This window comes from Miscanthus floridulus, chromosome 18 (genome assembly GCF_019320115.1).
Source record: "Miscanthus floridulus cultivar M001 chromosome 18, ASM1932011v1, whole genome shotgun sequence".
Lineage (NCBI taxonomy): Eukaryota > Viridiplantae > Streptophyta > Magnoliopsida > Poales > Poaceae > Miscanthus > Miscanthus floridulus.
Window position 1 is genome coordinate 49,481,615 of NC_089597.1, and position 72,089 is coordinate 49,553,703.

The window sequence follows — 72,089 nt, forward strand, 5'->3', positions numbered from 1 at the left end:
CCTTGGTGACATCCAGATTAGGTCTGCGGGTAGTACGCCTTCTGATCCGTATACCAGGAAGAAAGGCGAGTATCCGGTGGCTCTGCTTATTTGAGTCCGTAGCCCCCATACAACTTTGGGTAATTCTTCGATCCATTTTGCCCCATAGTCTACTAGTTCTTCATATAACCTTGGTTTTAGTCCGGCTAGTATGAGTCCATTAGCCCTTTCTACCTGTCCGTTGGCTTCTGGATGTGTGACTGATGCGTAATCTATACTGAAACCACAATCCTGTGCCCAACTTTTGAATTATGTAGCTGTGAAGGGAGAACCCAAATCTGTGATGATTTGATTGGGCATGCCGAAACGGTGCATAATATCTTGGATGAACTCGACCGCTTTGGCTGCACTGTATTTTGCGAGTGGTTTGTATTCGATCCACTTGGTGAACTTGTCGATTGCTACAAAGATGTACTCGAAACCACCTTTTGCTTTCTTGAGAGGTCCCACTTGATCCAGGCCCTAGCAGGAGAAAGGCCAAGCGGGTGGAATGCAGATGAGGTTGTGGGCTGGCACATGATCTTGTCTTGCGAACATCTGACAACTTCTGCATCTTCTGACGAGTTCTTCTACGTCTTTCAAAGCGGTTGGCCAGTAGAAACTAGTGCAGAATGCTTTGCCGACTAGTGTTCTTGAAGCGACGTGATTTCCACAGCAGCCTGAGTGTATTTCGTCTAGGATTTGTTTGCCTTCTTCAAATGAGACGCATTTTAGGAGTACTCCTGATGATGCGGCTCTTCTGTATAGCTTGTCTCCTACTATGACGTAATTCTTGCTTCTGCGGACGACTTGCGTGGCTTGCTGTTTTTCCGCTGGCAACTTATTTTCTTTGATGTAATCAATAAAAACCTGTGTCCATGATGTGTTGATCACCAGAATCTGGTTGCCTTTGGCTGTGAGTTCTGTGGTTGTCTCACCGGGTTGTTTGATAGAAGGAACTGATAACTTCTCTATGAATACGCCGGGTGGGACCTCTGCCCTGTCGGATCCAAGCTTGGCAAGAACATCTGCTGCAATGTTGGAATCCTGCAAGACATGTAGAATTTCTAGTCCTTGGAAGTGTTTTTTGAGTTTTCGGATTTCAGCACAGTAAGCACCCATGTTTTCTTTGGTGCAATCCCAATCTTTGTTGACTTGGTTGATGACTACTGCCGAATCGCCGTATACGAGTAGTCGCTTGATTCCGAGTGTAATAGCCACTCTTAGCCCGTGTATGAGAGCTTCATATTCTGCTTCGTTGTTGGTGGCTTGCCATAATATCTGAAGGACATACTTTAGTTGTCTTCCATCTGGTGAAATTAGGAGGACGCCTGCACCCGCTCCGTCTAGCTTAAGTGATCCATCAAAGTACATCTTCCAATGATCAAGGATGGCGCTTGATACGGGTTGTTGAATTTCTGTCCATTCGGCAACAAAATCAGCAAGGGCTTGAGATTTAATTGCTTTTCGCGGGGTGAAATCGATGTTGAGAGCACCGAGTTCAACCGCCCACTTGGATATGCGTCCTGTTGCGTCTTTGTTGCGTAAGATGTCTCCTAGTGGGAAATCTGTCACCACAGTAATCTTGTGGCTCTCAAAATAGTGATGAAGCTTGCGTGAAGTGATCAGTAGGGCGTAGAGTAGTTTTTGCACATGCTGATACCGGATTTTTGATTCTGATAGCACTTCGCTGATATAGTATACTGGGTATTGTACTTTATATACGCGCCCTTCTTCTTCTCTTTCCACTACTATTGCTGTGCTGACTACAGTAGTAGTGGCTGCAATGTATAGCATCATGTCTTCGTCTTTCTTTGGAGGTGTGAGGACTGGTGAGGAGGTGAGGTATGCCTTAAGTTTCTTGAAAGCTTCATTGGCTTCTTCTGTCCACTCGAACTTGTCTGTCTTCTTTAGTAGTTTAAAGAAAGGCAACCCTTTTTCGCTGAGTCTTGATATGAAACGGTTGAGTGCCACCATGCAGCCTGTTAGTTTTTGTACTTCTTTGATGTTTCGAGGAGGGCCCATCTCTGTTATTGCTCGAATTTGCTTGGTGCTTGCTTCGATTCCGCGATGACTAACCAAGAATCCGAGTAGTTGTCCTGAGGGAACTCCGAATACGCACTTGTTTGGGTTCAATTTCCACCTCCACCTCTTTAGGTTCTCGAAGGTTTGTTTTAAGTCTTCAATCAGTGTATCCGGGTTCTTTGTTTTTACAACCACGTCGTCCACGTATGCTTCTACGTTTTTGCCGATCTGATCACTGAAGGCATGTTTGGATGGCTCTTTGGTAAGTGGCTCCAGCATTCTTGAGTCCAAACGACATTGTCCTATAGCAGTAGGCGCCGAACGGAGTGATAAAAGATGTCTTGCTTTGGTCTTTTTCTTTTAATGTGATCTGGTGATACCCGGAATAGCAATCGAGAAAAGATAATAGGGCAGATCCTGTTGTTGAATCAACTATCTGATCAATGCGTGGTAGCCCGAACGGATCTTTTAGGCAGTGTTTGTTGAGATATGTGTAGTCAACACACATGCGCCACTCGTCTGTGTTCTTTTTCTATACCAGAACCGGATTTGCTAGCCAATCCGGATGGAGAATTTCCCTGATGAATCCAGCTGCCATTAGTTTTGTAATTTCCTTTTTAATTGTTGCCTTCTTGTCGGGAGAGAATCATCGTAGTCGTTGCTTTACAGGCTTGGAGCCTTCATTGATATCAATTCCGTGCTCAGCCAACTCTCTTGGGACCCCTGGCATGTCGGCCGGCTTCCAAGCGAAAATGTCCTTGTTGTCCCGAAGAAAGTTGGTGAGCGCGAGTTCCTATTTTGCCGATAGGTGGGCACTGATGGTTGTTGTTTTTGTGGGATCACCGGTGCCTAGGTCGATTTGCTTCACGTTGGCTTCTTTTGGTGGTGCTAGAATGCTCGGTCTCTTAGCTGGTATCTCTAGTTCTTCTTGGCTTGTTTCTGCGGCGATAGTGGCTATTTCTTTTCTTCCATTGTTTGCCTGTGCCTTTGCTGCAATTTGGATTGCATGTACGTCGTAGTCAAATGCGTGCTTTAAATCGCTCCAAAGAGAAAGAACTCTATTAGGCCCTGGCATTTTGAGCAACAGGTACGGATAATGCGGTATTGCCATGAATTTTGCTAGTGCTGGTCGCCCAAGAATTGCATGATATGAGGAATCGAAATCTGCGACTTCAAATTTGATGAACTCTGTGCGGTAATTTGAGGGGGTCCCAAAGGTAACCGGTAGAGTGATTTGTCCAAGTGGCATTGCTGCCTTGCTGGGTACTATGCCATAAAAAGGTGTGCTTGTTGGTGTGATCATCCCGACGAGTTGTAGTCCCATCTTTCTTAGAGTTTCTGAAAAGATGATGTTGAGTCCTGCTCCTCCGTCAATTAGTACTTTCATGTCAGTCATGCCGGCAATGGTCGGATCTAGAACCAATGGGTAATGACCTGCGTTTCCTACACTGGTCCACTGGTCTTCTCTTGAGAATTGGATTGGGTACTCTGACCAGTTGAGATATCTTGGTGTAGCGGGTTCTGCGGCCATAATTGTTCGTAGCGCTAACTTTTCTTGATGTTTGCTTTTGGAGTCTAGAATCCCAGCAAAGATTACTGCTACTGTCCCTCTGGATTTTTGGAATCCCTTGTCATCATTGTTGTCTCCTTCTTTTTTCCGATTGTCTTCTTTACTGTTTCCCTTGCTATCTTTTCTAGTGTACCTTTCGTTGAAGGTGTAGCAATTTTCGATGGTGTGCCTCCCGTTGGGGTGCAAAGGGCAACGCATGTTCTCAATGTCATCATATCTTCTGGGCTTGGTAAATTTCTTTGATTTGTCAGCCATTGCTACCGTGTTGTCTGGACCTCGCTTTCTCTCCTGATGTCTGTTGTTTCGAGGATTTTGCCTGTCCGGGTTGTCTCTGTTGTTCCTTTCTAGGAATCTTTCTTTCATTTTTTCTTCCGCAGTAATCATCTTTTCTACTGTTCTTCTGAATTCTTCGTTATTTCTTGGGTTTTCTTTGCAGAAGTCTTGGAGTTGCCACCTAGCCACGATTCCATGAGAGAAAGCTTCAATTACTTCTCGTTGTGTGATGTCATGTACTTGAGCTCGTAGTTCGCCAAATCATCGATAGTAATTTTTGAGATTTCACCTCCTTTCTGCTTAAGTCCTTTTAATTCTGTGTGGGTGATTGGATGTGTAATAATTCTCGCAAAATTTTCACAGAAAGCTCTTTGTAAGTCTTCTCAACTTCTGATTGATCCGAGATTTAATTTGTCAAACCATTGAAGCGGCATGGTTTCTAGGGCCATGGGGAAGAACAAGGTTTTGATGTCATCGTCTCCTCCGGCTAGTTCAATCGATTGTGAGTAAATCCTGAGCCATTGCTTTGGTTTGGTCTTGCCATCATATTTGGAGTGGTTGGACGGCTTGAATTTGTGAGGTAGTCGAATCAATGCAAGTCTGTTTGCAAAATAGGGAAATCTATCATGTGTTCTGGCTTCTGTATATTCTGATTCCGTGCCCCCTTCTTGCCAGCTGTCGTCTTGGTAAGAGTAGTTTTGTGTGGCCGTCCGAGTAGGTGCTCTACTCCTGTCCTTTCTTGGTTGCTCGACTCGGTTATTTTGACTGTGATTTCTTCGGCTTCCTCCGTCGTGACTTCTACTTGGTCCTAGTCTTTCGAAAGCAGACTTCCTTTGATTTTGGTCTTCCTGTTCATGAGATGTTGCCTTTCCGTCGTTTGTTTTAAAGATTGTTGATCGGAGGAAATCTTGAAGCTGTTCTTGTTTCTCATTGGGGTGTGAGGTCGCCCTGAGTTCTTCTAGTGCTTCCCGGATCTTATCATAGGGAGTACTCACTGCTCGTCCTTCTTCGATTTCTCGTTTTGATTTTCTTCTATTGTACTCGGCTAGGTCTGATTCATATTTGTTCCAAGTGTCTTTCCGTTGTTTTGGACGGCGTTGTCGTCCCTGTTTCAATTTGTTCTTTCTTTCTCTTGCTTGCCTCTGGCTCTCAGTCTCACCATCATATCCCTGGATAAATGGTGATATATTGGACTCGGATTCATCTGAAGATCTTACGCCCGGTGCTTCTGGGGGGATCAATGGTGATCGAGGATGGCGAATCATGAGTGCTTCTCTAGCGTGAGTTGTTCTGTCATCATTGTTGATTTCTGTACTGGCAGAGCTGTTGATGACTTCAGTAGAGGTTTTAAAGTCATAGATGGAATCTCCTTCTTGGTAGGGTAGAATTGCTGTTGCCGTGTCATCGACTAGTTGGGCGTCGTCATCCTCAGGAACGGTATCTAGCCAGTGAATGATGCAGTCCTGAGATGTTATGGTTAAAACGAGACCTTCCTGGGCTCCCTTCAGTGGCATTCTAAGCATGGGATAAGTTGATCCTTCGTGCCATGTCTGATAGGATGTTGCCATGTTGTGGAGTCCAAACGGAAAAATATCCGACTTCTTTGAAGTATTCTGGGTGTATTCCGAGTAGTATTCTTGACAGGTTGACGTCATGTCCCGGAGCTTTGTCAGGAAAGAACTCGGTTTCCCAAAAGAACTCGGATAAGACTTCGTTTCAGGAGCGGAACTTGAGTTTGAGTCAGATGCATGAACTTGCGAGAACTGAGTCGGATTGAGCTGTGCGAATCTTCCGGCAAGCTGATCTGTCGTTATCGTCGAAATAGGATGATCTTGATGATGATCTGATTCTTCAAGGAGACAACCTTGGAGCTTGCCATCATCGCCTGCCTTGCAGATCCATGAACCGAAGACGAAGGTCAATCCCTTCGAGAAGATCATGTTGTCGAGGTCCATCAAGCTCTCAGATGCAAAGTCGCCGAAAGCCCCTACCTGGCGCGCTAGCTGTCGATGTTTGACCACCGATAGCCTGCCACGGGGGTACCCGAGGCAGTATGTTCGAGCTTCAGCGTATGCTGAACTCGATGGTTAACGCAAAAGACAGTCGATTTAACCTGGTTCAGGCCCTCGATCGTGGATCGAGTAATAACCCTACGTCCAGTCGGCGTTAGCCTTTGCGTTGGATTGATTATGAAGTGTTGTGTTGTACAATTGTTCTGTTGAACCCCGATCCAAGGTGCCTTGCCCTCCTTTATATAGTCAGGAGGCCAGAATCCTAGTCGATTTACAATGAGAGTTCCTAGTAGGATTACAGAGTAATACTACTACTAAGATTATAGGAGGAGAATCCTAATTGGACTAGGTCTTCTTCCTTCCTTGCGGGGTATCCTGTGGGTCCCGTACCGACAGGGCTCGGGGGCTACACCCACCGGGTGCGCTCGCGCGCACCCTCTAGCGAATTGACTCCGACAAAATCAAAACACCCCCCGGGCAATTCTGTCCGAATCACCCGGGGGCTCGGGGGCTACTGTCGGGGACCTAATACCGGGGTACCCAAGGAGGTGAAACTAATAAACATCGAACGTTAAAAACTCCCGAACGGACAAGAACACTACTGCGCCTCTTGCCCGAATGATGGGGGTTTGGTTCCACCTCGCCCGACGCCTGTGGGCCAGCTCTGCCTCACCCAAAGGCTGGAGGATGGCTCCGCCCCGCCCGAGGGCTGAGGGATCGGCTCTGCCTCGCCCGAGGGCTAAGGGCTAGACTCCGCCTCGCCCGACGCCCGTGGACCGGCTCCGTCTCGCCTGAGGGCTGAGGGCTAGACTCCGCCTCGCCCGACGCCCGTGGGCCAGCTCCGCCTCGCCCGACGCCCTAGGGCTATACTCCACCTCGCCCGACCCCCGAGGGCGGACCTCGCCTCGCCCGATGTCCAAAGGCTGGCTCCACCTCGCTTGACAACCGCACCCCGCTCCCTCATGATGATAGGCACAGGATAAGACAAGACGTTCGGGTCAACCATAGCATCAAGGACCATGCCCTGCGCTCCTGCAGGAGAGTACCGTCAGGGCATGACGGGGCGGGCGCTTAGACCCTTCCAGGCGTGGCAGAGCCTGAATAGTGTTGCAGGCGCGTGCTCTTCGCCCTACATTGTTGTAGGCACCGCCTTCAGCCCCCGGGCGAAGAGTCCGACACAGACGTACGACAACCATTACGTTCCATGGGGGGACTCCCTTCCGCTATAGTGGCAAACGAGCAGTCACCGCGCCTTCCGCTCCCCACAGGGTCGCAGATCGACACCCCTGCCCGACACGTCGCCCGCGAAGGCGGGACGGGACGCACCCACTTGCTAAAAGAGGTCAGGGCATGACCTACGAAGATCAACGAACACGCCACTTTCTGACACTGTCTGCCATGTTATACAGGGCAGGCGTAGGGAAAAAAGGAAGACCTGGATCCTTTGAACGACCTTCTATACCCTTGGTATTTTCCTCTTTCTCCCATCTGTAACCCCTGCTCCCCCTTTAGTCTATAAAAGGGAGGGCATGGCTCCCCACTAGAGGGACCGACTTTGAACGGACAACTCACATACAGACGAACTCATAGAGAGTTCAGTTCGACATCACATACACAGCCAAGCCGCCACCAGGCTCTTGGCCTCCTTTCGACCCTTCCATCAGAGACCTGGGACCAGTCCCTCTCTCGACCGTTTGTACCCCCTACTACGGACCATTTTTTATGCTAATAACACGAGCAGCAACAGACTGGACGTAGGAACATTCAGCCCGAACCAGTATAAACCTTGTGTCCTTTAGCGCACCATCCGGGCCTAACGTGCATAATTATAAATTTACTAGCCGGTGGTTATTCGAAACACCGACAGAACGCCATCACATTTACTTGTTCTAGCACACTTTTTCAAATGCATCGCACAAAGCAAATATTACAAAAGATTGTTTCATCACACATTGCAAACTGGTGCATTGACACCCAAAGGGGGATGTGCATTGTGTTATCATCTATGGTAACAATAAACACTAGCAACCTATATGCAGATAGCACCTTTAAACAGGAGGGCTACTCTCAAGCATCCATCAGTTACCAATACATTCTTCCTTTCATCAGTAAATGACAAGTATTCATTACAAAAACAAGTACAATAGAATGTTCACCTCATTAGTACTCAGCACTTTAAGCTCAATAGGCTTCCTGCGTAGCTAGCAACTGCAGAGAAATGCTTTGACTCCACTGAATCAGTAAGTGTGTTGGTTCTTGGATCATAAATCTGTAAATACTCATGGTCTTATTTATATAGGATTATCCTCCCGTCGCCAAACACAAACAAGGGATGCGCCTGCACGAGCCCAAGAATGTCATATTTTTCAAACTGTATGCTGTACATTTTGACCCAGAGACCCTTAGCAAAGTACAGTAGAGTCCAAATGTCAACATTCGGAGCTGGGCCATGCACAACAGCCAAGGAGCGATTCAGGTTGGCTACTGTCAGTTGCCTTACATTAGGAGGACCAAGGTCGTAGAACATCAGATCAGCATCATCAGGAAAGGTGATCGGGGCCCCCTGATAGACGGCCCCCATGCCTCAGTCTCAAGGTCGAATGTAAAAATCAAATCTCTCACTAACTTGGTTATCGAAGGTGATAGAGTGGCTGATTCATTGGCTGGTTCGTATCGTTGCTGGTTCATCTATGTGAGAGAGAAGTACCGCTAGCGGATTCATTGAAACAGTGCCCATGTGAGGGGCTTGCTGGTTCATCTATGTGAGAGAGAAGTACCGCTAGCGGATTCATTGAAACAGTGCCCATGTGAGGGGCTCAGCCAGCCCCAGCCGAACACCGGTAAACCTACCCATCTGAATGGTTTCTTCAAGGGGCGCCGCTCTCCACCCTGCACAGCTGCTACTGTTGAGTGTGCAGACCTCAAACATCTGCCGACGTCCAATCCCAATGGAAAAATGGAATAGCATTCGAAATATCTTGTATTCCCCTGTGCGGGCGACCTGTCCAAACAGATATTTGCGCTCAATGATCAAGCTCGAAGCGAGTTCCACATGCTCTTCTGCATAGTTGTCCGGTATGCGACACACAGTTCCAGTAGCCGGATCGAGAAATTTGTCCGGTAAGTAATACAATTCCTCGCGAATCGGGGTGAACAGTCGGTAGCTGCTGCAGCTGTCGTCGATTTTCCTGACACAGACGCGGTCAAGGCTCACGCTCACGGCTCTGTCGCCCTCCATTCCGCGCACCTTCTTGACGATTTGCCCGGAGAGATCCATGATACCCACGAGCACGTCGCGCCCCGCGCCTTCGCTGTAGCCGTGTGATGATGAGCACCGCCTGATGCCGCGCGTCGTGGGCCGCGGCGAAGTACGGGTCGGAGAGGAGGGACCGCCACAGCCGGCAGACCAGGCGGAGGCGGCAGAGCTCCTTGGCCTGGAGGCGCAGCCGGATCTCGCGCAGGGCGTCCAAGGGCAGAACGCCGATGTCGGACGTTGCCGGAGCCGGCATGATGCGCCACTCCGCCTCCGGCATGGCACACGGCTTCGACAACGACATCCCACGGGCGTCTTGTTTGGTTCCGCGCCGGACCTCGCCGCCGGTAGTAAGATCCGCGAGGCACGGCCAGTAGCCCACGCCCGGACGCGGCAGGGGAGCCGCAGGGAGGAACCGCGTTTTTTTTTCGGTTGCGGTTGCGGTCGCGGTCGCGGTCCATTCGTACGGGATTTGGTTGCGTGCTCTGATGGGCCGGGCGGCTGGACGAAACGGACGACGGCGACAAGATTCCGAAGTCGCCGCGCCCACGAGGCCACGACCCACCTCGCCATTCCATTCCATCCCTTCCGGCTAAAGCCAGCGTCTTCCCTTCCAGGCTTCCACGCGGCACCGACCGAGGTTCTCGACTCTCGAGCAATCCGCCAGCCATGGCATTCCCCTCTCCTCCGGCGCCCCAGTCAGACCGCGCCGCGCTCCTCAGGGCCTTCGACGAGGCGCGCACGGGTGTACGCGGCCACGTCGAGTCCGGCGTCTCCTCCGTGCCTGCGCTCTTCGTCCATCGAGACCCCTACGCCTCCACGCCCCTCGCGCCGCCGGGCGTCTCAATCCCCGTCGTCGACCTCTCCCTCCCCGCGCCCCTCGCCGCGGCCGCCCGCAGCTGGGGCTTCTTCCACCTCGTCAACCACCACCAGGCCCTCGGAGTCCCCGAGGACTACCCCGCGCGGGCGCTCGACGCCGTGCGCGCCTAACGAGCTCCCGGCCCCCGAGCGCGCCGCGCACTACGGCCGCGCCATGCCCGGTGGGGTCTCCTACTCTTCCAACGTCGACCTGTACCGGGCCCCCGCCGCGAGCTGGCGCGACACCGTCCAGATCGCGTTCGGGCCCGATCGGCCCGGCCCGGCGCGCATCCCGGCCGTCTGCCGCGACGAGGTGCTCGAGTGGGACGCGCACGCCACCGCCGTCGGGCGCGCCGTGCTGGGGCTCCTTTCGGAGGGGCTCGGGCTCGGGGCCTCGAGGCTGGAGGCCGCTTCCTGCCTCGAGGGCAAGGTTATGGTGTGCCACTACTATCCAGTGTGCCCTGAGCCCGAGCGCACCATGGGCCTTGTCCCGCACTCAGACCCCGGCGTGCTCACCGTCCTTGCGCAGGATGGTATCGGTGGCCTGCAGGTCAAACAAAGCGATGATGATGGGACGAGCCGCTGGGTGGATGTGAAGCCTGTGCGGGGTGCGCTTGTAATCAACGTCGGGGACCTCTTGCAGGTACAGTTCTGTTGTTTACTATTACTTTACTTGGGTAAAGTATCCAGACAATCAAGTATCTGAATTCAGTTTTCAGCCAATTCAGTTAAATCTGTACCATCGAGGAACAGTTTATGGCCTCTATCTATATATCTTTATAATGCCATCATCTTATCTAGCTTATTTTTATCCTATACTTTCATCAGATCATGTCTAATGATAAGTACAAGAGCGTTGACCATTGTGTGATTATGAATACACGAGAAGAAGCAAGAGTTTCAATCGCAATATTTTTCAATCCTGGCAAGAGATGGGACACAATTTTTTATGGGCCACTACCAGAACTGGTTTCTTCAGATAGTTCACCAAAGTTCAGGAATTTTACCATGTCTGAGTTTCTGGGGGCCTTCTTTAGACGAGACCTTGCCAGCAGAGCTCTGGTTGAGCACTTCAAATTGTAAATACTTAACCACACTTACTTCAAATTGTAATACTTTATGTTCACAAGCCCGACCCAACCAACAAAAGTTCAAACTTGTGTCAACACGTGTGACGGGTGATAATGCAAGGAAAAAAAATTTATCTCGTAAAAGTCATGCTACACTGTTTTCCATTAGATTTATGGAGGATGTGTCAAATTAATGATAGATTGTTTCCTTGATGACATCATCATATAACTAATGCTGGACAGGCCCTATAGGCATGCAGCAGCTTTGTTGGGCTAGCATTTACGTCTTAACAAATTAGTCACCAGGTCGTGGGTTCGAAGCAGCCTCTCCGCAGATTTTGCGGGGGAAAGGCTTGTCTCGGTTTATCCCTTCCCTAGACCCCACTCATGTGGGAGCCTCCGGCACTGGGTCTGCCCTTTTTTCTTAACATCGACAGAAACATGCACACAGACATCATGGCTGCTGTACTCACCTAAAATTGGGATGGGTGTCACTGTCACATGCTGTCCAGAACTCTACATGGGTTCACTTATATGGACATGAGTCCTAAGGGCTTTGTTTTACCTGTAAAATTTCTTCGGCATATCTTATCTATTTGTTTTTTTATAAGGGCATATCTTATCTGTTGAAGCAATCACTGATTTATTGCATTCCCTTCCAAATTCGGGCATGGATTTACTATGCAATTCTCAAGAGCATCTAGAATATACATTATTGCTGCCAATCCCCAGAATAAGTGAAAGCTAACTTTTGTAAGCTTATTACAATGTTTAGCTACGTGTTTCAGACTTTATCCCACAAAATATTTCTTATTACAAGCTGATTCAAATGTGTAAAATTGTTGATATGGAAGCTGAATTACCAAAGCATCGGTCAGCAAAAGAGTTCACATGTCCACATCAACAGGGGTGACGTCTTGAATATTTTGGATCTCTGAGAAGACATAAGTCCGTGAAATGCTGAAAGAATATTTTTTCTCCATGTTAATCACTAATTACAAATTCTTTGGATGTACTTATCATTGAAGTTGGGATATATAAGTGTCAGTTGCAGAGGAAATGCTGACATTCTTTCGTAGTGTTCATGCTTGCAAATGTTGACACAAGGATTCATCACTTAACTTTTCCAAAAGAAACTGCTATGAATTGTTCCTGTAATCCTTTTTAGAAGAATCAGTTGATATACTCACCATATCATCTGGTGTGGCCGTGTGGGTATGTCTCCCCTTGCATACTATGGGTATCTTCCTGCACACCAACTTTGGCATGTTTTTTGTGCTCGCTGGAATGGTTAGTAGCCTGCAGTTGGAACACATTAGTGAGGATGGGTAGAGCTATTTGGGTTGATGTAAAGCTTGTGGCCGTCATTTTTGTGATCAATATCAGCGACGTTTTCCAGGTAAAATGCAACACTTTGGTGCCCAATCAAACTCAGTTCTGTGTTTCAATTGTCTGAATTGTTCGTGCTTCAGGGTTCAATGCATATAAGCTACTGTAGGATTTACCTGCATTGGATTCAGGATCTTGTGCACTGAAGAGCTTTGGCCTGCTAGCTTTCATTGAAACAGTAGGAAATTCATTAACAGAGCTAGAGAAAGATATATTATAGCTCATATTTATTTCATATACTTTGTGCGTTATTTTTTTTGAAAGAATTGTGTGCGTTATACCATGGCATTAAAAATCTTTACTTTATAGGTTTGTGCACAAGTAAACAGAAATCGGGCTACTATGCTACAACCTGTGGTTCTACAAGCTTAATCAAGGAACTTCACAATGACCTTGCTCCATCTTTCTTTGTAACCCTTTATTTCCACTAGATAATGTCTAATTATACTCGTATAGCTATCAATATTGTGTCACAATGAATTAGCTAGCATGCCGAACCTGTACTTTTCATTGTTGCTGTTTTTTCCCGTCGGAATGATACAGGCCTCAAATTATATGGACCACTGCCCTATCTGTGTCCTTGGAAATTCAACACACAAATTCTGAACTTGTGCGCAGGCGACCATGTCAGTGTCAATATTGTACTCCAATGCAATTATTTTACCTCATAGAAGTCACGCTGCTGCTGCTTCTGTGTAATTTGGCATCATGCAGTCACGCATTCTTGACCTCCAATTTTATATTGGATCAAGGAGCTGAGCCTGGCCTAAAGGCTGGATAATCATCTTGCGAAGGCTGGAATGCTCTTTCCTTAATCAGTCAGCTTAGTTGGTTTGCTGCCTTTTTATGCCTTTCTGTAAAGCTCACTTTGTTTATGGATCCAAAACAAGCATTATATGCATGGATTTCTTTATGGACTTGTCTTACTGAGCTCCCCACCGCCCCATCCACTGTTCACATGCAGCAACAGAAACAAAGATTTTGCACATAGAGCATTGGGATCTTTTGCTGAAGCCCAGAAGCTCAGCCGTTGCATGTTGCATTTCTCCTTATGTTAGTTGCGGACACTTCATACACACACTTCTCAGTCCCAAGTCCCAACCCATTGCTGAATGGGATGAGTCAATAGCAGTTCACAGCTTTTAACGAGGTATGATCTCTGCTGCTCAGACTTGATACCTGTATTGTAATAGCTCTGGTTTTCTGTTCTGTTTCACATATTTATTCAGAGTGGCACACTGTTGTGAAGGAGCCTCTTGGATCGTTGGTGTTGGGAGGCGATCACTTGATATCTTATGAGTGGTTAGAGCCGTGTCTGAAAAGCTTGGAGGACTTGTTGACATTCTTCATCTATGAGTTGACATGATGACTCTGGATTTGGCTTTCACTTAATGGCTATCTTGAGTTGGTAACTAGTTCCTGTGCACAGAACTAGTGTCTTTTACCTCTGATTATTTTTCCCCCTATTTGCAAGAGACTTTTGGGTGTCCTAGTTTGTATATGCATCAAATATTCAAATGATGATTTTGGCTGCTTCACATACCAAATTAGTTTGATAAGTGAAGGGTTAGTCCCTGCCCTCTATACCTCTGTGCATATTAGATTTTACGTTCTTTTTTGTGTAAACAAAGCCGTAAATATGTGTACATATGTAGATCAGCAACAGTAATTTGTTTATATATATGGTTTGAATGTGTGGATATGTAGATAATAAGTAAGTAAAAATGGGTCATGTTTGCATATAATTAAGGCCTTGGCATAACATGTTGGTATATAAAGATGTGTCATGTGTATAAAAGACACTGTCATTGGGATTTTTTTTTTCCGTTTTCCAATTCGTCATTATAGACGCGTATAGGCAAAGCACGCCTGTGATAACCCTTTATCACATACAGTATGTGCTCTATCGATACGTGCCCGCGACAACTCATGCTGATACGCAAATTATCAGACGCGGATTCGTACCCGTCTTCGATGGATGACTGTTGATTCTCATCTTAATTAATGAGAGCATCTGGTCCTGATGATTAGCTAGTCGAGTCCTTCCGACAACATTCTGCAGGGTGTGGTCAGGGTCTCGTTATCTTGGAGCTCGTGTGTCGCCACTCGGCAGCCGGAACAGCATTCCTGCTCCCGAGCGGTGGTGGATTGCACGCGTCGCCAACGCGCCCGTGCCGTCGCGTAACGGCTAACCACGCACGAGCTCGTCCACTTGGACCAGTAGTTCAGTATCAGTCCAGCGTATAGGACTCACAAGGCATGTAGAGGGAGCCTACTCAAAAAGGGAAATGCTATTTTTCAGACGCAAACTAAATTACTTGTCTTTTTAATTTGTCAAGATGCAAGTCTCAAAAGGTTATTTTGTTGCTGCTGTCATAATTATTTGGAACCGTAGCCTATGACGGTACGGTAGGCGGTCGCCGAACCATAGCTCCAGTTCATTGTCGCGTTTTTCCTCTCACGTCACGCATGGCCATGCTAAGCGAGCGTGCCACGACCACGAGTCATTTTGCGACATCCTTTGCTTCTCTCCGTCGCGACTGCCGAAATTGTGGTCCAGAACACGATCGACATCTTTTCATTTTACAACTAGAGGGTTTGCCCTGTTTTTAGCCGCAGTGGAACACGCCCAATATCAGACCTGCTTCATCGTCAGCTTCGGAACCAAACATGCCCACAGCAGATTGATAACCGTGTCAGAAATTTAAAGCTAGCCGTCAGCCAATGTTTCGCGCGTGATGCTCTCCGATCATCCCCGGCCCACGCTGCGCGGAGAGTGAGAGATGGCGGCAAGCAGGGGCCACCGGGCCAGGGCAACGTACGTTGTTGACTCGCGGCCTGCAACTTGCAAAGATATGAAGCAAGCGGATCGGAGCCGGGGCGAGATATCATGGCGCGTTCGGTCGGTTGCTCAGCATGGTCGTTGCGGGCGGAGCCGCGGACACACGGCTGGCTGGGGCAGCATACAAATACCAGCCAAAAGCCCAAACGCAGCGCACCCACAGCTCCACAAGCCTCTTTTGCCTCTTCCATCACCAGTTCACCACAAAAACAAGCGCTCGATTAATTCGTTCTTCCACTCCTGCCGCGTCCTGCTCCACCTCCACCACTTATCGGCACCTCAGCGCAGCGCATCTCTCGCTCGTCGTCCTCGTCAACGATCTCACAGCTTCCATGGCCGCCAAACCTGCAGAGACGACACCTGGTAAGTCTATTTCCCAGTCCCAGGAAGCGGCGTGCGGCAGCAGCAAATTAAAAGCGATATATATAGGAAAACGTTCCTCGGCCTGGCATATCATTCTTCATCTGTGGCGTGAGTTTTGACCACCGTGCTCCTCTCTTTAATTTGCTGCTCGGACCGCACCAGGGAGCAACTCCTCCTCGTCGTTCATGGCGGACGTGTACAAAGGCGAGCTGACGCCGTTGCAGAGGCACGTCGCCTTTTTCGACAGGAACAATGACGGCATCATCTATCCCTCCGAGACATACCAAGGTGCCTACTGTTTTGCTCTACACAGATGATTTCTCCAAACTTCTCATGGACACCTGATCCAGGATGACAACCATATCTGACTGTTGTTTCTGGCCTGCTGCAGGGTTCCGCGCCATCGGGGCCGGCGTCCCCTTGTCTGCCTTCAGCTCCGTCTTCATCAACGGCCTCCTTGGACCCAAGACCGTACCGGTATATATGTCATCTCTCCCTCAGCCAACACCCTATCTCAGCAACATCTTGAAATGCATGCCTTTAGTCTTCCGTAGATCGATCATCTGTGTTCTCGCTGAAATCTGAATCTCCACTTTAATTTGGCCTTTGAGTATGTATCTCGCTAAATGCAGAAACTATATTAAGATCGTCCTTTTATACCATTTCTCTGTCATTCCACTTTACCAAATCGACTTCTTCTGCATGTCAGGAAGAAATTTAAACCATACTGTAGTTGGTGATCGTTTAGAAATTACGAACTACTGACATAGTACCATCGAGTTCTTCCTAAAGGTTGCTTCAAGTTTTAATCTAGCTTCGGCTTGGGATATATAGGAGGTCTCAAAGTTTCTTCAGGCCAAACATAATTCAATACGCTTATGGATTTAGTGGCAAAATTTTAAAAGGATCACTGCAATATTCCAATAACCACATGGATTAACGAGGAATCCTAAACTAAACAATGTGATATAAGGATTCGGTGGGATCTGTACTAACATGGGTATATATAAAATGTGATGCCAGGTTCCTGGACACATCATGACAACATGAAAATGTGCATGTCCATTATGAACACACAACAACCACATATAAAACTACACCGTACCTTTCAGTTATCTTCGGAAACATATAGTATTTGGAAATCGTCTTATTATGCATATTTTATACAGTAACTTCTAAGTGCCTATGTATTCAGATGCAGAAATTGAACTCTTTCTGACGTCGGCTCGTTCCATGTCAATTTCAGGAGAACGAGAAAGCACCAGCTTTCAAGCTCCCCATCTACGTGAAGAACATCCAAAAGGGAAAGCACGGAAGTGATTCGGGCGTGTACGATGCCAGTGGAAGGTACCTATCCAATTCAAATTTCCATCTCTCACCATCTCCAGACTAAAAAATCAGAGTCCAGACACATGATGGCAGCAGCACAACGTTTCTGTTTTTCGTCAATCTCACTTCTCAGTGTACTTTACTGAATGAAGACAAGGTAACACTAACAAACAAACAGTCAACAATGCCCCGCTTGTCTTATAATCCGTACCTTGTTTTTTCAGCCGGAACAGTGCTTTTCTTCCACGACAAATCAACCGAAACAGTGTTTTTCTCTCACGATAAATCAGAGTATTTAATAGACATGTGAATGAATTACTACTAAACATGACCAAACAATCGATAGTGCCACTTCTCCTATGTGAGATGAGATGGATGCATACTACTTTTGATGAACTAATGATTAAACAATTATGGGAGGCAGCTGGGAGTGAAGCGTTTCTTATGTCGTTTTGCCCTTTGTCCAAAGCACCACTCAACAACTTCAGTCCAAACATGATAATGTGAGATGGAAAGCATTGGAACAAAAACTACTGACATGATGAGGTTGTTGCATTAGTTAATCAAGCTCAGTTTCAAACGAAAAGAGAACTATTGCCATGAGAATGGGGAGTCGTTCACATGTGCCTTGGTTCACTGTAATTTATTATAGGTGTTCAGCTAAAAAAATGTCTGGCCTAATCCTTTTTTTTTTCGACCAAAGACATTTAGCCCAGCTTATATTGAAAGCTTAAAAGTGGTTTTTACCGGGGTTACCGGCTTACAAGGCACAAGTTCAGATACAAGAAAAACTCCATGCCACTGCAACCTCCTAACAGTCCAGACAGAACACAGATCTCTCCTACGACCAGCTCCTAACCTCCCAACAAGACCCTGACTTAAAGCCAGAAACGCTACAGAAACTTGGGCTGCAAACAGAAAAACACATGACAGCGAACGCTTTTTTGCATTAAGCACAGGTCACCAGTGCTCCATCCCTGCCATCAGCTTCTCCACTGCCGCTTCCTTCTTTGCTCCGTTTTTTCTTGCCAGTTTGATCCACTGCTTCATAAAGCCGAGAGATTTATAAGCTACATGTTTAGGCGATTTAATCACAATGTTAGAAAAAACTAAGTCGTTTCTAGTTTTCCAAAGCGACCACCCCACAGCCGCCATCACCCACCACACAATCTCATGTTCATCCCCACCCCCTTGTACTAGAAACAAATCTTAAAATTTAGTGACTGATGTTGGAGCACTCGGCCAACCTAAACTGTCCCTGACCCAGCACCACAGAGCCCTTGCAATTGGGCACTGAAAAAGCAAATGGTTAACCGTTTCCTCTTTGCCACAGAATTTACACACATCTTCTTTGTCCCAGTTTCTCCTCTTCAGTTGATGAGTTGTCTGAATTCTGTCATGTCATGCCATCCACTGAAAAATCTTCACTTTCAAAGGGATTTTGGTGTTCCAAATTTCCATCATTCTAACATCCACCACCCCAGCAAAAGTAATATATCTGTACATGCTCCTTGTAGAGAATTTCCCTGACTTATCCAGTTTCCAAGTAACTCTGTCATCCTCCTCTGTGAGGTTGATCCTCTCCATTTTAGTCATCATCTCTCTCCACTCCTCCAACTCCGAATCACCGAAACACCTCCTGTAGCTAAAATTCCATGCCATTTCACCAGCTGTTTGAACTGAAACTTCTTGGTCATGGCAAATACTATATAGTTTAGGGAAGCTAACTTTTAGAGGGCATTCATCTAACCATACATCCTTCCAAAACCATGTCTGGCCTAATCCTCCTCGAAAACAACAAAAAAGTATCTCATAATCATCTACTTATAGTTACAAAAAAAAAAACTTTTTGGATAGTTCGTTGAGCTAAAAGAATTGCTAATCGTCATTGTATCTTTCAACCTCCAGGTTCGTTCCTGAAAAATTTGAGGAGATCTTCAAGAAGCATGCCCACACCAGGACTGATGCCCTGACGGGCAAAGAGCTGAAGGAGCTGCTCAAAGCAAACAGGGAGCCTAATGACTTCAAAGGATGGTAAATACTCTTCAGGAGCTAGACTGCTAGAACAGTATATATATATGACATGCAAGAAGGGAATATGCTCCGTCTTTGAGCTGAGTATGTTTCGGAAAAATTACTGCAGGCTTGGTGGTTTCACAGAGTGGAAGGTGCTCTACTCCCTCTGCAAAGATGAGAAAGGGTTTCTTCACAAGGACACTGTCAGGGCTGTCTACGATGGCAGCTTGTTTGAAAAGTTGGAACACGAGAGGAAGTCTAAGAAGGAGTCTACTAAGAAGAAATGATAAGAGCATCGTCGTGTTACTCGCTAGTGTCTGGAAGAATTTGTAAATCGGGGTATGCTGTGTGTATGTGGATCAGTAGAATAATATAAACCCTAGTTTGATTCTGTACGCCAGTGGATTCATCTTTATTTATGGAGCAAGAGATTTCTTATAAATATATCAATCTTTCTATCATTATTGTAATATGTGTTTTTAGAATTAATCTGTGGTAATCTAGAGACGGAAGGTAGACAAATGAATTTTCCATCTATCTCCACGACAAATGATTGAATGTACTATACGAGCCTAAATATAAGTTTATCTAGTTTTTTTTTTTGCATCTTATTAGGATACATGTAGTTAAATTTTGAATTTCTTTAGATAAGCATGCATAAATTGATTTAAACCGTAAACGATACTGGATCATTCCTAAAATTTCTAAACTCTTGGACAACAACATATATGTCTTCTGTTGCATGTGAAGAAGCTTTATGATACATAAGGAAAAAGTTTTATATGATAACAAAAACTTTTAAAAAATACATATACGATAACAAATACTTTTTTTTTTGAAAGAATTACAACCTTTTTCCAACTAGACCAATGTTAATGTTGTAGTCTACAAAACACGTTGTAACATAGCCACCTCATGAATCTTCTTCTAGCACTCGAGTGGGTTCTCAGAGGTGCTAGAGCATGGCGAAGGGATGGAAGGTTGGAGTCATTTGGGCTGCGAGCAATGATGAGCCTCTAGCTCAAATGTAACACTGCTCAACAACCAATCGGATCACACTATCATTGCTCCCAATGTGTCTTTCTTTCGGCGTGGCTCCATCTTCATAAACCTTCTTCTAGTGCCTCTCGTGCACCATCTTGAGTTTTTGACTATGAAGGAAAAGTGTATGTGGAGGAATTTCTCCTAGAAAGACGGTTTCTTGCAAAGGGAGCGCATATTGAGACCATAAATTGTGAAGCAATGAGTAGTTTTACTAGATCCATGTGGAACTACAAGCAGGGGAGCTCAGTTGTCCCTGTGGGACAATATACGTGTGTCTGGACACATGATTTACACTACTACCATAAATCTTTTCCAAGGCGTTTGCCAAATGGCCTCGGAGGCAGGCGGGCCGGTTGCCCGCCTCCGTTATTGGGTGGCCAGACAGCTAGCCCAACAACCGCCTCGGTTAATTATTAATCGAGGCGGGCAACCTAAAAGGCCCGTCTCGGTTAATATATATTAACCGAGATGGGCATCCTAACGCAACCGTCTCGGTAAATCATTAACCGAGACGGGCATTCTAACTCAACCGACTCGGTAAATCTGGCCCAACCCGCTAGCCCACACCAGCCTACTACAATCATCGATATATAAACGCAGGGGTTAGGGTTTTCCACTCCTCACTTCTGTCTCCCCATCCCGCAGTCGAGGCTAAGGATGGCAATGGGGCGGGTTTGGACATGAAACCCGCGGGTTTCAAACCCGATGGGGGCGGGGGTGGGTCTGTTTTTCCCCCACGGGTCTCGGGTTTGGGGCCCCAAATCGGGGTGGGTTCGGGGGCGGGTCTGCAGTATGCCCCATGTGTTTATTGCGGGGACCCAAAAATGATGAATCAGCCATAAAAAGGCCAGCAGCGCAGAACTGTTATGGCCCATCCCAAGTACAACCCTAGGTATACAATAACAATATCAATCTCTCGCTTCTCACCACACAGCCACCGCCCGCACCGCATGTTCACGCGCCGCCCCCTCGCCCTCTTGCACGCGCCTCCCCCTGCATCTCGCTTCCTCTTTGCTCCACCGGACTTCACGCTCCATGATCTGTTAGGCGCCTAGGCCACACGAGCACCACACCTCGGTCCTAGGCCTCTACGTTGCAAGGCAGCACGAGGCACACTCCGCCTAGCTAGGAGCTTGGGTCACCCCACGTCGTAGGGGCTACAGGCACATGGCCATTGAAGTCGCATGAGGCCTCCTGTATCCTATCCTCGGTCGTCCGTTGCTAGCAAGCTTGCTGTTCTGGTGGATAGCTGCATCGGTAGTTTGTTATGACTCTAGCAAGGCCGATGGGAGACGGCGACCCAGCTCCCATCTCAGGTTTCGGGGGACCCGGCGGGTTCGGGGGTGGGGGCGCACCTCCACCCGAAACAAAGTTTGGGGCGGGTTCGGGTCTCATTCTCGGGTTTCGAGTTTGGGTGTGCGGATACTCCACCGGCCCCGACCCGCCCCTTTGCCATCCTTAGTCGAGGTCGAGCGACGCACCCCTCGCGGAGGGAGAGCCCGACCGCGTGCCCCTTGGGAGGGAGAGCCAGATGGCGCCCCTCCACTCTCTCCCTCCCTCGATTCTCTCTCCCTCACACTCTCCCTCCTGAGCCCCTCTCCTTCCATGCTCCGACGGCGGCGCGGGCGACTCCCTCTCCGGCATGGAGGCGAGGAGGACCACCGGCGCGTTCCCTCTCCGGCGTGGAGGCGAGGAGGACCACCTGCAAGCCTCCTTCTCTAGCATGGAGGTGAGGAGGACCCCTGGCGTGCCTCCTTCTCCCTCCGGCAGCGCAGCCTCCCCCTCCCTCCAGCGAGCGGAGCAATGGCGGTGCAGATCCGGAGGCTCCCTCTTCTCCCTCCCCTCCGCTGATCCTGTGGCGGCGTGCGCGGGGCGATAGATCGGGCACGCAGGGGCGGTGGCGCGAGGCCTAGATCCTTTCCTGGTGGTGGATCTGGCAATCCGTGTAGGAGATCCATCAGCGGTAGCGTGTCCAGGTGCGGCCTGGATCTGACCGATGGCGAGGAACAGCGGTCCCAGCGGCTCCACCGATGGCCCCGGCGAGCAGGTGACCGAATCTAGCCAGCGGGTGCCCAGATCCAGTGGTGAGCGCCCAAATCTAGTGGCGGTTGCAGCGGCGCGCTGATCCAGTTGCGACGGCGCCTAGATGTGCTCGGCGAGCCTATCCATGGATTTTCCTATTTTTTATTTTTTATTTGATTAACCGAGGTGTGTAGACAACCGCCTCGTTAGTTTGTGTATTAACCGTGATCTTTTGTTCGTGGCGTTTACGTTGCCCGCCTCGGTTAATCCAAAACTCCCGCCTCGGTTAAACTTACTGTAGTAGTGTTATAACCAGAAGCAATGGTGGTAGCTAGATCCGATGGTGGAGAACCAAGTAATAGGTGCTTCGGTGGATCCAACAGTCCATAACACTGCTAGGTCAATCCAAAACCTAGTAGTAAGGCCCTTATGCCGCTTTTGAATCAAGCCACGACTGTATCCTACATTGGCATATCAAACTGGGTGATGTTCTAAACCGACAGTGATATCCCCCATATCACTGTCGGTTAGTGTCTCGGACCAACAATGATAGTGGGCTTCACTGTCGGGTCACTTGAGTCCTAACGATTTGTCCGGATCCTAGGTTTATGACCCAGTAGTGAAGCCATATCACTGCTAGCTCATGCACACCCAATAATGAGACCTATAGGAATTATGAGTTCTACAGTAGCGTAGGCTTAACTTTTGCAACTTACATGTAAACAGCCCAAGTGCAATGAGACCGTTGACCATTGCGCTTGGCAACCTAAGGAGCATCATCTTACGTGAAAGGACATGGAGAGCCAAGCAAGACGGCGAGAAGGGCCTCCAAATACTGAACTGGGGTGGCGGTGCTTGGAAATGATTTGAGATAAAAGGTGGAGTGACATTGATGGAAATTCAGCGTGAAAAATGGTTGACATAAAACCAGAGGGGGTGCAGAGAAAACCTAGAGGATGTGTGGGGAGGGAAAACCAGGAGCGCTGGGTTGCAATCTTGTGCCTTCCTCGGTTTTGATTTGCTGTTGGATGATTGCATTCCCATCTTTTTAGTTGTATATTGATAATGTACTAAAAGAGAAATAGATAGATACAGATAGAAAATAGAAGAAGAGAAAGAGAAGAGGTGCAGATATAATATCTTGTCGCTTGTCTATATTGAAAGCATCTAGGCCCCTAGTTGGGTTTCGGCGATTAATGACAATACGTGATTACTATGACTAACGTGTGTTTTGCAGAGGCAATTAAGTTTGGTCATGGTAATAGAGATCGATTGGGCTATCATGGTGGTCATGCCCCTACGATGGAAATCGTTTCGGTTTTCAAAGTATGGACGACAAGGTTAAGGATGGACTAGTTCTAAGTGTCGATTGGAGTTGAAGAGACACTTAGAGTAGTTTAGAACTTTGTTTTTTTCCTTTGGCCATACTATTAAGGGGGGTATGGACGGGTAGCTTGACCTAGGTGAGCCTAGTGAGTTAGGTGTGGTGCACACTTGCTAAATCTAGCACTAGGTAGCTCCTAAGAAGCCCTTAGATCCATTGGAGCAAACTTCACTCAAATATGATCGAGAGTTGGAAGTGAATGGAGGGTCAAATACTGACCGAACGCTGGCTCTCGGGTGACCGGACGCTAGCGTAGAGTGCAGTCATTTCATTTGATCAAGGTGAAATCATCTGGTGTGACCGGACGCTGAGAGGTGAAGTGACCGAACGCTGAGTCCCAGCGTCCGATCAACTCTAGTAAGGTTCCAGAGAGGGAAAATCACGACCGAACGTGTTCGGTCAGTGCTGACCGGATACGTTCGGTCAGTGCTGACCGGATACGTTCGGTCAGTGCTGACCGGACGCTGGCCAGCGTCTGGTCACACTTTAAACACTGGAGCTCAGGGTGAACTGACCGGCGCATCCGGTCAACTTGACCGGAGCGTCCGGTCACCCCGCAGAGGCACATAACGGTTCGTTTTTCAGTCCATGTTATAAATACTTCCTATATTCGTTTGTGGGGGTACTTTTGCTCATTTCATCAGCTGAGAAACATCTTTGAGAGTGCCAAGAAGAGCAAGGTCCTAGTGAGGTGATTGAGATTTGAGAATCCCAAAGAGAGCCCTCATTAGTAAGATCAAGAGTAGCAAAGTGTGCATCCACCCTTCTCATTAGGCTTGTTGTGGTCAAGTGAGAGTTCGTGCTTGTTACTCTTGGTGATCGCCATCACCTAGATGGCTTGGTGGTGATTGGGACCTTGGTGATCATCCGTCGGAGCTTGTGGATGACCCAACTCAAGTTGTGAGCGGTTGTGGGTGATTCACCGTGATGGAGTGTCAAAGAATCAACCCGTAGAGAGCACTTGATCCTTGCACGGATCAAGGGGGAGCTACACCCTTGCACGGGTGCTCCAACAAGGACTAGTGGGGAGTGGCGACTCTCCGATACCTCGGCAAAACATCGCCGCATTCCTCCTTCTCTCTTTACTTTGAGCATTTACCTTGAGCAATTCAATACTTGTTTTTACATTCATAGAATTGCCATGCTAGAGTAGGATTGGAACTTAGGTTGTAAGACTTTTTGTGCGATAGAACTTTAGAAACACTTTCTAGGCACAAGGGGTTAAGTGGGCTAACAATATGATTTAATTATTGAAAGAAATTTAGAATTAGCCCAATTCACCCCTCTCTTGGGCATCTTGATCCTTTCAATTGGTATCAGAGCCTCGTGCTCATGTATTTAGGCTTAACCGCCTAGAGAAAGATGTCTTACGGGGATGGACCTCCTCCTATCTTTGAGGGGGATGATTTTCCATATTGGAAAATTTGCATGGAGGCGTACTTAGAAGCTCTAGATGTTGGAATACTTAGAGCCGCCTCACATGGCTTCCCAAAACCTTAGGATGCTACACACCTACAAGGCGATGAGGTAAATTACGAGAAATGGAATGCAAAGGCTCGAAACACCATCTTTTGAGGCCTTTGCAAAGATGTGTTTAACCGGGTGAGGAACCACAAAGACGCCCATGCACTATGGTCGGACGTTTGTGCGCTCCATGAGGGAACAAAGAGTGAGCATGAGGAATGCTATCATCTTGTCATGAAAAAGCTTAACTCTTTTAAGATGCTTCCTAAAGAATGTGCTAATGAAATGTACTCACGCTTGAATGTTCTTGTAGAGGAAGTCAATGGGCTTGGACTCACTCAAATGCAACCATCCGATGTTGTAAGAAAGATCTTGAGTGTCCTCCCCATTGACAAATATGGGCATATTGTGACCGTGCTTCATCAAGGTGATATTTCCACCGCTACACCAACATAAATCTTGGGAAAGATCAATGCTCATGAGATGTATATGCACATCACACCACAAGATGGCTCATCCTCTACCAAGAAGAAAGACAAGGACTTAGCATTCAAAGCTAGCCAAGAGAAGGGCAAAGCAAGACTTGAGTATGAGAGCTCAAGTGATGATGAAGTTGATGATGCAAGTCTTGCCCTCATGGTGCGAAAATCCACCAAGATGCTAAAGAAGCTCAACAAGAGTGGCATCAAGTTCGATGGCAAGAAGTTCTTCACAAGCTCTAGAAGGAAACCAATCTCCGAGATGGATTGCTACAATTGTGGAGAACTTGGTCATCTAGCACACCAATGCACAAAGCCCAAGAAAGACAAGTACAAGAACAAGTACAAGGGCAAGAAAGATGACTCAAGCAATGAAGAATAAGATGAAAAGAAAAGGAACAAGCCATACAAGAAGAGAGATGGCAAGAAGGACTTCCACAAGAAGAAGAAGAATGGAAAGACATACATCGTCGGTGATTGGCTCACGTACATTAATTCATCAAGTTGCTCATCCGATGATGATAGTGACAATGAGAAGGTGGCCGCCATTGTCATTAACTCTTCATCATCTTCACCACCACCACCACCACCATCCCCTTCACACCTATGCCTTATGGCCAAGGGTGATCGCAAGGTATCGAATGATGATAGTAGTGGTGATGAATATGCTAGCAATGATGATAGCGATAGTGATGTTGATGAATATGAGTCACCTTCCTATGATGATCTTGTTAAATTGCTAAATCAATACACTAAGATCATTCGAAAGAGTAGAGCTAAGAATGAAAAACTAGAGGCTAAGAATGATTCACTTTTAGCAAAATGTGATATAGCCGAAAAGACTAGTGTTGAGCTTAGAGAAGAAAATGATGCTGTATCATCCAAACTCATGGAGCTCAAATCTTTTAAGAAAGAGCTTAAAGATAAACATGATAAACTTGAGGGGATGCACAAAGAGCTCATCACTAGCCACAACAAGCTAAAAGACGAATACACTACTCTTAAGATTAATCATGATAATCTTGTCATTGCTCAAGACTTTCTATCCCATGAGCCACATGATGCTACTAACAATGTTGTTAAGATTGATATAGCTACATCATGTGATGATTTGATCATTGAGAGCATTGAGCAAAGTTCTAGTAGCAAGGGCAAGCAAGTGGTTGAGGCCGATGATTATGATGAGTTTGTCAAGCTTAAGAATGACAATGAAAAGCTCAAGAAAGATCTTGAGGAGATCAAAAGCCACAACACTATTGTGCAAGAAACTCTTGATCATGATGTTGACTTGATCCTTGAGAATGAGAAGCTCAAAGAAGAGAACAAGAAGCTCAAGGAAGAGAAAAACAATGATGCTCTCAAGGAAGAAAACAAGAAGCTCAAATTGGAGAAAGAGCATCTCAAGATTGGATTGAGCAAGTTCACAAGAGGCAAGCATCTTCAAAGTGAGCTACTAATGAACACCGACATGAAGATGGATAGCTTGACCTAGGTGAGCCTAGTGAGTTAGGTGTGGTGCACACTTGCTAAATCTAGCACTAGGTTGCTCCTAAGAAGCCCTTAGATCCATTGGAGCAAACTTCATTCACATATGATCGAGAGTTGGAAGTGAATGAGGGTCAAATACTGACCGGATGCTGGCTTCGGGGTGACTGAACGCTGGCGTAGAGTCCGGTCAGTTCATTTGATCAAGATGAAATCATCTGGTGTGACCAGACGCTGAGAGGTGAAGTGACCGGACGCTGAGTCCCAGCGTCCGGTCAACTCCAGTAAGGTTCTAGAGAGGGAAAATCACGACCGGACGTGTCCGGTCACAACTTAAACACTGGAGTTCGGGGAGAACTGACCGGAGCGTCCGGTCACCCCGCAGAGGCACATAACAGTTCGTTTTTCAGCCATGGTTATAAATACTTCCTCCATTCATGTGTGGGGATACTTTTGCTCATTCCAACAGCTGAGAAAAACCTTTGAGAGTGCCAAGAAGAGCAAGGTCCTAGTGAGGTGATTGAGATTTGAGAATCCCAAAGAGAGCCCTCATTAGTGAAAGCAAGAGTAGCAAAGTGTGCATCCACCCTTCTCATTAGGCTTGTCGTGGTCAAGTGAGAGTTCATGCTTGTTACTCTTGGTGATCGCCATCACCTAGACGGCTTGGTGGTGATTGGAAGTTTGGTGATCATCCGGTGGAGCTTGTGGATGACCCAACTCAAGTTGTGAGCCGTTGTGGGTGATTCACCGCGACAGAGTGTCAAAGAATCAACCCATAGAGAGCACTTGATCCTTACGCAGATCAAGAGAGACCTACACCCTTGCACGGGTGCTCCAACGAGGACTAGTGGGGAGTGGTGACTCTCCGATACCTCGGCAAAACATCACCGCGTTCCTCCTTCTCTCTTTACTTTGTGCATTTACTTTGAGCAATTCAATTCTCTTCACTTACATTCATAGAATTGCCATGCTAGAGTAGAATTGGAACATAGGTTGCTAAACTTTTGTGCGGTAGATCAATAAAAACACTTTCTAGGCACAAAGGGGTTAATTGGGCTAACCGTATGATTTAAATTTTTGCAAAGAAATTTCGAATTAGCCCAATTCACTCCCCTCTTGGGCATCTTGATCCTTTCAATTGGTATCAGAGCCTCATGCTCACATTTTTAGGCTTAACCGCTTAGAGAAAGATGTCTCACGGGGATAGACCTCCTATCTTTGAGGGGGATAATTTTCCATATTGGAAAAATCTGCATGGAGGCGTATCTAGAAGGCCTAGATGTTGGAATACTTAGAGCCGCCTCACAAGGCTTCCCAAAACCTCAGGATGCTAGACACCTACAAGGCAATGAGGTGAATTATGAAAAATGGAAGGCAAAGGTTCGAAACACCATCTTTAGAGGCCTTTGCAAAGATGTGTTCAATCAGGTGAGGAACCACAAAGACGCCCATGCACTATGGTTGGACGTTAATGCGCTCCATGAGGGAACAAAGAGTGAGCGTGAGAAACACTATCATCTTGTCATGAAAAAGCTTAACTCTTTTGAGATGATTCCTAAAGAATGTGTTAATGAAATGTACTCACGCTTGAATGTTCTTGTAGAGGAAGTCAATGGGCTTGGACTCACTCAAATGCAACCATCCGATGTTGTAAGAAAGATCTTGAGTGTCCTCCCCATTGATAAATATGGGCATATTATGACCGTGCTTCATCAAGGTGATCTTTCCACCGCTACACCGACACAAATCTTGGGAAAGATCAATGCTCATGAGATCTACATGCACATCACACCACAAGATGGCTCATCCTCCACTAGGAAGAAAGAAAAAGACATGGCATTCAAAGCTAGCCAAGAGAAGGTCAAAGCAAGGCTTGAGTATGAGAGCTCAAGTGATGATGAAGTTGATGATGCAAGCCTTGCTCTCATGGTTAAAAGAACCACCAAGATGCTAAAGAAGCTCAACAAGAGTGGCATCAAGTTCGATGGCAAGAAGAAGGAGTTCTTCACAAGCTCTAGAAGGAAGCCAATCTCAGAGATGGATTGCTATAATTGTGGAGAACTTGGTCATCCAGCACATCAATGCACAAAGCCCAAGAAAGACAAGTACAAGGGCAAGAAGGATGACTCAAGCAATGAAGAAGAAGAAAAACAAGCCATACAAAAAGAGAGATGGCAAGAAGGACTTCCACAAGAAGAAGAAAAGTGGAAAGGCATACATCGTCGGTGATTGGCTCATGGACATTGATTCATCTAGTGGCTCATCCGATGATGATAGTGACAACGAGAAGGTGGCTATCATTGTTATTGACTCTTCATCATCTTCATCGCCACCACTACCATCATCCTCTACACACCTATGCCTTATGGCCAAGGGTGATCGTAAGGTATCAAATGATGATAGTAGTGGTGATGAACATGCTAGCAATGATGATAGCGATAGTGATGATGATGAATATGAATCACCTTCTTATGATGATCTTGTTAAATTGCTAAATCAATACACTAAGATCATTAGAAAGAGTAGAGCTAAAAATGAAAAACTAGAAGCTCAGAATGATTCTCTTTTAGCTAAATGTGATGTAGCCGAAAAGGCTAGTGTTGACCTTAGAGAAGCAAATGATGCTATATCATCCAAACTCAAGGAGCTCAAATCTTCTAAGAAAGAGCTTAAAGATAAACATGATAAACTTGAGAGGATGCACAATGAGCTCATCACTAGCCACAACAAGCTAAAAGAAGAATATACTACTCTTAAGATTAATCATGATAATCTTATCATTGCTCAAGAATTTCTATCCAATGAGCCACATGATGCTACTAACAATGTTGTTAAGATTGATATAGCTACATCATGTGATGATTTGATCATTGAGGGCATTGAGCAAAGTTCTAGTAGCAAGGGCAAGCAAGTGGTTGAGGCCAATGATTATGATGAGTTTGTCAAGCTCAAGAATGATAATGAAAAGCTAAAGAAAGATCTTGAAGAGATCAAAAGCCACAGCACTATTGTGCTAGAAACTCTTGATCATGATAGTGATTTGACTCTTGAGAATGAGAAGCTCAAAGAAGAGAACAAGAAGCTCAAGGAAGAGAAAAATAATGATGCTCTCAAGGAAGAGAACAAGAAGCTCAAGTTGGAGAAAGAGCATCTCTAGATTGGATTGAGCAAGTTCACAAGAGGCAAGCATCTTCAAAGTGAGCTACTAATGAACACCGTCATGAAGATGGATAGAAGTGGCATTGGATACTTGGCAAACCAAGAGAACAAGGTTCAAGCTCAACAACAACACAAGTCAAAGCCAAAGCAAATAGATGTTTTGAGTGTGGACAAGAAGGTCACTTTGCCCATGAGTGCCAAACTCCTCCACCACAACCCTTGCCCAAGCATGCTAGACCTTTTGCCTTCAATGCTCATTACATGCTTAGAAATGATTCTAGTGGAAAGATGAAAGTCATGTTCTTAGGACCTCCAAACAAGAATAGGCCAAAGAAAATTTGGGTTGCAAAGTCACTTGTTGAGAAGGTGAAGGGCCCTCAACAAGTTTGGGTTCCTAAAGCTTGATCTCTTGTGTGTAGGTGAACTACAAGGCCGGTGGAAGTCATTGGGTTATTGATAGTGGTTGCACACAACATATGACCGGTGATCCTCGTATGTTCACCTCACTAGATGAAGAAGTAGATGGACAAGAAAGAATCACATTTGGAGATAATTCAAAGGGCAAGGTTAAAGGATTGGGCAAAGTGGCAATATCAAATGATCATTCTATCTCAAATGTGCTATATGTTGCTTTATTGAGCTTCAACTTGCTATCCGTTGGACAATTGTGTGATCTTGGCTTCCAATGCTTGTTCATCGAGAAGGAAGTTGTTGTATCTAAGAAGGATGATGATCAAGTGATATTCAAAGGATTTAGATACAACAACCTATATCTAGTGGATTTCACCTCCAAAGATGCAAATTTGAAGACTTGCCTATTCACCAAAACAACACTTGGGTGGCTATGGCATAGAAGACTTGCCCATGTTGGGATGAGCTCACTCAAGAAGCTAATGATGAATGATTTGGTGAGAGGGTTGAAGGATGTGAAGTTTGAGAAGGACAAGCTTTGTAGTACATGTCAAGCCGGCAAGCAAGTTGTAAATACTCATCCAACAAAAGCTTTCATGTCAACCACAAGAGTGCTAGAACTCCTTCACATGGATTTATTTGGACCAACAACATACAAGAGTTTGGGAGGAAATCTTTATTGTCTTGTGATTGTTGATGACTATTCAAGATATACATGGGTATTCTTCCGTTATGACAAATCCGAAGTTGCATCTTGCTTCAAGAAGTTTGCCAAGAGAGCACAAAATGAATTTGAAGTGAAGCTCAAGAAGATTAGAAGTGACAATGGGAAGGAATTTGACAACAAAAACATAGAAACCTATTGTGATGACGTTGGGATCAAGCATGAGGTCTCCGCAACATATACTCCTCAACAAAATGGTGTAGTTGAGAAAAAGAACCGGACATTGATCACTCTTGCAAGAACAATGCTAGATGAGTACAACACCCCAAAGCTCTATGGGCGAAAGCTATCAACACCGCATGCTATGTATCCAACCGCCTATTCCTTCAAAAGTTCCTTGGCAAGACACCTTATGAGTTGCTCAATGGGAAGAAGCCAGACGTCTCCTTCTTTAGGGTGTTTGGTTGCAAATGCTATATCTACAAGAAGCGGCAACACCTAGGGAAGTTTCAAAGACGTTGTGATATTGGTTTTCTTGTTGGTTACTCATCAAAGTCCAAAGCATATAGAGTATTTAATCATGCCACTGGCTTGGTTGAAGAAACATATGATATGGAATTTGATGAATCTAACGGCTCCCAAGGAGCACATGAGAATCTTGATGTGTAGGTGATGAACCATTGAGGGAGGCCATGAAGAACATTCCGGTTGGAGACATCAAGCCTAACGATGATGAAGATGATGTGCAAGTGATTGATCCACCTTCTTCAAGTGTGCCACAAGATTATGATAAAGATGGGAGAGTAGAAAATGAAGATACTCATGTCTCCCATGATCAAATGGTGGTACAAGCACAAGATGTTGATGCTCCACAACCTCCTCCTCATGTGGTCATTAGAAGAAAGACACCTCTACTACAAGATCATCCACAAGATCTCATCATAGGGAGTCCATCAAAGGGTGTAATGACTCGTTCACAAAAACTTGCTTCATTTATTGCTCATCACTTGTTCGTCTCTTGCTATGAGCCTACCAAGGTAGAAGAAGCTCTTCAAGATCCGGATTGGATAAATGCCATGCATGAAGAGTTGAACAACTTTACCCGCAATGAAGTTTGGACTCTTGAAGAGCGGCCAAAAGGTGCAAGAGTCATTGGAACAAAGTGGGTGTTCCGCAACAAGCAATATGATCAAGGCATAGTTGTGAGGAACAAGGCAAGACTAGTTGCAAAGGGGTGCTCTCAAGTTGAAGGATTGGATTTTGGAGAGACCTTTGCACTGGTTGCAAGACTAGAAGCCATTCGTATCCTCCTTGCATATGCATCACATCATGAAATGAAACTATATCAAATGGATGTGAAAAGTGCATTTTTAAATGGCTTTATTAATGAACTAGTCTATGTTGATCAACCTCCTAGGTTTGAAGACCCTAGATATCCTACTCATGTTTATAGGTTGTCCAAGGCATTATATGGGCTTAAGCAAGCCCTAAGAGCTTGGTATGAGCGCCTTCGGGACTTCTTCATTGAGAAGGGCTTCACCATCGGGAAGGTCGACACCACACTATTCACCAAGAAGCTTGATGGGCACATCTTCATTTGTCAAGTGTATATTGATGATATCATCTTTTGATCATCAAATGAAGATTCTTGCAAAGAGTTTGGTGAATTGATGTCAAAGGAGTTCGAGATGTCAATGATTGGAGATCTTATATTCTTTCTTGGTTTTCAAGTCAAGCAAATGAGAGAAGGGATTTTCATCTCTCAAGAGAAATATACAAATGATCTTCTCAAGAGATTCAAGATGGATGAATGTAAGCCAATCAAGACACCAATGCCAACTAATGGACGTCTTGACCTAGATGAGGGAGCTAACATGGTTGATCAAACTATCTACCGCTCTATGATTGGTAGCTTGTTATATTTAACCGCATCTAGGCCCGACATCATGTTTAGTTTGTGTATGTGTGCTAGATTTCAAGCTAATCCTAAGGAAACTCATTTGATTGCCATAAAAAGAATCCTTAGGTATCTTAAGCACACACCAAGCATTGGCCTTTGGTATCCCAAAGGAGCTATATTTGAATTAGTTGGCTATTCCGATTCGCATTATGCCGGTTGCAAAGTTGATAGAAAAAGCACATCCGGAGGGTACCATTTGCTTGGTAGATCACTTGTGTCTTGGTCCTACAAGAAACAAAATAGTGTGGCCTTATCCACCGCTGAAGCGGAATACATTGCCGTGGGTGCTTGTTGCGCACAAATACTTTACATGAAACAAACTTTGCTAGATTATGGTGTAGTTCTAGAAAAAGTACCTCTTTTGTGCGACAATGAAAGTGCAGTAAAACTTGCAAATAATTCAGTTCAACACTCTTGCACCAAGCACATAGATATCCGCCATCACTTTCTTAGAGATCATGTTGCAAAGGATGATATTTCATTAGAAGGTGTAAGGACCGAGGATCAATTGGCAGATATCTTCACTAAACCTCTAGATGAGGCGACTTTTTGTTGATTGCGGAATGAGCTCAATGTTCTTGATTTTAGTAACTTCACTAAAAAATAGGCTTGTGTTGTCCCATGCATTGCATTGTAATATACAACATGTTTAATCTTTGGTAATGCATATAGGGCTTGTCTAACATGGTTAAGATAACCGCCATAAAGTGTGTGAAGAAGCTTAACCTTGGATCAAACTTGACAAAGCAACTAGATTTATCTTCAAGTATTGCATTGCATATGCATGAATATTGTTTTGTCGTTTATCTTCAATTGCCCTCTTATTGCCTATTTTCTTAAAAATAATTATAGCCTAAGGCAAAATATTTTGAAAAAACTTAAGGGATTGAGGGAGGTCACTCACATCAGTCCCAATTGGTGTTTATTTGGATCTTATTAGAGTTGGGACTTGATTGGGAATAGACAGCTCAAAGGACTTTGAAGATTTGCTGGAAAAAGGGTGATCGGATGCTGCACCAGACTCTGATATCCAGCATCCGGTCAGTTCACAGGAGGTGAACTGCTGCTGCGAAGGAGTGACCGGACGCTGAAATAATGTTCTTCTAGCGTCCGGTCAGATGGTGATCCAATGTCTAGTCGATCGAAGATGATGAAGGCAGCTTGCATTGGACTCTGGCTGCGTCCGGTCAGTGTTCACCGAACGTGTCCGGTCACGATTCTAGGGGATTTGGACCTCTCTGGAATCAACCGGACGCTGGGTGGCAGCGTCTGGTCAGTAGAAAACGTGCGGGATTCAATCTCTTATCTTGTTTCCTTTTCTATCACGGTTGGGGGACCCCTTATAACCTTACAATGCCGCGACCTTGCCCTAGAACCGCCGTCGCTCCTTAGGCTGCACCCCGCACCACCGCTCCCTACACCGCGCCGCTGCCGTGTCCCCGCGCCACCGCTGCCCACGCCACCGCCCGTGTTGCTCCGCGCCGCGCACTGCAGCGCCGTCTGCGCTACGCCATGCCCATGCATCGTCGCTGCCCGCGCCACGTGCCGCCGCTCGCGCTGCTCCGCACCGCGCGCCGCCATTCACGCCTCCGCGTCGCGCGCTGCCACTGCCCGCATCGCCGCGTGTGCCACCACGCTTGCCCTAGCTGTGCTGCCATCTTGCTTCACGCCGCCGAGCTCCCTCACCCTATAGCCGTCGATTCACTGCAATTGCGAACCCTAATCTCCAGTTGCCGACCCGGTGGTTCCCCGATCCGTTTCTCTTCTCGTTGTTTCGCCAGTTCATCAGGTAGCAAGCCCTCGTTTCCAATTTCATACCTAATTGCTTGCTTCCTAGCGTTTCGTATCTCTAGATGAATAATTAAGATTATTTGTATATCCTCTATTCTATCATGCAGCGAGTCGGTGCCATTGAGGTCCTATTTGTAGTTGTCAGTCAACTCGGGGCCAAGCTCACGGGTACGGAACAAGGCCAAGCCTCAGAAGTGACAGTTGATAGTTGTTTCTTGTCGGCGGCAGTTGTTCTTTTCAGATCCATCAGATGGTTCATGTCAAGAATGTTGGAGGTGGTCCCGGTGATGAGGATCCGAGACGCCCGCCTCGCTTGCCTGCAGATCTAAAAGGCAAGGCGACGAAGAAACTTGCAACAAAGAAGCAGAAGTATCTAGATGTAGACATAGCTAGAGTAGCCGCAGTTACAATAGCAGCAGAGCATGCGGAGGCAGGAGGTGCCAGGAGTGGAGTCTAGATCACATATCAGCTCTCTCCTTCTACTAGAGCTGCACTAGAGCAGGTTGAGCGCCGTCATGGTGGTCTAGCTGGGACTGTCATGGTTGCAGGACGGCGAGTTTTCTTGGATGAGAGTCAGCCTCAGGGGGGGTCAGAGCAGGAGCCACAGCCAGCAGCGTAGACTCAGGAGGGAGAGCAGGCCATGGAGACAGAGCAGGCACCTCAGCCATAGCTTCGCTGCTCTGGACGTACCCATGTGCTAGTCACTCCGAGGTCTAAGACTTAGCGGAGGGGTTCACGTCCACCACCTAGACCACAGGGTGCGCCCCCAGTGACCCACTTGGATTTGAGGGCCACCATGGCCAAGCAGGTTCAATAGCTCAGATTTGTGGATTTTGAGCAGTGGTTTCCACCGAGGTGGGATGAGCGTGCCTCAGAGGGTTTCTATACACCTCTGTAGGAAGATTTCTATAATGCATATCTTAACAGTGGGGCTATTTTCAGATCTCAAAGGGTGTGTAACATTGAGACCATTGTTGCAGCAGCTAGAGAGCACATTCGCCCCTACCTTTTTTACCTGCTAGGGCTAATAGATTTACTTGGATGGACAGGCTTATATGTTCCATCTTGGGTTTGTCAGTTCTATGCTTCTCTCTAGATTGACCCGCAGCACAGATTCATACACTTTGCATTCAGTGGCAGAGATTACAGGCTGACGAGCACTAGGGTCAGAGAGATACTCAGGCTTTAGGAGCAGCCCGTCCGGCTACATGAGGTTTGCTATGGATAGACAGCGCCCTCTAGATGCCCTCATGGCGGTATGGTGCCCCCCTATAGATCTAGTTCACCACTGCTTCATAGGGCCATTCGGCGAGGGGTCTAGTAGGACACCCAGTGATCTCACTCCCACTGCTAGAGTGCTTGATGCCATTATGAGGAGGACACTACTTCCGAGGATGGGGTATCACGAGGGATTGACTCACATACAGTTGTGGTTACTGAACTGTTTGATGCAGCAGACAGTGTTTGATATTTGGGATCTCCTTCTATTAGAGATGGAGGATACTATTGCAGAAGGGTTCAGGGGTCATAGGCAGCTGCCGTATGCTCACTGAATTACATTCTTGATCCACAAGGCAGTTACAGTGAGGCCGCCTAAGATGCTAGCTGAGTACAGTGGTGCTACTACAGAGTTTCCTGCATATAACCTGACTCAGATGATCCATCATAGTGCAGTGAGGACACCCAGCCAGCCGAGCCAACGTCCAGAGGTGCCAGAGACTACAGCTCAGCAGGATGAGACCATCAGGGGCATAGCAGCTATAGAGGAGGAGGAGCTTGACGCTCAGTAGGAGGGGATGGTTGAGAGCGACCCCAAGAATAGCTCAGATGAGGACTACCGCGATATCCCTTAGATGCCTCCTTGACAACATGATCATGAGGCTGGTAGCTCCAATTCAGCTCCATCTGCACCGCAGACAGACCCCGCACTACTTGCCATACTTGAGCGGATGAGGCAGGATCAGGCTCGCCAGGCTCAGGAGACCACCGCTACTTTTGCACAGTTCCAGACTCGACGAGATGAGTTTTAGTGGCAGCAGCAGTCCATACAGCAGCAGCAGCAGGCCATGCATCAGCAGCAGCTCCTCATGCAACGGCAGCTCCTTAGATTTATGCAGCATGTAGTGACAGCTATTGGGGTTCCACCGTCATAGCCTTCACCCTAGCTTGGTCAGCCTACCACCACTTGTATGACTCTAGCTCTACAACCTAGTGGGCTTTAGAGTCAGGGACAACCACCAGTACAGTTTGCTTCACCTATAGAGCAGGTGTCCTAGTGGTTTTCTTCACCCATGTTACCCCGCAGTTCACACCTCTCTAGATGGGTTTCACACCGGCTCAGACTTCCTCGCTACTAGTGCCAGATACTTCAGTCTCTAGGAGTCTTGGAGCGACCTTTAGTGACTTGATAGGGCAGCCTACTCCGCCATATCTACATATCCCAGGTCCTTCTATAGTTGCACCTATTATCGGGACTACAGAGACGCTCTCTTCCTCAGTGGCATCATCAGAGCCAGCTGCTCCAGTCATACCTGCACAGTCTACAACAGCTCCAGTTGTCGATCCAACCCAAACCGCTTCAGCGTCGCTTCCAGCCACAGAGGGTCAGATAGCTCAGAGCTCAGGGTCAGATGATGATGGCACTCAGTTCTAGCTTGCTCCTCATACCTCAGCGCCCGACTCGTCCGCTACAGCCCCACCGACCCACCCTTAGGTTTTGGTGTTTGATGCCAAAGAGGGAGAGGGATCGAGTATGATAGTCTTAGAGGGAGCGACATATCTAGGGGGAGCTTAGTTTATCTATTAGACTATTTATTACATTTAGAGTTTTATGTGTGATACACTATTATGCATTTGTGTGTTTGCTTTTATGCATCAAACTATATCTATGTGATAGTGATATCTATGTAATCGTGATATATGACGTGTGCTCTCTACTTTGAATTATTTATATGTCATATCACTTGTGCTATGCTCATTTGCTTTGCTTCTGCGTTTTACTCTGATACAAATGAGCCTTATTACTTGTACTCATGCTTATTTCATATCTTTTGAGTACATCATGTTGGCTTGGGTCATATAAGCTTGCCTAACTCTTTTGTTCTCATTGTCAAAAGCTTATATGAACCAAGCATGTTAAAAACCTCAACTCTTTCACATACTCGAGGTGGTATTGTCATCAATCACCAAAAAAGGGGAGATTGAAAGCATCTAGGCCCCTTGTTGGATTTCGGTGATTAATGACAATACATGATTACTATGACTAATGTGTGTTTTACAGAGGCAATTAAGTTAGGTCATGGTAATGAAGATCGATTGGGCTATCATGGGGGTCATGCCCCTACGATGGAAATCATTTTGGTTTTCAAAGGATGGACGACAAGGTTAAGGATGGACTAGTTCTAAGTGTCGATTGGAGTTGAAGAGACACTTAGAATAGTTTAGGACTTTGTTTTTCCCTTGACCGTACTATTAAGGGGGGTATGGATGGGTAGCTTGACCTAAGTGAGTCTAGTGGGTTATGTGTGGTGCACACTTGCTAAACCTAGCACTAGGTAGCTCCTAAAAAACCCTTAGATCCATTGGAGCAAACTTCATTCATGTATGATCGAAAGTTGGAAGTGAATGGAGGGTCAAATACTGATCAGACGCTGGCTTCGATGTGACCGGACGCTGGTGCAGAGTCCAGTCAGTTCATTTGATCAAGGTGAAGTTGTCTGGAAGTGACCGAACGCTGAGGGCCAGCATCCGGTCGACTCCAGTAAGGTTCCAGAGAGGGAAAATCATGACCGGACAGCGTCTGGTCATACTTTAAACACAGGAGCTCGGGGTGAACTGACCGGCATGTCTGGTCAACATGACCGGAGCGTCCGGTCACCCCGCAGAGGCACATAACGGTTTGTTTTTCAGCCCATGTTATAAATACTTCCTCTATTCATGTGTGGGGGTACTTTTGCTCATTTCATCAGCTGAGAAACACCTTTGAGAGTGCCAAGAAGAGCAAGGTCCTAGTGAGGTGATTGAGATTTGAGAATCCCAAAGAGAGCCCTCATTAGTAAGATCAAGAGTAGCAAAGTATGCATCCACCCTTCTCATTAGGCTTGTTGTGGTCAAGTGAGAGTTCATGCTTGTTAGTCTTGGTGATCGCCATCACCTAGATGGCTTGGTGGTGATTGGGAGCTTGGTGATCATCCGGCGGAGCTTGTGGATGACCCAACTCAAGTTGTGAGCGGTTGTGGGTGATTCACCGCGAGGGAGTGTCGAAGATTCAACCCGTAGAGAGCACTTGATCCTTGCGCGGGTGCTCCAACGAGGACTAGTGGGGAGTGGCGACTCTCCGATACCTCGGCAAAACATCGCTGCGTTCCTCCTTCTCTCTTTACTTTGAGCATTTACTTTGAGCATTTACCTTGAGCAATTCAATACTTGTCTTTACATTCATAGAGTTGCCATGCTAGAGTAGGATTGGAACTTAGGTTGCAAGACATTTTGTGCGATAGAACTTTAGAAACACTTTCTAGGCACAAGGGGTTAAGTGGGCTAACAATAGGATTTAATTATTGAAAGAAATTTAGAATTAGCCCAACTCACCCCCCTCTTGGGCATCTTGATCCTTTCAGTGTGGCTTTGTCCACCGCCGAAGCAGAATACATTGCCGCGGGTGCTTGTGCACAAATACTTTACATGAAACAAACTTTGCTAGACTATGGTGTAGTTCTAGAAAAAGTACATCTTTTGTGCGACAATGAAAGTGCGGTAAAACTTGCAAATAATCCGGTTCAACACTCTCGCACCAAGCACATAGATATCCACCATCACTTTATTAGAAATCATGTTGCAAAGGATGATATTTCATTGGAAGGTGTAAGGACTGAGGATCAATTGGCGGATATCTTCACTAAACCGCTAGATGAGGCGACTTTTTGTCGATTGCGGAATGAGCTCAATGTTCTTGATTTTAGTAACTTCACTAAAAAATGAGCCGGTGTTGTCCCTTGCATTGCATTGTAATATGCAACATGTTTACTTTTTATGGTAATGCATATAGGGCTTGTCTAACATGGTTAAGATAACTGCCGAAAAGTGTGTGAAAAAGCTTAACCTTGGATCAAACTTGACAAGCAACTAGATTTTAGTATTGCATTGCATATGCATGAATGTCGCTTTGTCGTTTATCTTCAATTGCCCTCTTATTGCCTATTTTCTTAAAAACAATTATAGCCTAAGGCAAAATATTTTGAAAAAATGGAGGGTTTGAGAGAGGTCACTCACATCAGTCCCAATTGGTGTTTATTTGGATCTTATTGAAGTTAGGACTTTATTGGGAATAGGCAGCACGAAGGACTTTGAAGATTTGCTAGAAAAAGAGTGACCGAACGCAGCACTGGACTACGAAGTCCAACGTCCGGTCAGTTCACAGGAGGTGAACTGCTGTAGAGGTGAAGTGACCGGACGTTGAAGCAGTGCTTTCCCAGCGTCCGGTCAGATGGCGATCTAGCGTCTGATCAAGCGAAGAAGACGAAGTCAGGATCGACCGGACTCAGGCTGCGTCCGGTCAGTGGTGATCGGACACGTCCGGTAGCGATTCCAAGGGTTTTGGACCTCTCTGGAATCGACCGGACGCTGGGTGGCAGCGTCCGGTTGCTGCCACCAGAGTGTCCGATCAGTAGAAAACGTATGAGATCTGGTTTCTTCTCTGTTTCCTTACCTATTCCATCGGGGGACCCCATATAACCACAGCGCCGCGCCTTGTTTAACCTAATCCGCCGTGCCAACTTTACCATACTCGAGCTCGCCTTTGCCCGCGTCCTAGCTCCACGCCGCCGTAGCTACGCCGCCCTGCTCTCACTGCCCACACCACCTGCACACGCCGCTAGCCCGTGCCTACGTGCCGCTTGCGCTGTGCTCCTGCGCTGCCGCCCGTGCCATGCTCCTGCGTCGCCACCCGCACCGTGCTCCTGTGCCGCCGCCCGCGTTGTGCTCCTACGCCGCCGCCCTCGCCGTGCTCCTGCGTCGCCGCCTACACTGTGCTCCTGCACCGCCGCCCGCGCTGTGCTCCTACGCCGCCGCCCACGTCATGCCCTAGCCCTGCCTTGGCCCTGCCCTGCTTCAACGCTGCATCTAGTGCCCTCATTGCATTGCTCGGTCGCCAAATTTTGCCGCAACCCTAACCCTAGACGTTCAGTTGCTGACCTGGTGGTTCCTCGATCCATTCCTCTTCTCATCGATTCACTGGTTCATAAGGTAGCAAGCCCTCATTTCCAAATTCGTATCCATTGCTTGCTTTCTTAGGGTTTTGTATCTCTAGATATATTGTATTTATTTGTATATCCTATCTATGCTATCATGCAGCGAGTCGGTGCCGTTGTGTTCCCTTTGGCAGTTGACAGTTAACTCGGGGCCGAGCTCATGAGTACGGATCGAGGCCAAGCCTCAGAAGTGATAGTTGGTAGTTGATTCTTGTCAGGGCAGTTGTTCTTTTCAGCTTCTTTAGATGGCTCATGTTAAGAATGTTGGAGGAGGTCCCAGTGATGAGGATCCGAGGCCCCCGCCTCGCCAGCCTATAGATGCAAAAGGCAAGGCGACAAAGAAGCTAGTAACATGGAAGCGCAAGTACCCTGATACAGATACAGCAAGAGTAGCCGTAGTTGCAGAGGCCGCAGAGCGCGCATAGAGAGGAGGTGCTCGGAGTGGTGTTGTTATTGCAGATCAGCTTTCTCCATCTATGAGGGCTGCACTTGAGCAGGTTGAGCGTCAGCATGGTGGTCCAACTGGGACTCTCATGGTTGGAGGACGGCGTGTGGCTATTGATGAGAGTAAGTCTCAGGGGGAGCCTCAGCAGCAGCCATAGCCAGTAGAGTAGACTCAGGAGGGAGAGCAGGCCGAGGAGACAGAGCAGGCACCTCAGCCACAGCTTTGTCGCTCTGGTCGTACCCGTGCTCCAGTCACACCGAGGTCAGAGACACAGCGGAGGGGTTCACGTCCACCACCTAGACCATAGGGTCTGCCTCCAGTGACTCACTTGGATTTGAGGGCCGCCACGGCCAAGCAGGATTAGCAGATCAGATTTGTGGACTTTGAGCAGTGGTTCCCGCCAAGGTGGGATGAGCGTGTGAAAGGTCCTAATATGGCCAGAGGGGGGGGTGAATAGCCTATTTAAAATTCTACAAATCAACTAGAGCAATTTGATTAGTAAGACAAATAGCGTAATGCAAACTTGCTCTAGCTCTACGAGGGTTGCAAGCCACCTATCCAACAATTCTAGTTCCAATGATAGCTAGACACACAACTTGCTATGATACTACTCACTAAGAGCTCTCAATCTTGCTACTCTAAAGAGCTCTACTAAGCAAACTTAAATAGCAAAGCAAGCTCTCAAATCTAATTACACTAAAGAGCTTGCTACAACTAGTTTGCAAGAATATAAATGAGTGAGTAGGATGGTTATACCACCGTGTAGAGGAATGAACCAATCACCGGGAGAATGCAAATGACAAGAGACAACCTATTTTTCTCCTAAGGTTCACGTGATTGCCAACACGCTAGTCCCCGTTGTGTCAACCAACACTTGGTGGTTCGGCGGCTAAGAGGTGTTTCACAAACCTCGTCCACACGATTGGACACCGCAAGAACCTACCCACAAGTGAGGTAACTCAATGACACGAGCAATTTACTAGAGTTACCTTTCGGCACTCCACCGGGGAAGGTACAACTCCCCTCACAATCACCGGAGACGGCCACGAACAATCAACAACTCATGCCGATCCTCCACCGCTGCACCAAGCCGTCTAGGTGGTGACAACCACCAAGAGTAACAAGCGAAATCCACAGCGCAACACGAATACCAAGTGCCTCTAGATGCAATCACTCAAGCAATGCACTTGGATTCTCTCCCAATCTCACAAAGATGATGAATCAATGATGGAGATGAGTGGGAGGGCTTTGGCTAAGCTCACAAGGTTGCTATGTCAATGAAAATGTGCAAGAGAGTGAGCTTGAGCTGGCCATGGGGCTTAAATAGAAGCCCCCACGAAATAGAGCCGTTATACCCCTTCACTGGGCATAATGCGGGGTGACCAGATGCTGTGGTCCAACTGACCGGACGCAGCACCGGACGCTCCGGTCGTGAATACCGAACGCGTCTGGTCGGCATACCGGACGTGTCCGATAGCTCCCCGACTGCCACGTGTCCTTTTCAAACCAACATAGCCGTTGCTTCGTAATCTGCCGATGACCGGACGCTGAATCACAAATGACCGGACGCTGAGCCACTGTGTCCGGTGGAGTACAGTAAGCATCCACGCCCGACCGGACGCGTTCGGTGATACCGGACCGGACGCTGCTAGTGTTCGATCGACTGCCCTGCCGAACACTGTGCCTGCTGATTCACACCGGACGTGTCCGGTCGCTGAGTCTGCCGCCAAAATACCGGACGTGTCCGGTCACTCTGTAACCAGCACGACTAACTCCTCTTCGACTCTATCTTCTTCACCCTTGCTCAAATGCGCCAACCACCAAGTGTATCACCTTGTGCACATGTGTTAGCATATTTTCACAAATATTTTCAAGGGTGTTAGCACTCCACTAGATCCTAAATGCATATGCAATGAATTATAGCATCTAGTGGCACTTTGATAACCGCATTTCGATACGAGTTTCACTCCTCTTAATAGTACAACTATCTATCCTAAATGTGATCACACTCACTAAGTGTCTTGATCACTAAAACAAAATGGGTCCTACATTTTATACCTTTGCCTTGAGCCTTTTGTTTTTCTCTTTCTTCTTTTCCAAGTTCAAGCATTTTATCATCACCAATGTCATGATCTTCGTCATTGCTTCATCACTTGGAGTAGTGCTACCTATCTCATGACCATCTTGATAAACTAGGTTAGCACTTAGGGTTTCATCAATTAACCAAAACCAAACTAGAGCTTTCAATCTCCCCCTTTTTGGTAATTGATGACAACCCTTATACAAAGATATGAATTAAAGTTCATTTGAATCTATGTTGCTTGCCCAAGCATATTTACCATGTGTAAAGGATATGGACAAGTTTCATAAACTTCATATGATAGCAATTGCTCCCCCTACATATGTGCTAAGAGTTTGGATTGAAGCTTTACACATATGATTAGATAGGAAATATAGGAGACAATTTCTACCAAATGATGCTAAGGTATAAGAGATGGACCTTTGAAGCGTGATACCAATCGGAGTGCACCAACATACCATCCTTAGCACCATTAGTAACTAGACATACACAAAAACTAGAATACCCCATGAGATCAATATTACAAATAAGGGTCTAGTTTCCATAGAATGAACATAGGTCTAGTTACTTTAGCCTATGCATGCTAGTTTTTCATTTCAACATTCAAACCTACAACTAGCATACACCACATAAGCATGGATATTGAAATTAAAAATTTATGCCATGCAAGCAAACATATTTAATGCACATTCAAATTTACCATACAAGTTCATGAGCTTGCTCCCCCTATTTGTATGCTCAAAATTTTAATTGATCCCCTTCCTTTATCATATATTATCTCTCCCCCTTTGTTTCTTTGTTGTCTTTTCACTATGTTTGTACACTATTTCTCCCCCTTTGTCATCAATGACCACAAAGGCTTAAAGTATAGATAGGGTAGGATTATCAATGTCAACAATTAGCACAAAAGGTGACCTCAAATTATAGATATGTTGGGGTGAAACCATGTGAAATGAGGATCATTTTCCCAATTTGGTTCAATCTAGATTACTTGCAAAAGATATTTAACTCTGTTTGATCGAAGGACAAGCTTCTTCACACCTCCAATTAAGGGTTATCTTGTACCATGTTGAGTTAAACACTTATAGCTCATTTTCTAAATCAAACACTAGGTTTGCAAGCCCACAAACATGTCATATGCTACCACTAGATCATTTCAAACATACAAGCAATAGTGGTACCATACAAGCATCAAATTCATTTGATTTTCATGAATGAGCCTATTCAAATGTGAAATATGTCTAGATGCACTAATCATGTCCTTAGCAAGGATGTATGCCATGCCAATCAACTTTTACCTTGGATTGCTCGAAGGAGAGGCATGTCATATAATGGGGGTGCATCAACACATATTGGAGAAGTCAAGTATGTTCAATTCATTCCTTAGCTTGCAAAACCTCTTCTCATCAAGTGGCTTGGTGAATATGTCGGCAAGTTGATCTTCGGTGCCCACACTCTCTATACAAATGTCCCCTTTTTGTTGATGATCTCTTATGAAATGATGACGGACATCTATATGCTTTGTTCTTGAGTGTTGAACTGGGTTGTTGGTGAGCTTTACGGCACTTTCATTGTCACATAGCAATGGCACTTGCTTGAATTTGATTCCAAAATCTCTCAAAGTGGCCTTCATCCAAAGTAATTGTGCACAACAACTACCGGCCGAAATGTATTCCGCTTCGGCGGTTGAAAGTGCTACACTATTTTGCTTCTTTGATGACCAAGACACAAGTGATCTTCCCAATAGCTGACATGTGCCCGATGTGCTCTTTCTCTCAACTTTGCATCCCGCATAATCGGAGTCCGAATATCCAATCAACTCAAATCTTGCTCCTTTGGGATACCATAATCCAACATGTTGTGTATGCTTCAAGTACCTCAATATTCTCTTAGTTGCCTTTAAATGACTTTCTCTTGGTGAGGCTTGAAATCTAGCACACATGCATACACTAAACATCACATCCGGCCTTGATGTGGTAACATAGAGTAGGCTTCCAATCATGGACCGATACATCTTTTGATCCACCATGTTGCCACTAGCATCACTATCCAAGCTTCCACTTGTCCCCATTGGTGTACTAATAGCTTTACTCTCATCCATTTCAAACTTCTTGAGCATGTCCTTGATATACTTGCCTTGACTCACAAATGTGCCATTCTTCATTTGCTTGATTTGAAGACCAAGGAAGTAACTAAGCTCTCCAATCATAGACATCTCAAACTCACTTGCCATCATCTTGCCAAACTCCTCACAAAATTCTTGATTTGTTGATCCAAAGATGATATCATCAACATAGATTTGCATTACAAACAAGTCATTTCCAAGCCTTTTGGTGAAGAGAGTGGTGTCAACCTTTCCCATCTTGAATCCCTTAGAGAGTAGGAAATCCCTCAATCTCTCATACCATGCTCTAGGTGCTTGTTTCAATCCATACAAAGCCTTTCTCAACTTGAACACATGGTTGGGTTTCTTTTCATCTTCAAAACCGGGAGGTTGCTCAACATACACAAGCTCATTGATGTACCCATTTAGAAATGCACTTTTCACATCCATTTGGTACAACTTGATATTGTTGGCACAAGCATAAGCTAGCAAGATCCTAATTGCTTCCAATCTTGCAACCGAGGCATATGTTTCCCCAAAGTTAAGACCTTCAACTTGAGTGTAACCTTGAGCCACTAATCTTGCTTTGTTCCTTATTACTATCCCATCTTGATCTTGCTTGTTCCGAAAGACCCACTTAGTTCCAATCACATTATGATCCTTAGACCTCTCAACAAAATCCCATACTTTGTTTCTAGTGAAGTTGTTTAGCTCTTCATGCATAGCATTGATCCAATCAACATCCCTCAAAGCTTCATCTATCTTCTTAGGTTCAATGGATGACACAAATGAGAAATGCTCACAAAATGAATCCAATCTTGATCTTGTTTGCACACCTCTTAAAATATCACCAATGATAGTGTCCAAAGGATGATCTCTTGCAACATTGGTTGGTTGAAGCACTTGCACTTGATTGCTAGCATTTGATTGATCACTTGGTTGAGATGATGAACTAGCCATTTGTTGATCTTCCACATTGCCATCACTAGTGCTTGCTTGGATTTGATCATGAGAACCACTAGCTTGCACATTTGAGTTAGAGAGTACTTGATTCTTGTCATCTTCAACATCAATCACCACTCTCAGCCTTAACTCACCAATGTCCATGTTCTTCATTGCATTGATCAATTGAGTGCCTCTTATATCATCTAGATTCTCATCTTCCTCTTGGGAACCATTTGTTTCATCAAACTCCACATCATGAACCTCCTCAAGAGTACCACTAGCCAAATTCCAAACTCTATAAGCCTTGCTAGTAGTGGAGTAACCAAGCAAGAAACCTTCATCACATTTCTTCTCAAACTTGCTCAATCTAGTGCATTTCTTCAATATATAGCATTTACAACCAAAGACCCGAAAGTATGCTATGTTGGGCTTTCTTCCATTCAATAGCTCATAAGGTGTCTTTTCCATCATGGGGTGACAATAGAGTCGGTTGCTATAGTAGCAAGCCGTATTGATTGCTTCGGCCCAAAATGAATGACTCACATTGTACTCACTCAACATTGATCTTGCCATATCAATCAAGGTTCTATTCTTTCTTTCAACTAGCCCATTTGATTGAGGAGTATACTTGGCCGAGAATTGATGTCTAATTCCAAATTCATCACACAACTCATCAATTCTAGTGTTTTTGAATTCACTCCTATTGTCACTTCTAACTTTCTTGATTGTTGTTTCAAACTCATTGTGAATACCTTTGACAAATGATTTGAATGTTGCAAACACATCACTCTTGTCAATAAGAAAGAACACCCATGTGTATCTAGTGAAATCATCCACAATCACAAATCCATATTTGTTTCCACCAATGCTAGTGTATGTGGTTGGTCCAAACAAGTCCATGTGCATCAACTCAAATGCCTTAGATGTGCTCATCATGCTCTTCTTAGGATGTGTATTACCAACTTGCTTTCTGGCTTGACATGCACTACATTGCTTATCCTTCTCAAATGTGACATCTTTTAAGCCTCTAACTAAGTCATGCTTAATCAATTTGTTCAATTGTTTCATTCCAACATGACCAAGCCTTCTATGCCATAACCAACCCATGTTAGACTTAGTGATCAAACATGTTGACAATTGAGCTTCTCTAGCATTGAAATCAACCAAGTATAGATTCTCATATCTAAATCCTTTGAATATCAAGTTAGAGCTATCTACACTTATGATCTCTACATCATCCATACCAAATATGCACTTGAAACCAAGATCACACAATTGAGCTACCGACAATAAGTTGAAGTTCAAGCTCTCTACTAGTAGCACATTAGAAATGCTCAAATCATTGGATATTGCAATCTTACCAAGCCCTTTGACCTTGCCTTTGCCATTGTCACCAAATGTGATACTATCAATCCCATTGCTCTTGTTTTCATTGATTGAATTGAACATTCTTGAATCACCAGTCATGTGTTGTGTGCACCCACTATCAAGCACCCAATGCCTTCCTCCGGCTTTATAATTAACCTACAAAAGAAAGCCAATTCTTTTTAGGTACCCAAACTTGCTTGGGTCCTTGTGGGTTAGTTACCAAGGTCTTTGGTACCCAAATGGCCTTCTTCTTTGGGCCCACAATTGGTGTACCAATGAACTTAGCCTTCACACCATTGACATCCTTATAAAGCATGTAACAAGAATCAAATTTGATTGAGGATACATTAGGTAGCTTGTTCTTGTTAGTCTTGCAATTTTGCTCTATATGCCCAACTTGCTTGCATCTATTGCAAAACCGACCATTGCCCTTCACAAAGCTAGCTTTGGGAGTGACAAAGGCCGCCTTGCCTTTCTTGGGGGTATAGCCTAATCTCTCTTTGTTGAGAGAAAATCTTTGGCTACCCAAGCACTTTAGCAAGTGGGCTTCTCCACCATAGGCATTGCCTAAGGCAAGAGTGAGCTCATTCACCTCCTTCTTGAGGTTCTCATTTTCCACCATAAGTGAGGCATCACAAGTGAGACCATCACTCAAAGGTGAAGTGGAAGTAGTAGTGCTACAAGAAGTGTTTGTGGAAGCAACTAAGATGGACTCATGAAAAGATTCATCAATAAGATCACATGTTAGTCCCACATCACATGTTATGATCACTTGCTCCTTCTTGGCTTTCTCCACTTTGACTTGCTCAATGAGAGAGGAGTGAGCCTTTTCAAGCTTAGAGTGAGCTTTGCCAAGCTTCTCATGGGCTTCCATTAGCCTCTCATGAGTGGCATTGAGCTCATCAAGGGATTGCTCAAGAAATTTGACTTTCTTGTTCAATTCCTTGCACTCCTTTCTCTTCATCTCAAAGCAAGTGTGCACTTGCTCACACATGTCCATGAGCTCCTCCTTGGAGTACTCATCATCATCATCATCACTCCTACAAGAATCACTTTCACATTCATCATCATCACTCACATTATATTTTACCTTGGTAGGTTTTGCCATAAGGCATGTCGATGGAGTGTCAAAGATGGAGGGCTTGTTGTTGATGGCAATGCTTGCTAGTGCTCTCTTGATAGATTTCTTGTCATCATCACTAGAGCTATCACTATCCGAAGAGCCATCACTATCCCATGTGACCACATAACCTCCACCCTTCTTCTTCTTTTGGAAGGTCATTCTCTTCTCCTTCTTTTCATTCTTATCTTTCTTGTGCTTCTTCTTCTCATCTTCATCATTATCACTATTGTAGGGACAATTTGCTACAACATGATCGGGGCTCTTGCAATTATAGCATCTTCTCACATACTCTTTGCTTTTTGTGTGATATCTTCTCTTTCTTGCACCATAGCCCTTCTTCTTCATGAATTTGCCCATCTTGCGCACAAATAGAGCCATGGTTTCATCATCAATGTCACTAAGATAATCATCATCACTTGATTCTTTCTTGGACTTGCCCTTGTTCTTGGATGATGATGAGCTAGCCTTGAATGCTATACTCTTCTTCTTCTTATCCTCTTCTTCCTTCTTGTCATCCTTGTCATCCCCCTCCCTTTCCACACGGTATGTCTCTTGTGCCATGACATCACCTAGTACTTGGTTGGGGGTAATGTCCTTCAATCCTCCTCTTATGATGAGCAATCTCAACATCTCAAATCTTAGAGGTAAGCACATCAAGAATCGATGAGAGACATCATCATCCTTGATCTTCTCTCCCAATACCTTCAAGTCGTTGACAATGACTTGCAATCGATGGAACATCTCCGGAATGCTCTCATCATCCTTCATCTTGAAACTTGTCAACTTGTCCTTAAGGATGTATAACTTGGCACTCTTCACCGCTGGTGTGCCCTCATATATTTCCTCTAATCTCCTCCACACCTCATTTGCTCTTTCACAATCTTTGATTTGCTCAAACACCTTGGAATCAATAGCATTGTATATGGTGTTGAGAGCCATTGTGTTACATTGCTTGTTGACCTTGTCTTGGTTGGTGGGATCATCGGGATTGATGATAGCATAGTCATTCTCGGTCACTTCCCATACTTGATCATTTATTGAACCAAGATACATTCTCATCTTTCTCTTCCACCATAGGATGTGCCATCAAAGAATGGTGGTTTGCCCCCCACATGGTTGAACACAACTTGAGCCATAATTTGACACCGAGGTTATTAAGCCTTCAATCAAATAGTGACCACGGCTCTGATACCACTTGAAAGGTCCTAATATGGCTAGAGGAGGGGTGAATAGCCTATTTAAAATTCTACAAATCAACTAGAGCAATTTGATTAGTAAGACAAATAGCGTAATGCAAACTTGCTCTAGCTCTACGAGGGTTGCAAGCCACCTATCCAATAATTCTAGTTGCAATGATAGCTAGACACACAACTTGCTATGATACTACTCACTAAGAGCTCTCAATCTTTCAACTCTAAAGAGCTCCACTAAGCAAACTTAAATAGCAAAGCAAGCTCTCAAATCTAATTACACTAAAGAGCTTGCTACAACTAGTTTGCAAGAATATAAACGAGTGAGTAGGATGGTTATACCGCCGTGTAGAGGAATGAACCAATCACAAGATGAAGATCAAACCAATCACCGGGAGAATGCAAATGACAAGAGACAACCGATTTTTCTCCCGAGGTTCACGTGCTTGCCAACACGGTAGTCCCCGTTGTGTCGACCAACACTTGGTGGTTCGGCGGCTAAGAGGTGTTTCACAAACCTCGTCCACATGATTGGACACCGCAAGAACCTACCCACAAGTGAGGTAACTCAATGACACGAGCAATTTACTAGAGTTACCTTTCGGCACTCCACCGGGGAAGGTACAACTCCCCTCACAATCACTGGAGACGGCCATGAACAATCACCAACTCGTGCCGATCCTCCACCACTGCACCAAGCCGTCTAGGTGGTGGCAACCACCAAGAGTAACAAGCGAAATCCGTAGCGCAACACGAATACCAAGTGCCTCTAGATGCAATCACTCAAGCAATGCACCTGGATTCTCTCCCAATCTCACAAAGATGATGAATCAATGATGAAGATGAGTAGGAGGGCTTTGGCTAAGCCCACAAGGTTGCTATGTCAATGAAAATGTGCAAGAGAGTGAGCTTGAGCCGGCCATGAGGCTTAAATAGAAGCCCCCACAAAATAGAGCCGTTATACCCCTTCACTAGGCATAATGCGGGGTGACCAGACGCTGCGGTCCAACTGACCGGACATAGCACCGGACGCTCTGGTCGTGAATACCAGACGCGTCTGGTCGGCATACCGGACATGTCCGGTAGCTCCCCGACTGCCACATGTCTAGTTCAAACCAACATAGCCGTTGCTTCATAATCTGCCGATGACCGGACGCTCACACCGGACGCTGAATCACAAATGACCGGATGCTGAGCCGCAGCGTCCGGTGGAGTACAGTAAGCATCCACGCCCGACCGGACGCGTCCGGTGATACCGGACCGGACGCTGCTAGTATCCGATCAACTGCCCTGCCAAACACTATGCCTGCGGATTCACACCGAACACGTCCGGTCGCTGAGTCTGCCGCCAAAATACCGGACGTGTCCGGTCACATACCGGACGCGTCCGGTCACATACCGGACGCGTCCGGTCACATACCGGACGTGTCCGGTCACTCTGTAACCAGCGCGACTAACTCCTCTTCGACTCTATCTTTTTCACCCTTGCTCAAATGTGCCAACCACCAAGTGTATCACCTTGTGCACATGTGTTAGCATATTTTCACAAATATTTTCAAGGGTGTTAGCACTCCACTAGATCCTAAATGCATATGCAATGAATTAGAGCATCTAGTGGCACTTTGATAACCGCATTTCGATATGAGTTTCACTCCTCTTAATAGTACGGTTATCTATCCTAAATGTGATCACACTCACTAAGTGTCTTGATCACTAAAACAAAATGGCTCCTACATTTTATACCTTTGCCTTGAGCCTTTTGTTTTTCTCTTTCTTCTTTTCCAAGTTCAAGCATTTTATCATCACCAATGTCATGATCTTCGTCATTGCTTCATCACTTGGAGTAGTGCTACCTATCTCATGATCATCTTGATAAACTAGGTTAGCACTTAGGGTTTCATCAATTAACCAAAACCAAACTAGAGCTTTCAGCGTGCTTCAGAGGGTTTCTACACACCTCTGCAGGAAGATTTTTATAATGCATATCTTAATAGTGGGGCAATATTTAGATCTCAGAGGGTGTACAACATTGAGACCATTGTAGCAGCAGCTAGAGAGCATATTCGTCCTTACCTATCTTACCTACTAGGGCTAACAGATTTACTTGGACGGACAGGCCTATATGTTCCATCTTGGGTCCGTCAATTCTATGCTACACTTTGGATTGACCCGCAGCACAGATTCATTCACTTTGCTTTTAGAGGCAGAGATTACAGGCTAATGAGCACTCGGGTCAGAGAGATACTCAGACTTCAGGAGCAGCCCATCTGGCTACATGAGGTCTGCTATGGATAGACAACGCCTCCTAGATGCCGTCACAACGGTCTTGTGCCCCCTATAGATCTAGTCCGCCATTGCTTTATAGAGCCATTCGGTGAGGGGTCGAGCAGGACACCTAGTGATCTCACTCCTAAAACTAGAGTGTTGGATGCTATTATGAGGAGGACACTACTTCCGAGGAGATAGAGCATGCACCTTAGCCACAACTTCACCGCTCTAGTCATACCCGTGCTCCAATCACACCGAGGTCAGAGACACAGCGGAGGAGTTCACGTCCACCACCTTGACCATAGGGTTCACCTCTAGTGACTCACTTGGATTTGAGGGCCGCCACGGCGAAGCAGGTTTAGCAGATCAGATTTGTGGACTTTGAGAAGTGGTTCCCGCCAAGGCGGGATGAGCGTGCTTCAGAGGGTTTCTGCACACCTCTGTAGGAAGATTTTTATAATGCATATCTTAATAGTGGGGCAGTATTCAGATCTTAGAGGGTGTGCAACATTGAGACCATTGTAGCAGCAGCTGGAGATCATATTCGCCCTTACCTATCTTACCTACCAGGGCTGATAGATTTACTTGGACGGACATGCCTATATGTTCCATCTTGGGTCCGTTAATTCTATGCTACACTTTGGATTGACCCACAGTACAGATTCATTCACTTTGCTTTCAGAGGCAGAGATTATAGGCTGATGAGCACTCGGGTCAGAGAGATACTCAGACTTCAGGAGCAGCCCATCCGACTACATGAGGTCTGCTATGGACAAACACCGCCTCCTAGATGCCCTCACAACGGTCTTGTGTCCCCTATAGATCTAGTCCGCCATTGCTTTATAGAGCCATTCGGCGAGGGGTCGAGCAGGACACCCAGTGATCTCACTCCTATAGCTAGAGTGTTGGATGCTATTATGAGGAGGACACTACTTCCAAGGAGACAGAGCATGCACCTCGGCCACAACTTCACCACTCTGGTCATACCCGTGCTCCAGTCACACCGAGGTCAGAGACACAGCGGAGGGGTTCACATCCACCACCTAGACCATACGGTCCGCCTCCAGTGACTCACTTGGATTTGAGGGCCGCCACGGCCAAGCAGGTTTAGCAGCTCAGATTTGTGGACTTTGAGCAGTGGTTCCCGCTGAGGCGGGATGAGCGTGCTTTAGAGGGTTTATACACACCTCTGCAGGAAGATTTTTATAATGCATATCTTAACAGTGGGGTAGTATTCCAATCTCAGAGGGTGTGCAACATTAAGACCATTGTAGCAGCAGCTGGAGAGCATATTCACCCTTACCTATCTTACCTACCAGGGCTGACAGATTTACTTGGACGGATAGGCCTATATGTTCCATCTTTGGTCCGTCAATTCTATGCGACACTTTGGATTGACCCGCAGCATAGATTCATTCACTTTGCTTTCAGAGGCAGAGATTACAGGCAGATGAGCACTCGGGTCAGAGAGATACTCAGACTTCAGGAGCAGCCCATCCGGCTACATGAGGTCTGCTATGGACAGACAGTGCCTCCTAGACGCCCTCATAGCGGTCTTGTGTCCCCTATAGATCTAGTCCGCCATTGCTTTACAGAGCCATTCGACGAGGGGTTGAGCAGGACACCCAGTGATCTCACTCCTACAGCTAGAGTGTTGGATGCTATTATGAGGAGGACACTACTTCTGAGGAGACAGAGCATGCACCTCAGCCACAACTTCGCCGCTCTGGTCATACCCATGCTCCAGTCACACCAAGGTCAGAGACACAGCGGAGGGGTTCACGTCCACCACCTAGACCATAGAGTCCGCCTCCAGTGACTCACTTGGATTTGAGGGCCACTATGGCCAAGCAGGTTTAGCAGCTCAGATTTGTGGACTTTGAGCAGTGGTTCTCGCCGAGGCGGGATGAGCGTGCTTCAGAGGGTTTCTACACACCTCTGTAGGAAGATTTTTATAATGCATATCTTAACAGTGAGGCAATATTCAGATCTTAGAGGGTGTGCAACATTGAGACCATTGTAGCAGCAGCTGGAGAGCATATTCGCCCTTACCTATCTTACCTACCAGGGCTGACAGATTTACTTGGACGGACAGGCCTATATGTTCCATCTTGGGTCCGTCAATTCTATGCTACACTTTGGATTGACCCGCATCACAGATTCATTCACTTTGCTTTCAGAGGTAGAGATTATATGCTGATGAGCACTTGGGTCAGAGAGATACTCAGACTTTAGGAGCAGCCCATCCGGCTATATGAGGTCTGCTATGGACAGACAGTGCCTCCTAGACACCCTCACAGCGGTCTTGTGCCCCATATAGATCTAGTCTGCCATTGCTTTATAGAGCCATTCGGCGAGGGGTCAAGCAGGACACCCAGTGATCTCACTCCTACAGCTAGAGTGCTGGATGCTATTATGAGGAGGACACTACTTCCGAGGATGGGGTATCGCGAGGGCTTGACTTGCATACAGTTATGGTTACTGAACTCTCTGATGCAGCAGATAGTGTTTGGCATTTGGAATCTCCTTCTATCAGAGATGGAGGATACTATTGCAGAGGGGTTCAGGGGTCACCGGCAGCTGCTACATGCTCACTGGATTACATTCCTGATCCATAGGACAGTTACTATGAGGCCACCAGAGATGCTGGCAGATTATAGTGGTGCTACTACAGAGTTCCCTGCATACAACATGACTCAGATGATCCGTCATAGTGCAGTGAGGACACCCAGCTAGCCGAGCCGACGTCCAGAGGTGCCAGAGACTGCAGCTCAGTAGGATGAGACCATTAGGGGCATAGTAGCTATAGAGGAGGAGCAGCTTGATGCTCAGCACGAGGGGATTGTCGCGAGTGACCCCAGTGATAGCTCAGATGATGACTACCAGCCTATTCCTCAGATGCCTCCACGACAACATGACCATGAGGCCGGTAGCTCCAGTTCAGCTCCACCTGCACCGTAGATAGACCCCGCTCTACTTGCCATACTTGAGCGGATAAGGCAGGATCAGGCTCGCCAGGCTTAGGAGACAGCTGCCACTTTTGCACAGTTTCAGACTAGGCAGGATGAGTTCCAGCGACAGCAGCAGGCGATCCAGCAGCAGCAGGCCATGCATCAGCAGCTACTTGGGTTTATGCAGCATGTTGTGACAGCTATTGGGGATCCACCGCCACAGCCTTCACCCCAGCTTGGTAAGCTTGCCACCACTTCTATGACTCCAGCATTACAGCCTAGTGGGCTTCAAAGTTAGGGACAGCCACCAGCACAGTTTGCTTCACCTACAGAGCAGGTGTCCTAGTGGTTTGCCTCGCTAGTGCTAGCCCCACAGTTCACACCTCTTTAGACGGGCTGCTAGTGCCAGATACCTTAGTCTCCAGAAGCCTTGGAGCAACTTTTAGTGAGTTGACAAGGCAGCCTACTCCTCCATATTTACATGTCCCAGGTCCTTCTACAGTTGCACCTATTACCGGGACTACAGAGACGCTCCCTTCTTCTATAGCATCATCAGAGTCGCCTGCTTCAGTGATACCTGCACAGCCTATGGCCGCTCCAGTCCCTGATCCAACCCAGACCGCTTCAGCATTGCTTCCAGCTATAGAGGGTCAGACTGCTCAGAGCTCTAGATCAGATGATGATGGCACACAATTCTAGCTCGCTCCTCGTACCTCAGCGCCCGACTCGTCCGCTGTAGCCCCGCCGACCGACCCTTAGGTTTTGGTGTTTGACGCCAAAGGGGGAGAGGGATCGAGTATGTTAGACTTAGGGGGAGCGACTACTTATCTAGGGGAGCTTAGTTTATCTATTATATTTGGTTGTTATGTGTGATACACTATTTTGCATTCGTGTGTGTTTACTTTCATGCATCAAACTATATTTATGTGATAGTGATATCTACGTGATCGTGATATTTGGCATGTGTGCTCTCTACTTTGAATCTTTTATATGGCATATCACTAGTGTTATGCTCATTTGCTTTGCTTCCGCGTTTTACTCCGATGCAAATGAGCTTTATTACTTGTACTCATGATTATTTCATATCTTTTGAGTACATCATGATTGGCTTGAGTCATATAAGCTTGCCTAACTCCTTTGTTCTTATTGTCAAAAGCTTATATGAACCAAGCATGTTAAAAACCTCAACTCTTTCACATACTCGAGGTGGTATTGTCATCAATCACCAAAAAGGGGGAGATTGAAAGCATCTAGGCCCCTAGTTGGGTTTCGGTGATTAATGACAATACGTGATTACTATGACTAACGTGTGTTTTGCAGAGGCAATTAAGTTAGGTCATGGTAATGGAGATCGATTGGGCTATCATGGTGGTCATGCCCCTACGATGGAAATCGTTTCAGTTTTCAAAGGATGGACGACAAGGTTAAGGATGGACTAGTTCTAAGTGTCGATTGGAGTTGAAGAGACACTTAGAGTAGTTTAGGACTTTGTTTTTTCCTTTGGCCGTACTATTAAGGGGGGTATAGACGGGTAGCTTGACCTAGGTGAGCCTAGTGAGCTAGGTGTGGTGCACACTTGCTAAATCTAGCACTAGGTAGCTCCTAAGAAGCCCTTAGATCCATTGGAGCAAACTTAATTCACATATGATCGAGAGTTAGAAGTGAATGGAGGGTCAAATACATACCGGACACTGGCTCTGGGGTGACCGGACGCTGGCGCAGAGTCCGGTTAGTTCATTTGATCAAGATGAAATCGTCTGGTGCGACCGGATGCTGAGAGGTGAAGTGACCGGACGCTGAGTCCCAGCGTCCGATCAACTCCAATAAGGTTCCAGAGAGGGAAAATCATGACCAGACGTGTCCAGTCAGTGTTGACCGGACGTTGTCCTGCGTCCGGTCACAACTTAAACACTGGAGTTTGGGGAGAACTGACCGGAGCGTCCGTTCAACATGATCGGAGCGTCCGGTCACCCCGCAGAGGCACATAACGGTTTGTTTTTTAGCCATGGTTATAAATACTTTCTCCATTCGTGTGTGGGGATACTTTTGCTCATTTCAACAGCTGAGAAACACCTTTGAGAGTGCCAAGAAGAGCAAGGTCCTAGTGAGGTGATTGAGATTTGAGAATCCCAAAGAGAGCTCTCGTTAGTGAAAGCAAGAGTAGCAAAGTGTACATCCACCCTTCTCATTAGGCTTGTCGTGGTCAAGTGAGAGTTTGTGCTTGTTACTCTTGGTGATCGCCATCACCTAGATGGCTTGGTGGTGATTGGGAGTTTGGTGATTATCCGGCGGAGCTTGTGGATGACCCAACTCAAGTTGTGAGCGGTTGTGGGTGATTCACCATGACGGAGTGTCAAAGAATTAACCCGTAGAGAGCACTTGATCCTTGCGCGGATCAAAGGGGAGCTACACCCTTGCGCGGTTGCTCCAACGAGGACTAGTGGGGAGTGGCGACTCTCCGATACCTCAGCAAAACATCGCCGCATTCCTCATTCTCTCTTTACTTTGTGCATTTACTTTGAGAAATTCAATTCTTGTCATTTACATTCATAGAATTGTCATGCTAGAGTAGAATTGGAACATAGGTTGCTAAACTTTTGTGCGGTAGATCAATAGAAACACTTTCTAGGCATAAGAGGTTAATTAGGCTAACCGTAGGATTTAAATTTTTGCAAAGAAATTTTGAATTAGCCCAATTCACCTCCTCTTGGGCATCTTGATCCTTTCATATACCTCCATGCAGATAATGCACTAAGCAGGAGGAGTTGGAGGCGATATGTGAAGCTACGAGTGCATAGACCTACATGTGTGATGAGGCAAGCTTTGTTCAGTGCAACAAGGCAACACTGTCCCTATGCCGCCAGGGCCCACCCCGTCGTTGACCCCTATTAGAGCGTGGCCATGCGCCTCTACTTCGATTGGCTTCACTGTTGCCCCATGCTGAGGCCCATGGGCCGCCATCGCCTTTGTTCCGCCACTTCCCCACGCTAGACTCATTGCAACGCCGCCGCCCCTTTGCTCTGCGATGCACTAGAGCACCTTTGCCGCCACCTCAACGACGTCAATGCTACGCATTAGGGGACCTACGCTGCCACCGATGTTGTTCGAACATGATCGAGCGAGTAGGAAAGAGAAGGGAGAGAAATGATGAAACGAGAGATAGAGGCAGTCAGGGGCCCACCTATCAGAGCTATTGGGGGGGGGGGTGTTATAGAAACACATGAAGAAACTAAATTTATTTAGTTTATTTAATACTAGAGATAGATATAGAAGATGCACCTTCTTGGCTTCTGAACCAAACCCCATTCCTCAGTGGATTCCTCGTGTACGTCGGGCACAAGTGACTGTGCAGTTTTCCAAGTTCTGGCAGTTGGCACAGAGATATATACTAAGCCAAAGTACATTGCTCCGTATCAGAAATCTTAAAGAGCCTCTCATGGAGTGCCACGTAAAATTTATGGATGGCGTGGAGGGAGAAAGAGAGAAAGGTGAGAGAAAGAGGTGATCGATTTGTAAAGCAGCCACCTCATGAGAAGAAGTTTAGAACATAATTAACACACCATTTCACCATTATATGATTTAATGTTATCGTACACTAATAAAATTCTTTGTTGAGTACACAAATTAAGAATAATTAGATTATTATAAAATGACTTAAAAAGACAACTTATTATATAAGTTAGTTGTTAAATGGTCTCATGATTACGTAACACTACATAAGAGTGTATCCAGTAGTCTAGTAGACAATACTAGTGTGCTTGTTCTTGTATTGGTCTGGAGATGAGCGCTGTGTTGACGAGTGACAACCTTTGTGTTGGGCGCTGCGTGAGCGTGACGACTCGTCCGCGGACCGAATGCGCTCGCTGTGCGCGAGAGGAATTCGGGCTGAACTGGAGTTTCGCCACATGCGGTCCAACACGTCCACGTGCACGCTGAGTAGGAGTAGGCATCTTCATCTCTGCTAGGTGTCTGACGATCGACCCCGGCCGCCGGCGGCCCCGCCGCTCTCGCGTACTCCATGGGACGACAAACCGCCAGCCCATTATACCGCCATGTCTTGGCAGAGCAGAGCGATCCATACCAGGCAGCAGCAGAGGATCGACCACACGCTGACGCGGGCCGTGACCTCGAGGCCGGTCGACCGCAAGCGGCAGCAAGCAACAAGCACTGCCGCACAGACGACACGTCGAGGGCCGGAGCAGGCACGCGGCGAGGCACCGAGAGATACGTGCCCTGTTCGTTCGTCCGCATAACTGAAAATACTGTTGATTAATTTATAGTAAGAAAAAAATACTATTTGTTTGGCTAAAAAAATATGGCTTATAATCAAGCGAAAAGCGCAAGACTGAAATCCGGAGTCGAACGAATCTCTTGCTCTGGCTAAGGCCGGAGATGTTTTCGCTTTGCACACAGACGCGCGCAGGACACGGTGCAATCGCAACACGGCTGGGGCCTGGGGGCCCGGGCCTGGGTCGGCGCGAATAACGCCCGTCTCCCCCACGCAACTGTTGGAGTTTAGTCCCACATCGTGTAGCGATTGTGGGGGAGCACAACATATAAGGCGGGAGAACCCTCACCTATCAGGCTAGTCTTTTGGGTTGAGAAGGCCCAATGCCTTATATGTTGTAGCTCCGGTGGACCTGGGACCTGTGGGAGCGCAGGCTCGTGGTAACGAGCCGGGCCGGCTGCAAGCCAGCTCCAAGGTCGTGAACTCGGTGGTCACCACCGGTTCCAACAATTGGTATCGGAGCCCATGGTCAGAAAAGCTAAACCCAATAAAAAATCTCGAGCGTCACATATGGCGGGGGCACCCCGATGTGTGACTATCGTGTAGCGATTGTGGGGGAGCACAACATATAAGGCGGGAGAACCCTCACCTATCAGGCTAGTCTTTTGAGTTGAGTAAGGCCCAAAAGCCTTATATGTTGTAGCTCCGGTGGATCTGGGACCTGTGGGAGCGCAGGCTCGTGGTAACGAGCCGGGCCGACTGTAAGCCAGCTCCAAGATCATAAACTCGGTGGTCACCACCGGTTCCAACAGCAACGCATCCATCCCCATCCACAAATAAAGCGTCAGTTTCCACCGCCGATCGAAACCGCTGGCTGGATTCCTTTCTTTGACACCACCTTCGAGCCAGAGCATCTCTGTTCCAAATCCCTTCCTCTTCCTCCAAGGCTCCTCCAACCTCCTTCCGCTCCCTGTTTCTCTGCAGCTCCATCTCTCGGTCTTCGTCGATCTCTCTGACCTGCAACTAACGACCTCCATGGCCGGCAAAGCTGCTGCAGACACCGGTAAGTAGCAAGTCTAAGCCCCCCCAAGAAGCAGCCTAGCGCAGAGACACAGAGAACATGCAAGTCCAAAGATCAATGGCTCGGCATGTTCTTTGCGGCGCAAGTTTCGCTCTTGTAACCACCGTGCTCATCTCTGTGCTGCTGGGACCAGGGAGCAACAAAGTCGAGGAGTCCTCCTCCTCCTCCTCGTCGTCGTCCATGGCGGACGTGTACAAAGGCGAGCTGACGCCGCTGCAGAGGCACGTCGCCTTCTTCGACCGCAACAAGGACGGCATCATCTACCCCTCCGAGACATACCAAGGTACTCACACTGTATAGTAGTACGAGAGTGTGTGTCTCTTCTGGATCACCGTACCGGCGCTTGAAAACAGCAAGCAGGTCGCTGTCCGTCGCTGTGAGAATAATAGGACTGGTGACCCACCAATCATTCACCAAGTGTGTCCGCGCTGCTGCTGCAGGGTTCCGAGCTATCGGGTGTGGCGTCGCCCTGTCTGCGGCCGCTGCCGTCTTCGTCAACGGTGGACTCGGACCCAAGACCGTACCGGTACCTCACCTCTCTGGCTCTCTCCATGGATCACAGCGAGTCGCTTGACTCGCTTAAATTTTTGCATTGAAATATCTGAGGCCTTGTTTGGTTTCCATAAGTCAGGTGACTGAAAATTAGTGACTTATAAGTCATGCCTGTTTGGTTGTAGATGATTTATAAACTCATTAAAGGTGTGGGCCCCATATGAAAAAGGGTGACTTATAAGTTTTAAGCAGGGGTGAACCAACTTAAAACTTATAAACAGGGGTGACTTATAAGTTGGTAGTGTTTGGTAAAATAAGTTATTTTTTTTCACTTTTTAACTTATAAGTAGGTGACTTATTTGGAACCAAACATGCCCTGAATCTTTAGAGCATGAAGTTAGTGGAAAACTATAAATATGTTAATATCGGTTTTCGCTAAATATGTGGCGTGCACTTTCACAAAAGCTTCAGTTTTTCTATATAAGTCAGAGAGAAAAGACTTGTAGTAGCCAATGATCGTTTAGAAGTTTCAAACTAGCTAGTTAAGAGCAAATCAACTGTTCTGGCTAAATTAAAGCAGACCGGCCGGCCGGCCGCGTTGGATGTCTGAAAGGTTGTTTCCTATTTCTCTGCAGCACATTTTCAGCTTCTGGAGTTCTGGTAAAATGATGACAGTTTTGCTCCTCCTGTCTCCAAACCAAAAGACGCCTACATCTCTACGACGTTTCCTTTTAAAATTTACGAAAATTTAATAACATGTTCATGTATGTCTATTATACCTGTAACCTCCTCTGAAATTACAGTCTATGTGTAACACACACACACACCCGCCCCCCGCCCCCCTTCTCTCTCTGTGTAAATTGTTTTTAAACTCTTCTTTATTGGTCGTGTTCGCTTTTTTTATAATTTATTTTTTCAGCTTGTTTTTTTTTAGCAAGAACATTATTTTTCTATCACAACAAATCAGTCAGAACAATGTTTTGGCTTGATTTTTTAGCGAAGCGAACGGGGCCATTAACACAAACTGGCCAGAATCCTGCTGGTACATTTGAAAAAAAAATCAATGTTACTAAGTGATGATATTTATCTAAAAGAACGTAACGTATTATTCTCAAATCTTAGAAGACCTCGCCTCAAAAAAAAAATCTCAGCCGAAGTAATATTAATAGCTTCATTTAGAGTCATAAAGGATGCCACCTGATCAGATAAGTACTGATCGGGAAAAATGTCCCTAACGTGAAGATACTGGATCGATGCCAGATTGGCAGCACCCATAACAGCTTGAAAGAGAGATGCCACCTTTCTCTTCAGAAAAAAGCGAAATAAAAAGGCAGGTATAAAAGCTACCTGCCGTGTTTTATGGCGTATAGCTACGTGCATGCATTCCATTGTGCACACCCAAGACTCTCAACAAAGTACAAAGCTTTGGTCCCGTTCGCTGGTCTGAAACTTGACTGAAACTGGCTGAAAAAACACTATTCTGACTGAATTATTATGAGAGAAAAATACTATTCCGACTGAAAAAACAAGCCGAATATGAATACGCCGAACAGGATAAAGAAAAACAAAGTACAAAGCTATACGGCACCTTCCTTTTGGTTAATTATATATCTTTTGAATTGTCGCTCTGCAATAGTGGTGTATACGTGTGTCAGTGCGCATATCGATTCAGGTGTAAACTAGGATATCACCTTAATCATTTGATATTTTTATTATTGTCTCCCTGATGAAGCTGACAGACTCGTGTGTGTCCATGCATGTTTCTGGTTTCTTTCGATGAAGGAGAACGAGAAGAGTGCGCCTTTCAAGCTCCCAATTTACGTGAAGAACATCCACAAGGGCAAGCACGGAAGCGATTCAGGAGTCTACGATTCCAACGGAAGGTATTAATTTCTCTAATTGCCATCTGTCAGACGACTGTCACCATCAGCCAAGAGTCCGGCTCGATCTGCTGGCCAGAGCGAGTTCTAACTTTACTGCATAGTATATTGGCAGCAAAACCAAGACAAAGAAACACTGATCATTTAGGCAGCAAAGCATACCATAAATAAAGTCAAATTGATTCCTAGTGCTGAGACACACGAATTGGTAGGCGAGATGAGTAAACAATAGTATATTAGTATTGCCTATTTTCTGATGTGAGTTAGATGGATGCATTATCTCTTGTCATTAGGAAAAAGCTTACAGCTGGGGAATAAGGGTCTGTGCTGTGTCGTTTGTAAAGCTAAAAGCAGCACGCTCGTCTACTGCTGCATCTCGTTATTAATTAATATAAATATGCAGAACAGCAAGCTAAGCATGGCACAAAACATAACATTGGCAAGAGTGTACCGCATTAGTTAACTGAATCATGAGCCAAACGAGGCGAAAAGAAAACTTGGATCTATTATAGGGAGGATGGGTTGGCGATCCAGTGCAACAACAGTTCAGTCAAAGCTTAATTAGAGATATGAAGGCACGTGGTTTAGGCGGCCTCTCAGGATGTCTACATATGTTCTATTTAGTTGATGCGTTAGATAGAAATTCCACGACTCAGACGAAGCGCGTCACAACCAGCCTTCCTCCATGCATTCGGTAGTGGATAAATGAAGTAAGTGGACACATTCAATGAAGTAGATGAAAAATTGAATGACCATGCATGCAAGTACAATATAAACTGTAGGTGTACTTTGCATGAAAAAGTTACTACAGTAGGGGGATTTACATCACTGTGCTTTCACGTGTCCTAAAGTAACTATGACTAGAGGAATTTACATCATATGTGCCTTCTCCTTTTACATTAATGAATTTACTATCAATAGATACTAGGCAGTAAATTTTTATGCATGCACGAGTGCCTCCCTAAGTTATCCGGAAATTCACTCAGTAAATTTGAAAGCACTGGACATCTTCATCTACGTAGGGTGGGTCGAAAGCGGGTGGACACATTTAATACCTCCCCTCCATGCTACCATCACATAAAAACAAGTCGGGCAGGTGGACACATTTAATGCCTCCCCTCCATGCTACCATTACATAAAAACAAGTCGGACAGGTGGACATATTTCAGATAAAAACAATTCACCGACCATGCAGGAACATTTGTAGTTACACATGCATCCATGCATCTAAGAGATGGCTTGGGTTGCGTGCACGTTGCTCCCGAGGTGATCGGTGGTTAGGGTTGGTCGCCATTAATACGGCTGCCATACTTGCATCTGCACCCATGCATGCAGAGGCGCCCGTTCCTCCTCCAACTCTTGCCTATATAAGCATGTGCCATCCATTGCTTCATCGCACCCCTTCCAGCCCTCTCAGTGTCTTCATGTGTCCTCCTTGTAGTTCATATACGAGGAATCAGTAGCTATGGCCTCAAGGGCACCTGCAGTGGTGAGTCGACCCATCTCAGAGATATATGAAGGCACGCCGTCAAGACGGCCTCAGAGAGTGTTCACGTAGCCTCTATTGCCTCCTCCATATATGATTTATTTCTAGCGGTCCAGATGACAGCTCCTCTAGCTTAGCGCCACGCATGCCGTCCACCTCAAGAGTCTGACAAGCATGCTCTATCGCTTTAAGGGGCCCACCATTTATTCTACCCAAGGCATTTATTCTACCAACCAAGAAAGCATTGACACTATACCTCTATTGAACGCATGCAAACTTAAAACAGGCACACACGCATGCATTACAACATTAGCATTTAATTCCCACACGCTCATGTCTTTGTCTTTCGAGTAATATCTCATGTGTGGCTGTGTCATTTGAGTAGTAATTTTGATGGTTGCATCGACATACATGACAATAAGTAATACTCCGTATGTGTTAAACTATGTGTGCCCAATTAAGTTAACTCTAGCTCTCACTATTTGTTGGGATAGTTACGATAATGTGTATGGGTGACTGGTCCATTAGTATAGATACTCTACCTTTTTTTAGTGTATGGTGTAGTTACTCTACCGTTTTTAGCGTAGTCACTCTACCTTTTTTAAAAGGTAATTACTGTACCTTAGTCTAACTAGTGCATTAGGAATTTGGATTAGTTGATTCGATGCCAACGAAGTCTCTTTAGCAGATTAATCTTATTTGCTCCTTGTATAAGGTATGTTATTGATTTCGTTCTTTGCGTTAATACATGATGTTTTGGGTTGTTGTACGCTTGGTTAACTTAGTTAACCAAACCTCATTTGTATGGCCGCACTGATTAAAGGCATGCATGCATACTTGAGTGAGAGTGTGCATACGCATGCAGTCGCATGTGCATGTGCATGCATGCATGCCTACTGAAACAGATGCTCATTATTGCAGCGAAGTGAGTACTTCCTCCTTGGTACTCAAAAATAAAGTTGTTTTAGACGAGGCTTGGATATGAAAATATAAATCATGAATAACTTTTAAGTTGTTGAGTTTAGAAATGTGAAAGCCATATAAATAGATTTATCTTGAAAAATACATAAAAATATACATATATCACTTTTTGATAAATATTTTTATAAAAACAAAGAGTCAAAGTAATACTTTGGAGATCGTGTCGCTGTCCAAAACAACTTTATTTTTGAGTATGGAGTGAGTAGTTGAGACTGCCGGTATTAATGAGCTTCTTGCTCCCAGCAATTGCAATAGACTGAAGTGTCTGTTGCACCTAGATATAGATAATTTTTTACCTATACAATGAGGATAAGAGGGACAAATTTGTTCGTAGAAAAAAAACTAATTGAATAAAATATGTTGTAAGTAAGTCATCGACAACGAAGCACGAGCAGAACAAATTTGTTCGTATAAATAAAAAAGAAATTCGAACAAAATATGTCACCTGCGGCGAAGTGCGGGCACAAGTGGCTAGTTAAGCTGGTGATGGGTGGAGAAGAGACTCCATTATATTTTAACACTTCCCTCATGTGGAGTCTCAATAGGTTAGGCATCAGGCAGAGAATTGGAGAAAACAATAATATATTTTATTACACCGGTAAATTAGCAAGAATTTGAACTTGAGATCTTTAGCTCCTATTCTAATACATGCACCAATAACTTCAAGCTTCTACACGAGGGAGCCTATTTGAGAGGGAGGCCTCACACACATGGAAGCTTAAGGTGTATTTTCTGTTGAACGGATATGCGACGTTAATATAACTTATGGCTTAGTGCCTTAGTTAATTCTAAGTGTCTAGGATGGAGTTATCAAATACACAACCCTGAATTCCCTCAACACCTGTCTGAGTTGTATTGGATCATGGTTTTAGAAAAATGAGGGGGTGGGCTATGGATCCGAGGGGTTTTCGTCCCCACAAAGATACAAGCACACAACTTGACCAGCTGTGCTACGACAGGCCGACAGCTCCCCCACGGTCATGTAAAATGCTGTTCTTATCTCCTAAGAGTCCAAGTACAATAGCCTATATCGAACCAATAGCCTATATTCAGTCATAATCAGAACCAACTAGTTGGCTTCATGACGCGGCTGCAGCGACTACTTGTATACAAAGGAAGATATATATCCTTCAAATTCAACTTCGAATCTGTCACCATCCATATGAAACCTCTCAGATGGGCGATGTACTACTTTACAAGTGACCAGGTAATCATTTGGCTTACCAATAAATAAATTTCTCCTGATGGATGAAGGTTGGAGGAAAAGGGTGAGGAAGAGTTGATGGCCACGGTTTAGGAAAGACTGTCTAACTACTGACAAGTAGCAGTGTAGCACTGTGTAACGCTAGTTAAAGAAAAGGGCAAAAGGCTACCAAGACACAAGTGCAGATATTAAGGAATTGGATGCCTTTGGTTTCATTTTGTAATTTACCATAGGCCCTTTTGCCAAGACAAGTCATGGTACAGAGAAACATGATGTCTTATTGCTAAAGAACAGCTCATAAACAAATACGAAAACTAAGTAAATAGCCTGAAAAGAATATCTATTTTTCCAAAGAAAAAAAATATCTAATTACAGTATCTATCAACTTGCAGATTTGTCCCTGAAAAGTTTGAGGAGATTTTCAAGAAGTATGCCCACACCAGGCCTGATGCTCTTACAGGCAAAGAGCTACAGGAGATGCTGCAAGCTAACAGGGAACCTAAAGACTTGAAAGGATGGTAAGTTCTCTGCAACAATCGACATTTGACAAGCAATATACTTGATCCCTCTGATTGAATATTTTTTCTGCAAAATTACCGCAGGCTGGGTGGCTTTACAGAATGGAAGGTGCTGTACTCCCTGTGCAAAGACAAGGACGGGTTTCTCCACAAAGACACTGTCAGGGCAGTCTACGATGGCAGCCTGTTCGAAAGGTTGGAGCAAGAGAGGAACTCAAAGAAAGAATCGAGTAAGAAGAAATGATAAGAAATCCAGACGCTCTGACGTGGACGAATTTGTAAATTACGCTGTGCCCGTAGTTCGGTAAATACCGTAATTTGATTGAATCTATATGTTTGTCGATTCATATAAAGATATTGAAGTAATTGTCGAACATGTTTGAATTAGCAAGACATCCGTAGTTGTGAGCTTTGATAGCCTCCCATATTTTTTCAGTTAATATTTTATATAAATGTTTTTGTACGGTGCTTGAAAAATGTTTCGATCGTGTTTGTTGTTCTTTGAGTTGTCTTAGTTAGTCATGGTAGATGGTGTTTCCGTTGTTACCTCTTTTTGAGTCTATTGTTTGTCTAGTCTAAGCCGTGTTCTTTATCTATATAATCAACAACTCTCTTGCTCGATTCGTAAAAAAAAAATACTAAGGTGAATTGAGACAATAGGAGTGGGCACTTGTTTGAATCAGGCATATAATAAAAATGTGAGGCTCCAACGTATAAAAGAGACCAACATAATTTCTTTGTAGATGCAGACCATGTCTACAGCTACAAAGATTTGCACCCGGCCTATGTTCCAATGCTACCAACTATACCCAGCAATTGTAGGAAAGGTAAAAGTGAGATATTTAAATGTGAAATGTAAAGTAAACAAATACAAACTCGCTCAAAATCTTTTCTTTTATCACCAAGGTATCAGGAAATTTAATTCGCAAAAAAAGGTATTGGAAAATTTAAATGTGAAATGTAAAGTAAACAAATACAAACTCGCTCAAGACCTTTTATTTTATCACCAAGGTATCCGAAATGCCCTCCACAAGTGTCATTGGAGTTCCTCTCCCAGGTCAAGCTCATAGTCATGTACTCCTTTGGTTCCAAAATATTTTTAGGTTTAATCATGTATATACATAAAATTCTTATATTTATGATATGTAATAAATATCATTATAGTTGACTGTGGAATATACTTTTATTTAAAGATGCAAATATGGACATTATTTTCTATGTAACATGTTGAACTTAAAAGAGTTGGACTCCACGAGAAACGTAATGTGCCTTTTATTTTCAAACAAAGAGAGTAACTCCAAGTGGGGCTGGTGACGGCTGCACTGGGAAACTCAGTCTCCTCGCAAGCCCCAACGTGTTTTCTCCTGCGAGCTTCTAGTCTCCCCAGCTTCTAGCCCCCTCCTCTCCTCCGGCAAGCTTGCCAGCGGTGAGGGGAGGTGGGCCGGCCCTCAGTCCTATAGCTAGTTCTAGTCCCCTTTAGTTTTTCCTCTTGTTTGTTGAATAAGAGTTGCAAATGGCGCCCATAGTGATGGGAACCCTGGAGCTTCATCCGCTGGTGGTTTGATGGAGGATGCTCCCTGCCATCTTCCTCGGTACTGGAGTTGTGTTCATGTCCGGTGGAGGTGTGTTCGTGGGTGGCGCTCTTTCTGTCGGTGTCGTCCCCGGCGGTGGCAACGAAAGACGTTGCCTTCTTCCCGGCAGTGGAGGACGCGGGCTCCAAGACATAGTGCCAAGCTCTTGCGTGGCAGTCGATGCTCCCTGCAGCCTCAACACGAGTGCGGCGGAAGCTTCCCTCGCTCCTAGAGCCGGTGACCATCTCGGTGGCGGCGTTGCCGGTGTTGCGAGAGTTCGTCGCCCAGTACGGAGACCTCTTCCTGGTTGAAGCAGATAAAGAAGTGGCAAAACGTTCGCTTGCGTTCGGGTTGCTAGTCGTCAGATTTAACGTTGGCAGACGTGACGTGATTTTCTTGAGTCTGGTGAAGCTCAGCCCTTTTAGTTCCAGGAATTTGGATTTTGGGGCTACTATAGCATGTTCGTTTTTATTTGGTAAATAGTGTTCAAACATGGACTAATTAGGCTCAAAACGTTCGTCTCGTAATTTCCCACCAAACTGTGCAATTAGTTTTTCTTTTCGTCTACCTTTAATGCTCCATATATGGGCCACAAACATTCGATGTGACAGGTACTGTAGCAACTTTTTGGAAGTTAGGGTGGAACTAAACAAGAGCTCATTCAACATCTACGACTCAAGACACCAAATCCTCAAAGACACGGTCTGGTCAGACAGTCGAGGAGAGTGTTGATGGTGAAAATGTCATGAACTCACATACTCAAAACACCGTCAATAGCTTCAGAATAAAAGGAAGAATAACATAACATGAGCATATTTTTATCAATAACAAGTTCCACTTGTACTTAAGGCATTTGTATGCAGGATATCACAAAACATGAATGAATAAGCTACGGGACCCCCAGGGTGTGTGTGTGTGGGGGGGGGGGGGTGGTCGGCCAACCCAAACTATGGGCCCACCACCGTGCCAAGTCACCATGATCCATGTCAAAGTGTCCAAAGTCATTCTCCACCCTTGAATCATACTTGTGTTTCTTATCAAGGGTGGAGAATCAACTCACATGGATCTATGTGCCCACAAAGACACAAACCGAAGTGACAAACATCAACTAGGGCGCCTGTCGTGGGGTCAGAACCGCGACAAGCATAGTTGTTCGAGTCAGTGTCAGAGTACAGGTCTCCGGTGGCTCGGGTGGACTCAAGAACAAGAATCACGCAGAGAGGACGCAACAGTTTATCCTGGTTCGGGCCAATTCGGTCCCTACGTCCAGCAACTGATGATCCTTATACTCAAAAGCATATAAAATCGGAGGGGGGGGGGGGGTTACAACAGAGTGTAGAGAGAGATTTGGTAGGGGGTTAGCTCGGTGCTAATCCTAGGGTTGCCTCACCGCTAGTGGAGCCTTCCCCATCGTCGGAGAGGAGGAAGACGACGGGGTGCGGTGGAGGAGCTCTCGGTGCCCCTCTCTGGGTTGCCTTGCTCCCGGTGCGAAGCAGAGGCGGATGGAATCAAATGGAGTGTCTGGTGATCGATCTAGGATCCTCTCCCCTCCTAGGTCCGACATTATCCCTTTATAACGAGATAGGTTGGGTACATGGTGGTTTAGGGGATCTAGTCTATGGTCTACGTACGCCGGAGTCCTAGAGGGCCTTGCAGCGATGCGCCGTGGATTGTGGCGGTGTCTTGGTGCCGAAGAAGCCTTGGGTGTCGTCCGACTGCTCTGTTCTGACACTTTGCGTGTCAGGCTATGTCGGCTTGGACCGGCCTCCCCCAGGTGGACCTTCTAGAGTCTTCTTGATGGCGAAGGAGGTCAGCTCCAGGGGCTGATGTGCAGGACTAGAAGCCCCCGAGCCCCTGGAGGTCGAGGGAAAGCTTTGTCTTCTTGTGTCATGCTCCGGACGTGACCATGTCGGGGGAGCAGTTGGTAGGGCTACGCCTGGGGAGCAGCGCCAGGGAGCCCCCGAGCATTGATAGCTTGGGGCTTGTCTTCTTATGCCCGGGCCTTGGCTGACGTCGTTAGCCGGGCAAGAGCCAAGGGCTGGGCCCGGATGCACCGTAGATTTGGAGCCTGGGGCTCAGGTGAGCCCCCAATCCCCAAGCGGAGGTTGTGGCCAAGTCAGGCTTGGCCGAGTCTCTTGGCTAGAGGGTGCGCGCGAGCGTGCCTGATGGGCATAGCCCCCGAGCCCTCAGACGATCCTAAAGGGGTCGGTCGGGGGGCCTTCTTCGGTCTAGAACCATTGGACCCGAAGCTTAACATACCCATATGTTAGGATCTCGTCAGGAGCCCCCAAACCCTTCATGGCCTCACCTGGCATGATGGCGACGAAGGGCTGGATTTGATCTTATGGTGACCGAACCCTCCTTGGCGGGGACAACTTCTGCTGACAAGAGTGCTGCACCCTGCTTGGGGCCTTCTTCATCAATGTGATGGGTGTTGCTCGGCTGTCGGGGCCGAGCGAAGATGGTGTTGATCCCTTTGCAAGTCTATGTCACATGGATCTTCGACTCGAGCGAGGGCGCGGCAGACTTGTTTGGGAGTTGCTGACTTTAGGCCTAGGGGTGCCCTCCTTTGTGATCGAAGCCTACCGTGGGCTGGGTGATCAAGAGCGTAGGGCTCTGGCTCAGGGCCATCTGATCATCTGAAGCGCCACGCCCTTCTGAGGGCTGCGGTAGTAGGCCTCGATCCTCTCCAGCCATCCTTCTAGGGCCGACCTTCTGCAGCCATAGATCAGGGAGCAGGGAGCGCGCTGAGCCTTGGATGGGGCCCTTGTTGGGCCCACTGCTCAGCAGCTCCTGACCCAACTTCGGGGAGTTGGCTAGTTTTTGGGGGATGCGCCACCCGAGCGCTTGTCGATCAGGGGTCAGGCTGCTCCGTCTGGTGAGCCAGCATAGCCCCTGAGGCCACTGTGGGGCCCCCTTGCCAGCGGAAGGGTAGCTTTTGGGCATGTCCCATCCGCCGACGCCTTGCGCAGACGATTGATGGCATCTGTGCCATTGTGCCTAGTGGAGGAGTTATGGCGTGCATCCTCGTGCCGTACTGTCTCG

The 72,089-nt window shown here is 46.2% G+C and overlaps 2 protein-coding genes and 2 pseudogenes across 2 annotated transcripts; 3 read left to right on the forward strand and 1 right to left on the reverse strand.

Annotated features, from left to right (window-relative positions):
* Positions 1-8,065: 8,065 nt before the first annotated feature.
* LOC136523809 (uncharacterized) lies at positions 8,066-9,455 on the reverse strand (annotated as a pseudogene).
* A 214-nt stretch (positions 9,456-9,669) lies between these two features.
* On the forward strand, positions 9,670-14,187 carry LOC136521384 (1-aminocyclopropane-1-carboxylate oxidase homolog 3-like; annotated as a pseudogene).
* Positions 14,188-15,446: 1,259 nt separating this feature from the next.
* On the forward strand, positions 15,447-19,479 carry LOC136519940 (probable peroxygenase 5). The gene is made up of 6 exons (XM_066513320.1): positions 15,447-15,673; positions 15,836-15,961; positions 16,065-16,150; positions 16,920-17,020; positions 18,911-19,036; positions 19,146-19,479. The coding sequence occupies exons 1-6, from the start codon at positions 15,643-15,645 to the stop codon at positions 19,303-19,305; spliced, it is 630 nt and encodes a 209-aa protein (XP_066369417.1). The 5' UTR covers positions 15,447-15,642; the 3' UTR covers positions 19,306-19,479.
* Positions 19,480-60,658: 41,179 nt separating this feature from the next.
* Positions 60,659-67,973, forward strand: LOC136519939 (probable peroxygenase 4). The gene is made up of 6 exons (XM_066513319.1): positions 60,659-60,894; positions 61,046-61,195; positions 61,353-61,438; positions 63,187-63,287; positions 67,348-67,473; positions 67,558-67,973. Exons 1-6 carry the CDS (start codon positions 60,867-60,869, stop codon positions 67,715-67,717), a joined length of 651 nt encoding a protein of 216 aa, XP_066369416.1. The 5' UTR covers positions 60,659-60,866; the 3' UTR covers positions 67,718-67,973.
* The last annotated feature ends 4,116 nt before the right edge of the window (positions 67,974-72,089 follow it).

Coding starts and splice junctions, on each gene's coding strand:
- LOC136519940 (XM_066513320.1), top strand. CDS start 15,643: ATGGCCGCCAAACCTGCAGAGACGACACCTG. Junction 15,674..15,835: donor ACCTGCAGAGACGACACCTG/GTAAGTCTATTT, acceptor GGACCGCACCAG/GGAGCAACTCCTCCTCGTCG. Junction 16,151..16,919: donor TTGGACCCAAGACCGTACCG/GTATATATGTCA, acceptor TGTCAATTTCAG/GAGAACGAGAAAGCACCAGC.
- LOC136519939 (XM_066513319.1), top strand. CDS start 60,867: ATGGCCGGCAAAGCTGCTGCAGACACCG. Junction 61,196..61,352: donor CCCCTCCGAGACATACCAAG/GTACTCACACTG, acceptor CTGCTGCTGCAG/GGTTCCGAGCTATCGGGTGT. Junction 61,439..63,186: donor TCGGACCCAAGACCGTACCG/GTACCTCACCTC, acceptor CTTTCGATGAAG/GAGAACGAGAAGAGTGCGCC.